The 66,641-nt window shown below is 35.8% G+C and overlaps 1 non-coding gene across 1 annotated transcript; it reads left to right on the forward strand.

The window, feature by feature from the left end:
* Positions 1 to 16,959: 16,959 nt before the first annotated feature.
* Positions 16,960 to 17,066, forward strand: LOC111723640. The gene has a single exon (XR_002772140.1). It is a non-coding gene; the product is annotated as a U6 spliceosomal RNA (small nuclear RNA).
* The last annotated feature ends 49,575 nt before the right edge of the window (positions 17,067 to 66,641 follow it).

The raw sequence follows: 66,641 nt of genomic DNA on the forward strand, positions 1-66,641 counted from the left end.
TATTTATAATAAAGTTAGGAGTAACTTTATTAAGTTACTTTATAATTCACTAATGATTAAAAAATACACATCTAGGCAGCTATTTCGTGTGTATTACCTTAAGCCAAATTGAGAAGAAATTAAATCATGGCATAATCAATGACTTTGGTAGGAAGATGAATCATGGCCACTTGAAGATATCAGGTCTTAATTTGTAGAACCTATAACTGTTATTGTGTAAGAAAAAAGAATCTTTGCAGATAGGTTTGAATAAGAGTCTTAATACGGAGATTATCTGGGTGGGCCCTAAATGTGTTCACAAGTGTCCTATATCAGAGAGGCAGAGGGAGATGTCAAATACCCAGAGAAAGAGGTGGCAATGTGGCCATTGCAGCAGAGACTGAAGTGATGTGCCATGTCAGGCAACGCTGGCATCCACCAGAAACGGGAGTAGATCCTCCCTTAGAGACCGGAGGAAGCACAACCTGTGACACTCTGATTTCTGCCCAGTAACACTAATTTGGGACTTCTGGTCTCTAGAACTGTGAGACAATAAATTTCTATTGTCTTAAGCCAACAAGTCTGTAGTAATTTGTTATAGCAACCGTAGCATACAAATACATTTTTATAAGCCTCTAGTTTTCCTTTCATAATATCTTGAAATTTTCAGTTACTTTTCAAGAATATTAAATACATTATCAAAGATTATCTTTTAGGTTAAGCCTTTTTTGTTTAAATCAAAGATACACATAAAAATGGTCAAATACTATACATTTTATAGAGGTATTATTAATAGACAATTTTTTTACAATTTCAAAGTGAATTGTATTGAAAATGTCAATGTGATTAACTGCAAAAATGCTTTTGAAATGCGGGAAGTGTGTTTCATGTTACCACCAAGTGACTTATTTTCCTAACTTTTCTGAAGCAACTAAATCATAATTAAATATTCCTATGACCAAGATCATAGACTACTCTGAAAAAAATGAAGAGATTTATAACATGATCTAACATATTATAGATCAACTATAATAATATGATAACTTATCATAAGTTATCTTAAGCAAAATCTTAAAGGGAGAAATTAAGTGAAGAAATGATTACAGCCAAATAAAGTTGAAGATTATAGATTTTGACAAGTGTGTAGAAGAATTATGATGGTTTATTTGTTTGATTATTATTATTATTGTTTTGTGTGTATGACACAGACTCTCACTCTGTTGCCCAGATTAGAGTGCCATGGCCTCAGCCTAGGTCATAGCAACCTCAAACTCTGGGGTTTAAGCCATCCTCCTGAGTCCTGCCTCAGCCTCCTGAGTAGCTGGGACTACAGGTGCCTGCCACAACATTGGCTAAATTTTTCTATTTTATTTTTAGTGGAGACAGGGTCTCACTCTTGCTTAGGCTGGTCTAGAATGCTTGAACTCAAGTTATCCTCCCACCTGGGTTTCCCAGAGCACTAGGATTACAGGTGTGAACCAGTGCATCCAGCCTACATCTTTGATTGCTTATGGGAAATTGACTTACTAGCTCCCAAATATTGTCCTTTTGTAAAATAATATAATAGAGAATCTAGATTTGGTCTTGATTTTGAATGCATCTGATAGACCCATTGATTTGTTTCATTTACTAATTTTTAGTTTCATTTACTAAGTTTTACTTTGAAATAACTCTGTATTCATAGAAAGGAACGAAGAAATTTATAGGGCGGTCCCATGCATCCTTCCCTCGGCCTCCCCCGGTCTTACAGTGCATCACTATAATACAGAGGCATTTAACCTTTTGGTTTCTCTTGGCCACATTGGAAGAACAAGAGCTGTTTTGGGCCACACATTAAATACAGAAACGCTCACAAAAGCTGATAGTCAAAAAAGAGGTCTGGGCATAATTTTCATGATATCCACCACCAAAAATAAACAAAAAGTCCTCACATAATCTTAATTATGCAGCAGCCCATTCAGAGAGTCTTAAAATCATCAAGCAGGTCCCAAGTTTGTAATCATTAATATGTAAAATGTACATATCTAAGTAACAATCTTCGAGTTTTTGTGGCTATTTTTTATTATACATAAAAGAAAAGTGGGCAACATAAAGCTAGTGGGATATTTGACTATCCCACTAATAGTGGGACTAATACATCAATGTGATTTGATGGAAATAGTCGCAAATCTCAGTGAGTTCTCAAGCTGCTACATTAGATATTTAGATATTTAGAATAAATATAAATACATTTATAAAATATTTTTATAAATATTTATCCAATATTTTATAAAAATATTAGATATTTTTATCCTAATTTTAATGTGTTTCATTCTTAGAAATAGTTGCTCACAAATGTAGGTGCTACTAAAAAGCTATGACACACAAAAACACCATGATTGTGAAGCAAGGGATATTTTTCTCTGGGAGGACAGGACCTATTAAAGTCCAGTAAAGAGACTTGATCAACTTTTCCTGTAAGTTGAGTAAGATTGCAATTCTTTGCATTCCACTTGAAAATTAGCAGGTAACACATTTATGTTGACTGAAAATGGAGTCACAAATGCCCTAAAATACTGATTATTTTCCCAGAAATTTTGAAATCTGTTTTCAAATTTTCATACTGAAGTGAAAAGCAAGGCTAAGTACTTTTCACTGTTCATAGGGATGTGTTTAGCCAATGTGTTGAAATGCATAAAATTGTTTGCCTTAATTTGAACTTGCTGTAAATTCAGTTTCATTTGGAACTGTTAGGGTTTGAAATATCGTATTGATCAGTTGGTTTTCACCTTGAAGACGCATGTTTACCTCATTTAAATGAGTGGTTAAATCCACAAAAAATGGGGAAATGTGTAAGTTGGTTTTCATCTTCAAGTTCTGGCACAAATTTGGTTTTCAGTACCATAAATGGTATGAAATGACTTGATGACATATATCGCAAATGATAAAATCTTTTCAACATTTGGCTTTCACTTAGCCATCTTACTGCTGAAAAGTAAATGATGTTGCCATAGTCAGCATCAATACTTTTACAGAATTCCTGGAATTGCTGATGATCCAATCCTTTGGCCCTTATGAAATTCACAGTCTTTGATGATGATTTGGGTGATGTTATCCATTTTTAAAGCTTTTGCACATAAATTTTCTTGATGTACTATGCAATGACACTTCACCAAATGTGACTATGGGCAGCAATTGCATCCTCTTCTATGAACTTAAAGTTCCTCTCTTTTCCTACCATTGCTGGGGCATCCTTAGTAACTATAGCAGTTATATTGACAATGGGCAAAGCAGATGTCTTTAACATAGTTTTTACTGCTTCATACAAATCTCTTGATTTAATTGTGTCTTTGTGTGTGTGTGTGTGTGTGTGTGGATTTAAGTTTTCTTTTTTCTTTTTATTTATTTATTTATTTATTTTATTAAATGATGGCTGTGTACATTAATGCAAACATGGGGTACAGTGTAATGTTTTCATATACAATTTGAAATATTTTCATCAAACTGGTTAACATAGACTTTGTCATTTACTTAGTTATTGGTGTTAAGACATTTATACTCTAGTTTGAGAAAGATTCACTTATACCCTTGTAAGACAGACCACAGAGGTGGTCCTTCCAATCACCCTCCCTCCACCCATCTGCCCTTCTCCCCTCCCCTCCTCCACCCCCTCCCTAACCCCCTGGGCTGGAATTAGGTTGTAGCTTTCATTTGAGAGCTATAAATTAGTTTCATAATAGGGTTGTGTACATTGGATATTTTTTCTTCCATTCTTGTGATACTTTGCTAAGAAGAACATTTTCCAGTTCCATCCATGTAAACATGAAGGAGGTAAAGTCTCTATCTTTCTTTATGGCTGCATAGGATTCCATAGTGTACATATACCACAGTTTATTGATCCATTCGTGGATCGATGGCACTTGGGCTTCTTCCATGACCTGGCAATTATGAATTGGGCTACAATAAACATTCTGATACAAATATCTTTATTGTAATGTGATTTTTGATCTTCTGGGTATCTGTTAATGGCACTAAAGAAACTGTTTCTTCACTGACATTATATCCATCACCAATACCTTTAATAAAAATGGCAAGTTGAGCTGTATTTATAGCATCAGTGCTTCCACCCATCACTAAAGCACAGAATTTCAAATCAGCAGCTTTATTCTTCAAACTTTGTTGGATAAATTTTCTGGTTTCTTCAATTCTCCTGGCTATATTGTCCAGTAAGACAAAGTGATCCCCCTTTTTTTGGGGCAAATTATATCTGCCATGCTTTTCTTGTATTGGTTAATAAACTCAATATCAGTAAATGATTTGGATTTTTTTTGTTATTAACATGCTACTACATGACTAACTTTTATAATGGAATCTGTCTCAGTTGTAACTTTTAAAAGAAATTGTGTTGAGGAGATAGATTATTTTTAAGTTCCACTATTTTGTCCTGACCACACAATCCTTCATCCACATTGAATTTCGCAGCTGTTTTTGTAGATGATGCTTTTTCAAATTATAGTCTTTGAAAACTTGCACAAATTCCTCACGTGATAAGCAGAGTGCCATACTAATTGCCTCAACAAAAAAGTACTCATCTGTCTACTTTTCACTGAACAATCTTCTTTCATCCATCATTTTTCTTTGGGAGGCTTCTGTCTTCTTTTGAGATGTGGAAGCCATGCTGGGATTAAAAAATAATAATAGATAAGGGATTATATTTACTTTTATTATAAAAATTAATTGAAAGGAAAATAGGAAGCAAGGTTTGGGTCCTTCCACATCCCAGCTACCAATGCAAGGCCAGGTGGTGGGCAACTGTAAATCATGGAGGGTAAGGGGTGAGGTGCTGCTGAGGTGCAGAAGTACCTTTAATAATCAAATAAGGGTACTTATCTGACTTCTAAATAACATTAAACACCTAATGTTCCAATGGAAGGTTGAAATATTATTGATAATTGCTGCCTCCCCAAATCACCAGAAGCACATGTAATGTCTGATGGTATCAATTTGACTGTCTCCACTTGTCAGATAACACATTAATAGCTCATACCCTGTAAAATTGAAGCCAGGCAGGTGTACAAATAGTGAGAGTAAGACAAATGTTTATTTTATGTGACATTGGGGCATGACGTTGTCCTCTACGAAGTACATGCTTGAGAACCATGCAATCAAGTTCCACCAACAATTCACAAAAAAAATCTCATAATATTTTAAGTAAGTTTACAATTTTCTACTGGGCCACATGCATAGCCATCCTGGACTGCCCACAGCCCTCTGGTTGTGGGTTGAACACCTCTGCTATAATACAATATCAAACCTAGGAAATTAATGTTGGTGCTATCTGTGCAGTTTATTCAGATTTTGCTAGTTTTACATGCAGTAATTGTGTGTGTTGTGTACGTAGCTTTCTGCAATTTTGTCATATTTATCTTCACATAATCAAAATTGAAATACTTAATCATCAAAAAAAAAATACTTATTCATCACCACAGGTTCCTTTATGCTATCCTTTTATGACCATATTCATCTCTTTCTCCTTTTTCTTTAGCCCTCAACAATTACTAATCTGTTCCCATGTCTAAATTTGTTTTATGTCATCTATGCTATGTACATTGGATTATGTGGCATACACATTTATGACATTAGCTTTTTTTCTTAGACAAAATTTCCTTGTTATGCATCCATTTGGTTGCATTTATCACTAGTTTTTTTGTTTTTTATTGCTGATTGGTATGTCATGATATACCGTAGATGTACCACAGTTTGTTTAACCATGCACCATTGAAGGGAACTTCTGGGTATTGTCTTTGGTTAAATATCTTGCAAGTTGTTTTTTCACCTATTTTCTAATTGGACTGTTGTTTGTTACAATGTTGAATTTTGAGAGGTCTTTATATAATATAATACTCATCCTTTATCAGATATGTGATTTGCAAATATTTTCTTCTAGTCTATATTATTTTCAATTTCTTAGCAGGGTCTCACAGAGCAAAATGTTTTTGATTTTGACGTGGCCCTGTTTATCAGATTTTCTTCTTTTGTATCATGCATTTGGTGTCCAGTTTAACAATTCTTTCATGTGTTCCAGGTCCTGAATATTTTCTTATATTTTTAGACATTTTATAGTTTTATATATTACATTAAATTCATGATCCAGTGAATTAATTTCATACAAGGTGGGAGGTTTAGGTTTGAGGTTTATATTTTTAAAAACTTGCTCCATTATCATTGTATCATTTTTGCTCCTTTGTTGAAAATTAGATATATTTGTGTGGATCTTTTCCTGGGTTCTCCATTCTGTTGCATTAATATATGTTTTACCACTCTGTCTTGATTCCTGCTGCTATAAAGTATGTGTTAACATTGAGGAGTTCCTACCCAATCTCCTTTTGTTTTTCAAAATTCATCTTATTATTCTAGAGCCTTTCATTTCTCATGTATATAAGCTTGTCTATGTTTAAACCTTGCTGAAATTTATAGAGGCATTGCACTAAACCCATAAGTTTATTATATTGGAAGTTATAATTTAAGAGTACAATATTACTTTCTTTCTTTTTATTTATTTATTTATTTTTTGAGACAGAGTCTCACCATGTTGCCCTGGGTAGAGTGCTGTGACATCGCAGCTCACAGCAACCTCAAACTCCTGGGTTTAAGCTATTTTCTTGCCTCAGCCTCCCAAGTACCTGGGACTACAGCCGCCTGCCATGATGCTGGGCTATTTTTTTTTTTTTGAGGATGCCATTGTTGTTTAGCAGGCCACAAGCCAGGTTCAAACCTACCAGCCCCAATGTATGTGGCCTGCATCCTAACCACTGAACTACAGGCACCAAGCCCAAGAGTACAATATTTCTGTCTAAGTATTTAAGTCTTCCTTTATTTCTTTCATTAGAATTTCATAATTATATGGATTCTATCTATGTTTAGCTAGATGTATGTCCAATATTTTATTTTATTTGGAGAAATTATAAGTGGTATTGGCTTTTTGTTTTTGTTCCATTTGTTTGTTGATGATACACAGAAATGCTCTTCATTTTTGCATGTTGATTTTGTTTCTCATTATTTTATTGAAATCAGTTATTAGTTCTAGGAGGTTTTCTTATTTTGTATGTTCCTTGCAATTTTATATGTAGATAATCATTGCATCTACAAATATAGATAGATTTATTTTTTTTCCCATTCTATACAGAAAATATTATTATTTTTCTTGCTTTATTGCAATGGCCAGAACATCCATTAGCATGTTAAATTAGAATGATGAGAGTGAACAGTAAATGTTCTTGCTTTGATCCTGATATTAGAAGAAAAGTCAGTCTTTCATTGCTAGGTATGATGTTAGTTATGGATTTTCTTGTAAATGCATTTTATGAAATCGAGGAAGTTCTCCCCCATTTTAGGGTACAGACAGTTTTGATTCAGAATGGGTATAGAATTTTGTCAAATGCTTTATTTGTGTCAGTGGATTTTATCTTATGATTTTTTGTTTGTTTTATTAACATGATGTATACAAGCCTTACATAAGTAAAGTAAAATCTACTTTGTTATAGTATGTAATTCTTTTTGTATATTGTTGAATTTAGCTTTATAACATTTAGTTGAAGAATTTTGCATCTAAATTCATGGGAGATATTGGTTTGTAATTTATTATTTTTTGGGATTGTCTTCATTTGGTTTTAAAACCAGGATAATAGTGACATCTTAAATTGTCTTTGAAATATTTCTTCCTGTTGTATTTTTGAGAAGAATTTGCAAAAATTGATCTTAAGTATTTAAATATTTGGGAAAAATCTTTAGTCAAACTATCTAAACATGAAGATATTCTTTTCTGTGAACTTTTAAATTTATTTAATATTTATAGGGTTGTTCATTTTATCTGCTTTTATCTTGGTAGTTTGTGGTTTCTTAGGAATTGGTTCTATTTTTTCTATGTTGTAAAATTTATGAACATAAAGTTTTTTGTAGTTTTCTCTTATTATCCTTTAGCAGCTGCAGAATCTTTTGTGGTATCTCCTATTTCATTTGATATTGGTGATTTACATGTTCTTTCCTTTGATGTTTGTCACTCTTGTTAGAGAGTCATCAATTTTTAAGTATTTCTTAAAGAAACAGATTTTGTTTAAATAATTTTCTTTATTATTTTCTGTTTTCAGTTTCATTATTTTTGGTCTTATATTATGCATTTTCTGCTTTCTTTGGATTACAAATATTTCTTTTTTATTTTTCTTCAGATAGGAACTTAAATCATTGTTTTAGACCTTTATTTATATTGTAAGCATTTAGTACTGTAAATGTCTATCTCAGTACTGCTTTAGTTGTATCCTAAACTTTGCATATTAAGTATCATTTTCATTTAACCTAATTTAAAATTATTTTTGGAATTTTCTCTGACCAATAAATTATTTAAACATGTTATTTTTAGTTAATAAGTATTTGAAGATTTCCTGTTATCTTTCTGCTATTGATTTTTTAGTGTGAATCCTTTATAGTCAGAGGAAATATTCTGTATAGTTTTAATCCTTTTAAATTTGTTAACATTTATTTTGTGACTCAGGATATGAACCATCCTAAGAGTGTTCTGTGAGCACTTGAAAATAATGTCTGTTCTGTTTTTATTGGGTAGAGTGTTCTGACATATCAGTTAGATCCAGTTGGTTAATGTTCTTGTTCAGTTCTTCTGTATTTCTGATGATTTTATGTCTAGTAGTTCTATCAATTTTTGGTAACCAAGTGGCATATACTTACTTCTAAAGCAGGGTTATAATTCTGTCCTTCCTCACAGAGATATGAAAGACTATCAGTGAAAAATGGGGTAAAACTCCTACCATTTAAGTTTATATAAAACATTTACATTAAATATTGAAACTCACCTGTAAATCATCAAATTATAAAGAGAAAATTCTTTCATTCTTGTTGGTCAGTTTTTCAGACAGTTTAAAGAAAAAAAAAAGGAATACTGAAGGTCTCTCACCAACATTTTGCCATACAAAAACATCAATAAGTTCATTAAAAAACAAAATGGAAGCAGAAAATATGAAGAGAAAAAAAACAAATATTTAATTTAGCTATGGACTAATTATACTACTATTTAATTCTGGGAAAAAGAGCTTCAAATGCCTTAGAGTCTCAGTCTCATTCATAATCACTTCATTTTCTGAAATAGGAATAGGTAGGTAATGTTCTCAGTTCCTTTTTTTTTTTTTTTTTTTGAGATAGAGTCTCATTATAGAGTCTCACTATGTCACCCTTGGTGACATCACAGCTCACAGCAACCTCAAACTCTTGGGCTTAAGTGAGTCTCTTGCCTCAGCCTCCCAAGTAGCTGGGATTACAGGCCCCCGGCTATTTTTTGTTGCAGTTGCCATTGTTGTTTTAGCCGGCCCTGGCTGGGATTGAACCTGCCAGCCTCTGGGTACGTGCCATAACCAGTGTGGTATGAGCACTGAACCTCAGTTCCATTTTATAAACAGAGTGACTTAGATTCAGAGGATTTAAGTTCAAGGGTTACTGTTGTACTTCAAAAATAATTGGTAATTCTCACAACTTTCAATGCCCTCTCTACAATTACTTTTTACAAACTAATATTAGATTGTAAACATGAAGAAAATAAGAAATGTAGAACAGTGCATAGAAAATGGGATGCTGACTTATTCAATCTAATAATTTGGCCACTAAATTCTGCTCTACTCTAATATTCCAGTTTAATTCTTTTCAATATTGTGACCTCATATGAAACTTTAAGATCACTTTTATTTTTTCTTAAAATTAAATTGCTTAGGAATTTCTATATCCCTTGAAGACTAGATTGTTGATTTTTTTCTAATGTATTTTTAAGCAAAATATTTTTCCAACTTAAAAGCAAAGCAAAAGAACAACAAAGCTAAGAAAGGAAACTAAATAAAAAGGCAGTTACCATGGAATTTTCAACAGTAGGCTTCAAAAAGCAAGAGGATTTTCAATTCTATTGAAAGAAAAGTAAAAAAAAAAATGATAGAGATACCGTTGCTATACACATTAGTGTATAAATCTGCCATTAGGACTACAAACAAGTTTAACAGTGGATTTTGTACTTTTATAGCTGCTCTTTGATAATGTAAGAGAAAAATTAATCCTTTATAGCCCATAATTATCTGGTTATAGCTTTTTAAAGATATCAACTCAAGCTATCTTAATACTTTTATATTAAATTGTCCTTGGAAAAAATACAACCTATTCTAAAAATACCTTTATAAGACAAATAATAAGGCAGTTTATATAATAATTAAAGGAAATGTTACTCTTTCAACAAGTATAAACCATCAACTTTTCCAGAGACTTGGGTGATTTTTTTTTTCATAGGGATAAAGATGGGAAATAAATTTACAATGCCAGCTTTATGAGCCGAGGAGTCTAGGTGAAGATTTGCAAGTGAGGAAATCCTTTATGCTATCAATATTCCTGGTTAACATTTCAACTCTATATATGAGATTAGCCTTTGGATAATGTCTAAGTTGATAATCAAGAGTACACTAATTAATAATGATTGAATCCTTCTTCTGGTGAATGAGTCATGCCCAATTTTATTAGAGTTTATTATAGTTTATATTTTGAAAGCTCACCACTCTGCAACTATGCAACCCTGGACAAAAGTCAAATGTGTGAGGCAAAGAGCGAAAAGAGAACGGAACCTCCTCTGATGAGGAGGACATGGCTTAGTTTTGGTTCTTGTTCAAGTATTTAGGTTGTAATGTTTTCAGAATAGCATGATCTCAAAGGGTCATAGAGAGAACCCACTATAAAGTTTATAGTTTTTAAGACATATTCTTAGCCACAGTAAAAAAGAGGGCTCAGTTTCTGATAAATCATTGTCAATAGTAAAAAAATAAATCATTTTCAGGAGAACTTGCCTTTAACAAACAGGGAATAAAACCTTTAGTTTCTGAGAATCACAACTAGTTATTTAAAATTTTCTTTATAGAGAGAACTTTGAGGTGGTGCTGAAGAGTAAATCAGTTATCTGCTATTTGCTATTTTTTTCCTCAGTCACTGAACAGTTTCTTGCTGTCTGCTTTCTTTTTCTCTAGCCCCCCCTTCCCCTTCCCTCCCCCTCTCTTGCATACTCTCCAGCAAAACAAAAGCTTATGATATTTCATGGGTGATAGGATGGGAGAATGGAAGGAATAAATTTGAATGTGCTAGTTACTGTGAGATTTGATTGACTCCATTCAGCAAGAACAGATATTCTCTTTTTACAAATAAGGAGACCCAGGCTCAGAAAGATTTGTTGAGAAGGGATGCAAATAAAATTTACGTCCCTTCCTTCTGTTCTCAAGCTTTGAGTGTGACCGCATACAAAGTAGATCATCTCAGTCAGAAGCCAATTCTATCAAGATGTTCCTGATTTAGCTTGGGAAAAGCTCTGGGGCCCCATTTTCTGTGAAAAAAAAAAAGATGTTTAAAACACAATATTATGTTGTTTTCTGCAGTGTAGATGATAAAAAGCATGAAGAGTTCTTATTTTCCCTAAAGGATCACAAAGTCAAAGTCTATATGAAGTTGACTTTGCAGGTTTTGCTGTGGTTTCCCTGAGCAACAGAACCTGCAAGTGAAGCGTGATGACTCCATGGGGCAGGGGGAGAGTGTCATCCTTTCCTGTTTTCCCATTCATACAGCGCCCTGAATTGATGAGGAAATTATGTTCTGAGTTCTTTTACAAATAAGTTGCTTGGTATTTGGAGCAGGTCACGAAGTGTTGGTTTCCATCCGGATACTCATCGGCACCTTAAGTAAGCCAGAAGGTAGCAGAGCACAGAACTAACCGTGTTTCTTGAAAGACGCTGATTTAAAAACAGTCTCTGGTGGAAAGTACATGTTTTTGAGTAAAGGACAAAGAAAAAATCCTGACAGCCCTCACCAATCTTCATTTCATTCATTCTTGAAGTCACTCCTCCCTGATCCTAATTCTCTCCCTTTCTAACACCTATTTATGTGGCTTCAGTTCCAGTGAAAAAATTGGACACAGCTGTTCCACTTTAATGCATTTTGACTGGGCTGTTTGAACGGGTGCACCATTCCAATTTGGAATTTTGGAAGATGGTGATAATTGACACAGGAGCCTGATAAAATTCCATCGCTAATTAAAATTAAGACAAAATTTTATTTTCCTTTCACAGGATCTCAGCAAGCAAAGAGAAGGTGGGGGCAATAATAGCTACTAAAATTATTCATCTTTAGAGCTTTCCTACATGGCATGATGAAAATAGTAGTACTTAGGAAATTCTCAGTTTGTGTGAGTGGTGAACTGCATATCACACCTCTCGCTGCACACGTGGTTGGCTGCGAACTTTTTGAGACAGTCTGTGTTATGGTCCATCATTTCACTTCCAAGAAACACGGATGACAGCGTCCTTTCTGATTCACCTGTGCAAGTTTCAGCTTACTCAGCTTATCAGCATGGCAGGGAGGGGCTTCATTTGTTTCCATCTGCGCAGATTTTACGTTTCTTGATTTTTGTGTATGTCAACTTATTTGCATTAATAGTGAGCTTGATAGAAAATACAAGTTATAACATTCAAGTATTGTTTTTATGAGGGGCCTAAACCAATGGTTCTCAATGAGAGGCAGGGCATTTGGGACCCTCTGTTGATCGTTGTGACAAGGGGAGGGCTTGTTGTTATTGGCATCTAGTAGATGAGGCCCCATGTTCATCCCCTCATCTAAGCCTAATTATCTCCCAAAGGCCACATATTTAAATTATATTAAATTAGATTACACTGGGGGTTAGGGCTTACAATCTGAATTTTGGGGGACACAATTTGGTACATAGCAAATGTTTATTCCCAAGAAATGATATATAGAAAAGACTTTGTTATCCGAAACTAGCATTGCTCTCAAGAACTGGAGTGTATTGTTATTTTTAAAAGAAATCTTTCATGTTTACAACCCTGTTTTCTCTTCAGTAAGTATTTGTGAAGTCTATTTCATTACATCTAGAGTTTCTGGAGATGAATTATTCAGACAGATAGTTTCAAACCTTCTGGAATGAAGGAGAAGGAATATTATAGTCAATGTGACTTGTGCTTCTATATCCCCTACTTCTTTACTTTAATTAAAAGAGAATAAGTCTATTTTGGTGACTGGTTAAGAGGAAGCCTGTATTCTGCTTGTGAATATTAAGGAAGCTTATTATTTGACCTAGATGTTTGCAATATTGAAAACATTAAGTATTAATACAGGATAAAGGCAACATGTTTTGATAGCATTTGTATTATAAACGGCACGGAATTTCAGTTCAAATTTGGTTTTTAACTTTTTTGTGTTTTTGGTCTGTGTGTATTTAGTTTCTTTATTTCCTGGACTTAGACTTTTTTTTTTATTATGGTAAGCATAGTTTTAATTTTTATTATTTATTTATTATTGTTTCAGGTTAATTTGAGGATGCAAAGAAATAGGTTGTACAGTTTGCATTTGTTAGGTCGAGTTCCTCTTATTATTATGTCCCCCCCCCAGGTGTGCCCTGTACCCTAACACAGTGTCCAGTAAGTGGGATGACGCCTTAGACTTTTCTTTAAGAAAGCAGAGGAGTAGTTGCCTAAGGCAAAAATGGTAGGAGAAGTGAAGAGTGCTCGTGGCTTCAGGACTTCTTTTGGGGGCAGGTGATAGTTGCGTAACTTTCGACGAGAATTCAATATAAAAACCATGGAATTGCACACTTCAAGTGGGTGAATGTTCGAGTTGTTCTGCCATCCTCGATTCAGTTTTTTAGGCTGCCTAACATTTTTTGTAATAAGTTCCTCATAATTCTTCTTTCAACTGTTAATTATGCTCTGTCCAGGTAAATACAGAAAAGTTGGAAGAATGCCTGTATATCTAGCATCTAGTGGCGATAATTATTACTGTTTTGCCATATTTGCTTTAATGTGGGTGCAGGTGTGCGTATTTTCTTTTTTGTGGTAGATCACTTGAAAATACAGGCAGGATGACACTGTACTCCTAAAAACTTCAGTGCAAACCTTAAAGACGAGGTGACTCTCCTACTTAAGCATACATAGTACTGTTACCACACCCAAGAAAGCTAACAGAAATCTCCTGATATCATCTCACAGCCAATCAGTGCCCTAATTTTATAATCAATATTTCACTCTAACAATATGTATCGTCATAGCTAATGACTTGGTTTCGTAATTTATATGTTGTTCTTTTCTAACAACGGTGATCGCTTTTATCAGGACAAACAGTGGCGCTGGAAATGAACTGCAGACCTTTCTTGGCTACGAAGCCTGTTGGTTCTCTTGTGACTCTGCATTACTATTACCAGATTTCAATGATTTTGTGAGAAATATGCTAGAAATCATTTAACTCTGCAGAACCACATGTAAGCACTAGCTAAGACCAAACTGTGGCTTTCGAAACACATGAACAAAAACAACACTTCGCACTCCATTTTTCACTTCATTTATTTGAATAATTTTATTGATTTTAAATTTGATAATCATTCCATTATTAAGATATAATTTTTTAAAACTAGAAATAACATACACATTTTTTAATTTGACATTAATATGAGGGTACAAATGACTAGGTTACATTGTTTGCATTTGCTAGGTAAAGTTCAAGTTGTAGTTGAGCCCTTCACCCAGGGGTGTCCTGTAAACACTCACATCGTGCACATTAGAGGAGAGCTCACTGATCCTCCTCCCTTCATCTCCCCCTCTCCCTCCTCCCCCACTTGAATATACTTCATTGTTTATCTATTGGTTTCATTTTACTATTGCATACATTAAAAAATGTTCTTCCTTTGATTCTTTCATTTAAATTGGAAAGAATTCCTCATAATTCCCACAATTTTCAACTCATAATTAAATGGCCTGGACTGTAAAATAATGTATCCTTTATGTTTATTTTGACATATATGTTTCTATCCTGAACCATCCTGTATTTCAAGGTAATCCTTTCACAAAGGTGGTATCTCTTGACAATGGTGCTAAATTTTGAAATGATTCATGAAGCCATAGTTCTAAAATAGCAATAAAGAAGAGAACTTGTATTACATGGTCCTGCTCTGTCTCTTATGATGTCGGATGAGTTGCTTAAAATGCATTCTCTCCCACTCTCAGGTAGAAGTGCTGCAGGCACCCTTTGTTCCTGCCACGCCCTCCCTCCTCCGGGGCTGATGCTGAGTTGCTTACATTCCATTCTCATATTTATATTTCTTTTTAACAACTCTCAGAATAGACCACAAATGTAGTAGCATAAAAGCAGTATATGTATTTTTTTAATTGTGTCTCTTTAGGAGAAAAGGGCTTTCTTCCAAGGTTTAGCCTGTGTTTTGTGTCTTAGAATAGTTATTGGGATCTAGATGCTTCTGCTTTAGTTATAAGGGGAGAGAACACAACAATAGTTGGGGAAACTTCCCAGAAATTGCCCTAGAGACATGGCTAATGTGTGCAGGCTTTTTATTCGGAAGGCCAGGACATCATGTCTTTTTTTTTTTTTTTGCAGTTTTTGGCTGGAGCCGGGTTTGAACCTGCCACCTCTGGTATACAGGGCCAGCGCCCGACTACTTTGAGCCATAGGCGCTGCCTGACATCATGTCTTTGTCACAAAGTATTTCAAATTCTGTACAATTAAGGCCAAAAAATCAAGTGAAGGGGCTTAATGTTTTGGTTGAAGGAACTGGGACAATCAACCAGGAGGAAGCACTTTGGGTAGGTGATGGCTGCCTTTAAAGCTATGAAAGACTTAAAAAAGGAACCATACACCATGTGTGTGTATATTCTCTGGGGCCCTAATAAGTGGAATTATTAACAATGAGTAGAAAACACAGGGGATCATATTTTATTCCATGTGAAGAAAACTTTATAATAGTGTGAATTGCACCTTTAAAAGTATTTCCTTTTTGTGTCATAACGTTCATCTAGTAAAATATACTGATCTTAATTATACAGTTTAAGAACTTTTTACAGAAAGGGAGCTACTATTCCGAATTCTGTCACCTTACATTGACTACTATGTCTTTTTCCTGAACTTCATTCATATCAATGGAATCATGCAGTATGGAGTAGTTATCTCTTGTTCCCGTAGCTCAACACTCTGACAGTGAGATTTCGTGTTGTTGTTGTGTAGTTTGCTTATATGAATTCCTATACAGTATTTCATTCATTCTTTTACATGTTTTCAATGAACATACTCTTGAGATCTATTTCTCCATATAAAAAATGCTTATTGAGCCCCCCAAATGCTATTGGGTTCTCGGGTTCTTGAGCCATTTATGATGCCATTTCCACGCAGACTCAGTCCTGACCCCTAATTATAAAGAGTTCTGGCCTAGGTAAGTAGAAGCCTGGACTCACCCTTTAGTTAAGTTGTGCCTTAGCATCAGTCTACAGTCTTCCATGGTAATATTCCTCAATCCCTGCAGAGTGGGCTCAGATCTTATTTCTAATCTCCTGCTGTGGTTTGCTATCCCTGTGGAGACATGTGCTATCTTGAACTTCATCCATTTGGTTGCATTCTTGAGGTTCTGCCTAATTCTTTCTTCTCCCAGTTTTCAGCAAATAACTTCTTAGGGAATGACTGTGCACCTATATACTATTACCTACAGAATTAGGCCTTGGGTATGGTAGGGAAGCCCTGCTGGATATCATATGATGCCTCTATTCAAACTTCAACTGCTCGACACCACCTTCTAGATTAGCCATTCTTGCATATCACTAGTAGGGCAAAGCATTTAAAGCATGCCCTACCTTTGGGCATGGTATATTAGGCAAGTGGACCATACACTTGCACAGAGGTGTAAGTTGAACTGGGTTGGTTTTCATTATCTTTCTTGCAATTTCTCCCTTTGCTCATTTACCTAACTTGCTGAACTCCAGGACTTCTGAAGCTTGAGATCCCATGTAGGCTATGACCTGTCCAAAGATGGACTAAATTACTTTGAGAATTTTTTATTTTGACTTTTACTTATCACCAGAGATGGTTAGGCACGTGGATATACTCCCAAAAAAATGCTATTAAAAATTCAGGTGTGTGCTTGCTTTGGCAGCACATATACTAAAATTGGAACAATACAGAGAAGATTAGCATGGCCCCTGTGCTAGGATGATGCACAAATTCGTGAAGCATTCCATATTAAAAAAAAAAAAATCAGGTGTGTGTTTTACCCTAAGGGCACCCAGTTGATAGTGCCACCTGAACTCCTTAAAACCTCATGATTACTGAAAATATGATGGTCTTCCATGAAATGTTTTTATCTGTAAAATGGGTATTAGAACATTTTATCTATCACATGTGCTATGTGGATAACTAGAGATATGTGTGAGCCTGTTGTAACACTGGTTATTACTTGCTGGTTTTCCTTATTTCCTTTGGTCACTTTCTCCCAGATTGTCAGAATTAAGGATTGTTATGATTGCAGACAAGAAGAGAAGGTTTGACCTCCATAGCTTCACAAAGACTTCTCTGCCAGTCTGGGAGTGTAAACTTTTATTGCTTGATTTATCTTACCAATCAGAAGATGAATCTTAGGACTTAAAGGCCCATGATGTATTAGAGACAGTTCTGATCCTGAAAGGAGAGAGGAACAGACTTACTGACGCAGGGGATCTCAGTGTTTTCCTCTCATGGTGAAGAGCATGTGAAGCCCATGCACAGGGTCAGGACTATCCATGAATTTGAGGTTGTCTCTTTGCAGATGTTGAGTTTGACTTTTGCACTTTTGCCTCCATGGTCATAATACCTTACATCTGGATGCCTGGGAGAATGTGAGTCCAATAAACTCAGCTTGAAAAGACGGATGGAATCTCGTCACTATACTTAAGAAAAAGTGAAGAAAGGTCACAACTAAACCAAACTAGTGAAGAGGCCACAGATATTTAGTGCAGTGGAAAAAAGAGTGTGAATTAGTCAATTGTTAGAATATGAGGATAATTAGACTAGTACTTCATAAATAAAGAGCACTAATTTCATGGCCTGTTCATGCTGTGTTTTAGAAAACCAGGATACCATCAATTGTAGGATACACCATTACTTTGTGTGCCTATAAGTTTTAAAAAAATACTGACAATTAAACTATAATACAGTGCTTTAACAGTAATAATAGTCCTATGAGACCAGACCGTCATTTATTGAAATATCTTTTGTCTATTTTGGAGATTTTTCAATTTCTCCACTCTTCAATGACAATGCTTCATTGTGTCATATTTCAGTAACAAAATACAATTCACCTATGTGTAGGTTATTCTTTCCTGTGGCCCCAAAAAGCAATTGATTGGTGTTTTGGAAAAACCTGAGCAATTGCAGTTGTTTCTCCAATGACCAATATTTGCTTCACTCATCTCATTTTGTATCTTACTCTATTTTCATACTTTTCTGCTTATAAAATAAATTTTTGTTTCAATACTGAGTTATAACATAAGCTTTTTGAAAATATTTTAAATGGCAATTAAAATTGGCATGTGTAGTACCAACAAACAAATTACCCAATTGCTATGATGAAAAAATGAATGGTCACGACCATGTTTGTTTATGCACAGGAAATGACAACTACATCATGACTAGCAGTGATTTTAAAATGCCATTGGTTATGAGACATGACCTAACGTTAAAATGTGATAAACATGTATGTCTTAGAAAAGTTGAAATAAGATAGCTGTTGTGGGGAAATGAATGCCATATTCCAAAAAGTTTGGAAACCTTGGATTTACCACAGTTATGCAAGTTCCTTTTACTGTCAGACTTCACAGAGACTTTAATATGTTAATTAGGATTATGAGTGTTCCAGGGATGCAGTGTTTGGCAAAATTAATTCCCCATAAATATTCTTTTGAATCACATGTTTTTAGACCACTGATTTGAAGGAAATACTGTAGAAAATGCTAGTGTAGAGAAACTAAAAATTAGAGCAGAAAGAATTTCAAGGAAGGAATTTTCAACAATGATGTGTTGTGGAGAACCCAAGAATAAAGACCTAAAAACAGTCCACTGGGTTTGGGAGGAAGTCGTTGTTGAAATTTTGAGGATATTGTTAGAACACAGCAGTGTAGATTAAAGACAGAGCACATGGAGCTAAAGGAAATGGTAAAGTCGAGTTAATTGATATAAACATATTTGAGAAACTTTGGTAATGAGCTATGGAAGACTGTAGTTCCACTTCCCAGTGTCTGTTGGGCCTCCATACCACGTGGCTCTGCTGGAAGGAGGTGAACATGTGTATCCTCTCTCCCAGGATTTCAGAATCTATTATTATTATCTGTTATCTCAGACCTGTTCTGCTTTCAGCATCTCTCCTAGTCCTGCTCTGACTCAAAGGCATTACAGGTTAACAACTGCATGATACAAGATGGTACTGCATTTGTATAATGCGCTCCTATGTATAATACCCACATTGCCCCCCCCCAAACATTCCCAAAAATGCCCCTCAAGAAAGTGGTCAGCTATGGGCCAGGAGAGACACATCTGGGAAGGGATAATGCTCCCTGGTAAGTATGCAGACTGTGCCACCCTCCCACAGCTACCTGCTCTATAAAGCCTGCCCTTTCTCCTGGGAGCCTTTCTCTCCCTGCCACATAGCGGGCCAAGGTCAAGATGGCCATGCATGGAGCCAGCAGGATGGGATTTTCTGAGGCTGCTCATCTCCATGGGTGGCCAGGCATGTCCCTGGGACCTGTGCAGAGCTCCCAGACCCCTCTGTGCAGCCAGGCCTCTAGCATTGGCCTTTGCACAGCACGTCCGCCTCCCCAACCCCGCCACTGCTCCCTCCTCTGATCATGGCATTTAGAGAGGCATCTGTGGCCTGTTCTCACTGAATTCCAGATCGTCCTGGACTGGATCCCTGTGAACCTGGGGGACCCAGGCAGGAGGGTGCAGTGGCCCTGGGAGGCTTGGGCTCTTTGCTCCAAGCAGTACTACCCATATATAATGCATACACTTATTTTTTCCCTCAAAAATTTGGTGAAAAAATTCACACTATACATGGCAAAATATGGTATATAGCCCACATCCTTCTTGAAAGTTCATACTGAGCACATGCTATTGAAGAGCTGCAGACAGAGCACCTAATTTATGAATATGATGGAGTGGTAGAGGAGAGTGAGGAAGTAATAGGTCCAATAACACCCTGACAGACTAGAAAATTAATGGCCACAAAGTAGAGTGCTAATGTACTGAAATTCCAGTTGAGGGGATTGGAGGGCAATAGTATAGATCATACAGTTACTAATAGCTCTGCTCTGTGTAAGACAGGGTAAAGATTAGGTTGATAGCCAGATTTTCTGAATGCTAATAAATACTTACCATTTTTTGAGGATTAAAAATGGATTTTATTATTATAGGTCAGAAATTAAAACATACACAGAGCACAGAATGAGTTAATAAATGTTTTTCTTTTCTTTTTTCTTAGTACATTCTCACCAAGAGAACTTGTTTCCCTATTTAACAATGTTAGTCTTAGTTTTTAGAAGTACTATGAATAACACTTCATAGTAATTAGGATTTTCAGAGGAAGTTTTGATAGGGAAAATAAGGTATTGTTAGTTAAATCTGTTGAAGCATAGAAAGCCATAGAACCTTATCTTTAAGAAATAAAACAGGAGGAAGATCAGGGAGGTTGAGGAAGAAAGAGTATGAGGTGGGGGGACTAAGAGCTTTAATAAAATGACCCTTTCTCTTTTGGAATCCAACCTGGAGAGTCAACAAGGATCTGTGACATGTTTTTCCTGAAAAAATTTCTAATGACAAGAGAAAAATGTTAAGAGTGGATTTAATGTAACATAAGACTATATACATATACATATATATATATATAGCACATACCTCAATTTTATAAAACAACTTTAGATAAAATAAGTAAATGTGAAAATTAAACAGATGTCAACAGATGTGTTTGGGTAGTAGAAATCTGAGTAATTTTTTATTGTACTTCCATTTCTCTTTTCTTAAATTGTATGTGTAGAATTATTACTAGTAGAATTTTTTCTAAATGTATTTCTAAAAGTAGAAAAATTAATGCAAATATAAAATATAGCACCTAAGAGATTTTTTAAAAAGAATTTCATTTGAACTAGGAAATGAACAATAAAAAAATTGATGCAAGCTTAATATTGGTCCAATCAAAGAATATGCAGACCGAACAAAATTTATACAGAGAGTACTTAAAAAAAAACATTGCCCTTTGAATGTAGCATATGTGACCTCAATCTCTACCCATCAAGTTGTTTCCCTGGAACAAATCTACATTTTGAAATGTTAGTTTTAGTTAAAATGAATGAAACAAAAATAAAATTTGAAGAAATTATTGAATTGAACCATCAGGGAAAGTTCTGTGTGCAATTGTAAATTTGTCATATACCTCCTTAATATGCTTATAGAAAAAATAAAACTACATTGAAAATTGCAAACATAGTGCCAAGGAGTCAGTTGTTGTATATTCAGCCACAGTCCTAGTGTCACTGAAAGAATGTATTATATGCTGAAAATAGTCCCCAAGATGTTTACCTTCTGTGATTTTGCTATACCTGCCCTAGCAACCGAATCTCTCCTTTCTCTTTCATTGTGGTTGTGAGAGAAGTTCTTATGAGCAGCAAAAATTAGCACTCATCATGGCCAGGATTCTAATTGCTTAAATTAGAAATAAATGCTATGTTTTAGGGTCTTGAAAAGAGCCCTGCAATAAATTAAAAATCTATTATAATGATATGGAATATTTTTGGTTTATCATTGAAATTTTGAAAGACTGGTAAATTCAACTGGTTAAAAAAACATTGTAGATGCTCAAAATTGTATCAGGCTTCATCTCGGGGCCTGCAAACATGTGGGTAAATTGACTTCTTGTAGAAAACAGCTCTGTTCCCCAGACATACATTTTCCCTTCAACATCTGGTTAATTATCTCGCCAAGGGGTTACCTATGAGAAGTGTCACTGAATCAGCAGAAATCCAACCCCAGACTAAAAATATCCTATTATATGTCCATTTCTACATTATTATAACTTAGATACTCAGAGAAAACCCTTCAGGTGCAGCAAAACTACAACACTGAAATATATAAAATTAGTAATAATAGATAACTTGGCATGGGAAGAAAGAAATCCCAAGAGGTAAGAAATTATGCAGAAATATAAATCCACAGATTAATAGACTCTGGATTTGGTATTTGACCCAGAAGTATCTTGTTCCCTTGCAGTCTAACACTAGGTTTAAATGGATCCTGTAAAAGTGTCAGGTGATCTGACCAGAGGATTAGGAAAGATATGAAGTCAGACAAGACGCTTTCTCAAATATTTGGGCTCATCTAAGAGTAATATTATACTTTCAATGAGTAAACTAGGAAGAAAAACACCCCTTGAGAAGAGACACAAAAGAACGTGTCTGTTTTAGCCTGGGCTCTGAGAAATAGGAAAAAGTCTCTTTTTGTATTCTTGTGTGATTGAAAATCAAACAAAGCAAAACATGAGTATACATTTGAGTTTCACAATGTCTCAGGTTGCTAATGACCTTAGACACCTGACAGAGCAGATGTAAATCTTTTGTTAAGGAATGCACTACAATTTAAACACAGGACTCAAATGTCTTAAATAGATAAAGTTCCAGGAACATGAATTTATTAAAACACACAAACACAAAACTAAATACACAGTAGAACCTCTATAGTTGACCAGCCCTCTACATTGACTACCTCCTTAAGTTGACCCAATTTTTATAGACCAGACATGCACCACATTATGTATCAGTACAGAGGCCTAGTTCTTGATGTTGACCAGTTTGTTACAGTCCCTTGGATGGTCACCTTACAGGTTCTACTGTACAAAGAAACAAATGGAGAAAGGAGAAAGTCAGTAGAATCAGCAAGTGATAGAATTGACAATCAAAAATACAGAACATTAAATCAATGTGTAAGTATATTTGCAACTATTTTATTTTATTTTATTTATTTATTTATTTATTTTTGCAGTTTTTGGTGGGGGCTGGGTTTGAACCCACCACCTCCGGAATATGGGGCCAGCACCTTACTCCTTTGAGCCACAGGTACCGCCCTGCAACTATTTTAAAAGGAAAGTAGTATACTTAAACAAAATGAGACAAAAAGAATGAAAATTTACCAGGAAGATTTGAAAATGGGCAAAATAAACATCTCGAAATAAAGAACCTATAATTGAATTTATAAATTCAAAGGATGGGGCACAGTGGAAAAGGGAAATGGAACATATTAAATAATTTGCACTAATCATGCATTAAAGAACACTGGAAAAATAGAGAATTTATTTTTTAAAAGTGAAACTGTTTGACAGCATTGATGAAATAATAGAATAAGATTACTACCAATAGTTTAAAAAGTGAGAGAGAATGAAACCCAAAACAGTGAGATAGATATTTGGGGCTGGCTTTGCCTAAGGCATTTTCAATTCAAGAATGAAAATGAGCAAACTATGGCTACCTACAACAACATGTAGAAATGTCACAATAGTAGCACTGATGTAAATGAGTTGGCTATAAAAGAATGCATACTGTAAGATTCCATTGCATAAAGTAAAATAATAGACAAAATTAAAATACAGTCTTTAAGGATGCACTTGTAAGAGGACTCACGGTAATTAACACATAAGTCAAGAAAGTAGTTACCTTTAGAATATACAAGTAACAATTGGGGAAGAAGTTTATGTTGGAGGAGGTGATGTTTCTGGGATGCCAACAATATTATATTTCTTGTCTTAGATTTGAGTTTATGAAGTAATCTTTAAAATTGTCCACTATTCATTTTTATATGTGTTTTATATTTCTTTTCTTTCTTTCTTTTTTTTTAGAGACAGTCTTACTTTGTTGCCCTTGATAGAGTGCTGTAGAGTCATAGCTCATAGCAACCTCTAGCTCTTGGGCTTAGGTGATTCTCTTGCTTCAGCCTCCCAAGTAGCTAGGACCACAGGCGTCCACCACAATGCCTGGCTATTTTTTTGTTGCAATTTGGTCAGGGCCAGGTTTGAACCTGCATCCTTGGTATATGGGGCCGGCACCGAACCCACTGAGTTTTAGGTGCCATTCTGTGTTTTATATTTCATAATGAAGATGAAATAATAAATAGCATTCAAGATGAAAGGTTAGAAAAAACTGGAAAATATGGAAGAAATATTAAGAAACTTGAAAGATAGAGAAGGTCCAACATATATGTAATTCAGTATCCTTCCAAAAGAGAATGTTGGTTGCCAATGTTCAAAGAGATGATGTCTGAAAAATTATCAGAATCATATTAGAGTTCTTAGATTAAGGAAGGCAAATGAATTCTGAGCTACATAAAGGAAAAGAAATTCTCACCTAGTCTTTCTGTAGTAAATCTGTGTAATACTAAAGATAAAATTATGAGAGCAGCCAAAGACAAAAGACAAATTATAAATAAATGATTGAGGGTGATATTGACAACTGACTTTTCAACAGCATTAATGGAAGTTGTGACTAAGTGGAATAATATTTTCAAAGACTGGGAGAAATATATATCAACCTAGAGTTTTATACAGAGTGAAATAATATCCCAGTGATAAGAGCAAAATAAGTGTGATTTTTATTCAAAATATAAGAGCAAGAGTATTTATTATAAACAGATCATCAGTTAGGACACTTAAACCATGGACTCATGGAATAAAAAGAATAATCGTATACAAAGTCTAATAAGAGAAAGTATGATGAGTAAGGAAAATGGCAATATGTAATAAAAATTGACTATAAGATGGTAACAATAATGTTCCCTATGTTGGTTTAAAACATCAAGAAAAAAATTGAAGGGAGGGAGTGGGAAGTCACAGTGTGTGACACACTTCCTCGGGGTGGGACACAATTATAAGAGGGACTTTACCTAACAAATGCAAGTAGTGTAACCTGGTTCTTTGTACTGTCAACGATTCCCCAACAATAAAAAAGAAAAAACTTATTTTACATACAAAATAAGAAAGAGGTGGTAGGGGTTAGAGGTCTTTGTATTATTTACCAAAAAGATAAAGAGGTGATTAACTATAGAGTTAATGAAACTAAAAATGTTAAATGTAAATGTTAGGATATGTACTGTAATCATTAGATGAATAGAAACAAAGGTTGTAACATCTAAGCCACTAATGAAAAATCAAGGAAAGATGATGAAATCTTACTCAACAATAAGGCAAGAAGAACAAAAGAAATGCAGACCTAGTAGACCCAATACAGTGTATTCCAAATAGCTCAGCAATCTCAACCAATATATATGGACTAATTGATCTAGTTTAACAGAGTTTGTCAGGCAGAGCAAACAACAAAACAAAATTTTACGTACAGAGACACAGAACCTAGAAGGATAGAGAAAAGCCACACTAGGTAAATATTGGCCCAAATAAAGCTAGTATAGTTACATTAACACCAAACAATTTAGACTCTGAAGTTGGGGGAAACACTGTTAGACCTGATGAGGCCTTAAACATTGGTTAAAATGCATATGTACATTTTATGTAATTAACATTATAGTATTGAACATGTGAAGAAAAGTTGAGAGAACTGGGATGCAGTGCCAAATACATCATCATGATGAGACTTTTGCAAATCTGTCTCAGAAGTCGTTAGATCATGTTGATAAAAATTAAGATAAATAATATGCTTAATGTAATGATGATGATTATTATATAAAATAATATATCTTATGTTATATATAATATATGCTATAATTATATATTGTACTAAAAATCTGATATGTACTATTTATATAATAATATAAAAATTATTCTAACAATGAAATAATACACATCATTTTTAAGAATATGAAAAATTTTTATAAAATTGACTGTAAACTAGACCATAAAGCAAATTTCAAAAAATTACAGGGAAGTGATTTCTTATAGGTCGCCCTCACTGACCATACTAAGAAAACAATTGCACATCTCTAAATGTAGTTTGAAATTTAAGAATATATTGCTACATATCCATGTATAAAAAATTCAGAATGGAATTTAGAAAAAAATTTGACTTCTACAAAAATGAAATTTCCACATATTAAAACTCGTAGGATACAATTAAAGCAATAGTTTTAAAGCAATTTATAGCTTTAAATATCATATAAAAAGATAATTTGAAAATGAACACACTAAGTACAAAATACAATAATACAATTTTAGAGAATATAAATAAAAAAATAGAAAAGGCAAGAGCAGACATTGACAAAATAAATACAAATATATAAAATGTGGGATCAATAAAACCGAAGATTGGTTATTTGGATAGGAAAGTATCAGTAACATCTTCTGAGGTGACGAACTGAGTTTCGCAGGAGAAAAGTAATAAACAAAAATGGGATAAGAAAGCAGAAGTAATTATGGATGTAGCAGATTCTAAAAAGTGAAAAGAATATGATGAAAAGCTTTACAAAACATTTGAAACAGATGAAATGGGAAAATTTCTAGAATAATATAAATTAACAAAATTGAAGGATAAATGGAAAACGTGAGTAATATATAGCCATTAGTATTTAAAATCAGAGACCAAATACCTTCTTATAAAGAAAATATCTGGCTAAGATAATTCTACCTGTGAGATCTTGAAACAATTAGGAATCAGATTATGTGTATCTTATGTGAAGTAATATTACACACCTAGTATATAACTTTAATATTGGAACCCCAAGCGCACAGTATCAGAAAGCAAACGTATAGGCTGAATTTACCCCTGAACATATTATAGAAGTAAAAACTTAAACAACATATTTTAAAAATGAATTCTGACATGATTAAAGTATGGAGTTTGGTTTACTTCAAAAATTCAGGTTAGTTTATCATCAGAAAATTTGTTGCTGAATTCAAAGAAAACTAACAATTTAAAAGAAAAATGCGAACATTTCATTTAATACAGAACAATGAAGTTCAACAACTTTTCATGAGAAAATTCATAGAAAATTAAAAAGAGAGAATTCCTAACCTCATAATGATATCTATAAAGATTTGAGATAAATATCACAACAATAAACATTATAAGCATTTTCTTTGAAAATACAAACAAAGCAAGGTGACTACTATTGCTTGAGATTTATTCAATGTTGTCCTTGAAGTTTCAGTTTGTACCATAAGACACAAAAAATCCGTGAGGATTGGTAAGGAAAAGAATAAAACTTTCATGCATTTATCCACAGATACTTGTCTATAGGGAAGACCCTAAAGATTCTATGAACAGCCTATTAATGTTAATAAGTTTAGCCAATTTGCTAAATTCTCTCAAGTCAATTGCCTTCTCATGTACCACCAATAAACCCAAGTTCTGAAAAAGTTTTATTTTTTTTTAAATTTCAGGTTTATATGAGGGTATGTACAATTAGGTTACATTGTTTGCATTTATAGAGTCCAAGTTGTTGTTGTGTCCTCACCAGCAAGTGTGCCATACACTCATACATTGTTCCTGTGTGAAGGGACCTGATGACCTGTAGACCCTTCCTCCCTTCTTGGATTTAACTAAGTCCTTCTCTTACGTGAGCACATTGTTGTCAATCCACAAGTTTCGAATTAGTGTTGAGTACTTGGGAGGCTTGTTTTAATTCTTGTGATACTTTACATAGAAAAGTGTTCTCTAAATTCATCCAAGTTGTAACCGAGGATACAAAATCTCTCTCTTTTTTATGGCTAAATCATATTCCACGCTATATGTATCTGACACTTCACAAGCTAATTCTAAAACTTGCACAGAGGAGCAAAAAATCAAGAAGACTGGCACGTCGAAAGATGAAGTGGCTTCCCTTACCTAATATCAAAAACTACTATAAAGCGGTAATTTAAACAATTTGATGAAAAGGAGTTTTATTGTAGTCAAATTTATCAGTTTTTCTTTTAAATTTTCTTCTCATATGAAGAAGAAACTTTATATGAATTGCATAAAATTCAATTCATATGAATTATCAACCAAAAAAATATAGAGAGAGCCTAGAAATAAAGCCATTATTGTGTATGAATACTTGATCTATGTTAATGCTGGCATTTGAGATCATTGAGGAAAGTATAGTGATCCAGACATGGTGTTGGAACAAAAGTTTTTTTCATGGTTTTAAAAAAACAAATCCCTGAATCAAGTCATACCAAAATCAATGAGTTAGTAAATTTGACATGGACCGAGAGTTTATGCCATTGACATCTTTCCCTACCTGCCCTGGCAATGGAGGCCCATTTGCTGTCTATGGTGAGTATATCCTGCTTTGTGAGCTTTTCTACTCTGTAAGCTTATCTTTCACTTCCCCAATACACTTTGTTCTATGCTTGCCTTACAATAAAGTTTACAAGTTAAAGGCAAACTGTAGCATGCCTAGTGGAAAATATAGGTGAATTTTTAAATGAGCTCAGGGTTTCAAAGGAGAAGAGGAAGAGAAAGAACAGAAAGGAAAAGAAACTTTCAAAGAAAAACTGATAAATGTGACTACAGTAAAATTCCTTTTCATCAAAGGACAGCATAAAGAAAGGGAAATGACAGCCCACAAATTGGGAAAAGATATTTACAGTACATACATCCTACACAGGACTGGTTTCCAGTATTATTATATAACAGGAGTCCTGTGAATCATTCCAATCAAAGCAAACAAGATAGTAGAAAAATGAGCAAAATTGTGGGCAAGCAATTCACAAAAGAATAAACCTGGATGGCAACAAACATGTGAAAAGGAGATGAGCCTTGTGGTAGGAAGAATGCATATTAAAACCTAAATGAGGTGCCCTCTCCCAGCTGTCAGACTTCAACAAGTAAAGTCTGATAATAACAGTGTTTGTAAGAATGTGAAGGAAGGCGCTAGAAAGAATGGTTAGAACATGGGAGTTACTTCGTAAATGTTTGTCTATTACTATGTAACAAACCACCCTAAACTTGGTAATTTAATATAGCAATTATTTTATTATACTCATGACTTGTTAGTCATTGGGCATGGCTTTACGGGTGATTCTGTTGCTCCCAGTATGTAGACTGGCATCACTTGGTGACTGGCAGATAGTCAGTCTAGAGGGCTAATAAGCCTTCACTGGTGCCTTGGCAGGAGGAGGAACTGAAAGCTGGACTAAGCTGGGCTGGTTTTTCTCTTCATAGCATCCCTTCAGAGGGTAGGTGGCCTTCTTATGTGGTAGCTCAAGGCTTCAAAAATGAGGTTTTCAGGAAACAGGAAGATGCTAGTCTTTAAGGATCCGGGCCCCAGAAACTGGCATAGTTTCTTTTCTGCTGTATTTCATTGGTCTAAACAGTTATAGAGCCTTCCTGACTTGAATACTCAGAGTATACAAGAATTTGTGATCATTAATCTTCCCTAGTAATTATTTGCTGATTAATTGAAAACGTCATAACCATTTGTTAAATATTTATATTTGCAATGTTATTAGGTGCAGTTTGGTTATATTAAATTATATTAAATCTGAGCACTTACCCTTGAGGAGCTTCTTACCTAGACGTAAGGGGGCAGGGTATACGTATATAAACCTCTAACATAGGTATACCAAGGAGGGGAGAAAGGGTAGGAAACACTTTGTGGATTCTTAGAGGAAAATCCTACTTTATATTTGAGAGATTATTTTAAGACTTAAAGAAGAGCAGGAAAACTACTGGGCTAAAACATACTTAAATAACTAAAAGGCAGACACAGTCATGTCTGTACAGCGACATTGTCTTTGACGGGAGGGAGAATTGATATGGAGTAGAAAGAAAAATGTAATAAGGCCAGGGAGGTGATTTCCAACTGTCAATTCTGTCATTCAAAGATTTATACACTCACTGAATTTCATCAAGCACCTACTATGGTCGTGAGCAGCAGTCAGCCCCAGCCTCTATCAGGTATAGGGCAGTGAGGGAGACGGAGTAGTCAAAGCAGCTCTGCTTCCCACCTGCAGCGGCTCAGTGGATGTGAGGTGATGGTGTTCCCTGCCCTCGGGAACGCAGGGAGAACGGAGGTTTGGGATGGTGAATGCTGGTGACTAGGACGCACTAACTGTCCCCCGGAAATGGAGGACTTATAAGGAAAGGCCGTAGAGAAAAGGACTAAGGACCAAACAACAAGGAACAGGTCGAAAAGTTAAAAAACTTGAAAATTACACTGAAAAAAAGGAATCCAGGGAGGATAGCCACTAGAAAGGTGTGCTATGTGGAAATGAAATGAAGAGTGGCTTTCCCACCGTAAGGGAGCAAATGACAGTGAATAATATGAAGGAAAGGGGAAGAAGTCCCCTGGCCCAGCCCAAATGTTATCTGGTGACTTTGGTTACAACATTATTTCCCGTGCAGTTGTGAAGAAGTGGAAATGCTGAGTGTAGGCCTTTCTGTAAAACAAAACCAAACCAAACCCCAAAGCCCACCAATCCTCCTAGCTTCTCTACAAATAAACTAGTGAAAATGTTTAAAATAATATTAATAATAATATGAATATCCAGGTGGTCTACTAATTTGATGGGAGAGGGCTGAAGCCATTTAGATTTTAGATGGGGAATGAGAGCCAGAGCAAGAGCCGAAGAAGAGTGTGGGGGTCACCAGTTTGAGGAAAACTATTGTTTTTAATAACTTGGTGGAGACTTGAGCACGTGAAATGCTGATGAGGACGCCCAGTAGAAATATTATAACAAAGTTAGCATAAAATATAGGCGTTGGAATGAATCATGGTATACAAGACAGAAAAGGAAAAGGTTTTATATACAGGTAGAGGGATTAGAAGTTAGAAACTGCCTCTGTCATGCCAATATTTTACAAAGACAGCTTTTATATTTAGATTGTATGAAATATTTTCATTTTGAATTCACTACTTTGTTTTTTTGGAGCAAAATTTTGGGCTATTGATCCTTGAGCTTGTTAGGTGAAGGAACATTTGGAGCAAAGTCTAATGTGATTATATTACCCAAAGATCAAACTATAAACGTGGAGGCCACTGAATTCCCTGGGAGTGTATTTCTTTTACTATGGCGGGACTTTCAAAACAAATGGCCCTTTAAAAGAATTTTTTTTCTAGGAATGGTATATAATTAGTTATATTGAGCACCAAGCTACATTCCAAATAAACTTGATAATTTTCTTATTGTCATTTTATTTCAAAACTATTGCAGGAGTACAAACATTTGTGCTTATGCAAATCCCTTTTGCAATGCTTGAGCCTCGGTTGTAAGTGTGCCCATCACTGAGTTAGTGTTCATTGTACCCTTGTGGAGGTTTCTGCCCAGCCTCTCCCACACTTGATTTCCACTGAGTTTTTCTTCCCTCTGTGCACCTGTGTGCTCATTGGTTTATTCCAGGTTAATAGTGAGTACACGCAGTGTTTGTTTTTCCATTCCTTGGATACTTCACTTGGGATAATAATACTAAATTATGGCAAAAGGCATTATTTCACCTTTTTTATGGTTGGATAGTATTCTACAGCAAACATATACCACATTTTGTTAATTCATCCATGAATTGATGGGTACTTGGAGTGATTTCACATCTTTGCACTTGTGAATTGTACTGAAATAACAGGCACTTTGAAAATAGTTCTTACTATTATTTAGTACTTTTTTTTTGAGACAGAGTCTCACTATGTCACCTCAGGTAGAGTGCTGTGGCATCACAGCTCACAGCAACTTCAAACTCTTGAGCTTAAGTGATTCTCTTGCCTCAGCCTCCCAAGTAGCTAGAACTATAGGTGCTTGCCACAAAGTCCAGTTATTTTTTGTTGTTGTTGTTGCGGTTGTCATTGTTTAGCAGGCCTGGGCTGGGTTCAAACCCACTAGCCTTGCTGTATGTGGCTGGCACTGTAACCACCATGCTACAGGAACTGAGGTTCTAGTACTATTCTTTTAAGTACCATGAACACATGTTTAAATGGTCCTTTCTCAATTCCGCCAGTAGTCACTTCATTTTCCTCATCCAACTGCTGATAGCCCAGATGAACATCTTGCATGCAATTTTATTTAGCACATCTCTTAGAATGACTGAAGTGTCAGAACATCCCAGGTACACTGCTGTAGACACCAGCTGCATTGGAGGAGTGTTGCCCAAAAACATCTGGAACATTATTCAGTATGAAAGGGAATAAATATGTTTATGGAAAACACATTCACATTTTCTGTGATCAGGTTATTTCAAAGATTTCGAATTCTATACACTTCCACCATTTTATTTTTTTTTACAGAATTTTAGATAAAATTATAATTTATAGATTTAATTCTTTGATCCAAAGAAAAAAGACTAATGTTTTGGAGGCTGTGATTGAAGCATCTGATAAAACATCAGAAAGAGTAGGTTCTAAGAATGACCTCTTACCTGAGTCGGGACAATCTAACATACATTGTTATCTTTCCACTTTCCTAAGTATCTGGTGAGGGGAGAAAGAGGGGATACAACTGATCTCCTAGGAAAAGCAAAAGGTAAAATAAAGTTTCATGGACTATATTTCAAAACTGTTATGATGATGATTAGCATTTGCTGAGCACCCACACTGATCCAGGAAGGTACTGGCACCACTTTATATATTTTTTTATTTATATTCCCTGTAGTAGCAATCCTTGTGATGTAGATATTCTTTTTCCCATTTTGCTGGAAGAGAAAATACTGATCAGAGGCATTCAGTAATTTACCCATGATTGCATCCCAAGTAGATTTGGAGGCAAACATTTAAATCCATTTCTATTTGACCAAAGTATCTGTTCTCTTTTCACATATTCTACTTCTACCCAAGTAAAATGAAGAATTTTGAAATCATATTAATAATAACATGAATACCCAGGTATTGTTTTAATAATACGATTGGAGGAAGTTTAAAGCTATGAGCATTTCATATATGTTTGTGTGGGTATTATATATATATATATATATATTTATTTATTTCTTCATGTGCACTTGTAAAGAACACTTGTAAGGAGAACAATGAACATGTCCTAGAATATATTCCTCTAATGAATTTTTTGATAAATGTAAGTGATTTAGTTCTTATCGTATTAATAACTAACAATATAAAAGTGATTTGGCAGTTGTAGTTTGTCTGTTTTTGTTCACTTCGATTCATTTTACACTGGAAGATGCTTATTTGGTAGATTGCTAACCTGTGCAAATGTGGAGGGCACAGCTACGAGTGTGAGTGTGATTTTTAAAAGACTGGCCTACACACGTTTATTAACTAAGATGTCTTCCTTCTATATTGTATTAGTGATTACCATATTTTCAGGATCATCATGCAAATTTGCTCAGAGGAATTTCCTTCAGTCAGTTTACCTATTTAGCCTGAATAGAGAAGGAAGAAGAGACCTGTTTCAAAGCCTTGCTATTTATACGTGTTTTCAGGTTTAGATGTAGATGAAGATGCCTTTCTTCCTGCCTCACCTGAATCATTTCTCTTCATGAAATAAAGACGATTCAGTCTGTTCATCACCCTCTCTGAAAATCTTTGTCTTACTTGCTTCAGTGACTTGCTCAACATGCTCTTTTCTACCTTCATCTGTAAAAGTACAAATATCTCCTGAGGTGGGTCCTCATGGAGATTACAGGAGATGGGTCATGTGAAGAAGACTTATTGTTTGGCACAGATCGAGTAATCAAGAAGCATTAGTGGGATGCGAATCAGAGAAGCTCATTAACGTCAGCCCCTCACCATCACCCCTTTACTTTGTCATTTCTGCACTTCCGACTTTGATTTCATTCACTGAACAAATATTTAATTGGATGTGTGAGCCATTGGTTTAGGTGCTGGCTATGTGAATAGACAAAGCACATTAAAAAATATTTTTCCCCTCACTGAGCCATCATATATTTTAGTAGGGAAGACAGATGGCAAAGAAGATAAATAGGAAAACACATGGTACGTTAGTTGCTAAGTTCTGAAAAGGAAATAAAGCTGGAAAGGAAGGGAGAGAATAATGACAGTAGCGCTGTGATTTAAATGGGGTGATCAGGGAACACCCTCCCCCCACCAAAAATTATTTGAGTAAGTACATATAAGTAAAGGACCAAGTCATAAGGATGTACCAGGGGAGAAGATCCAAGTATGGGGAAGGGCAAGCATTGGAGCCAAGGCACTAGGATGCTCCACATGTTCAAGAAACAGCATGGAGGGTGATGGGAAGCGTTTTTATCTCCCTAGAAAAGTCTAGAAGTCTTACTAGGTGGACCTGTTTTACAAAACCTTCAGGGACCCGGCCTTCTTCTGGTTCATTTCTCTTCATTCTTAGCAAGTGGCTACTATCTTTAGAGCTTAAGATGGCTCTATTCACATTCTATGGTTTAGACTCAGTGGAAAGATTAGGAAAGAAAAGAGGCAGGGTGTGCTCAGCACCTGTGTTTTAGGGAGAGCTCACAGAGGTTGCTGGAGCAAAGACAGCAACCTGCCCCCCTTCATAACAAGGGAGGGTGGGAAATGTAGTCTTTCTGGGAACTCATTTGCAGAGCTAAGGCCTCAAGTACTGGGGAAGAAGCGGAACAGAGTATTTGGGAATTTGAGACAAGAAGAAACCAAGACAATGTTAATTTGTTATTATTAACAAATGACCATCCTCTGTGCACATCCCACCAACGAAGGGCAAGATGAATTTCAAAACTTACCTGCAGTGCTGTGTGTTTAAGGCACACAAGCAGAGCGTGTAAGATGGCTCCCTCAAATAGAAGGGAGGAAGTGCCTGAGCATGGAAAACAATCATTTTACAAATGATGCCTGAATTCATGGACTCACCTTAGTTCCTTTGCTGCTGAGAGAGACACACCCTCTGTGTTTCCTACACAGCAATTTTTGCCCTACCACTCTACTTCAGAAATATAAAAAGTATTCCACAGAAATCTCCAAAGTAAGCATGGCTTTTTATATACATATGTCAATACAGGCTTTGTTTAGAACAAGTGATGGAAAGACATTTTATGTTGCCATCGTGTCTTATTTTAAAGAAAGAAAATGAAAAGCACATAGAAACCACATATCATAATCAGTTCAGAATATTCTATAGAATTAACATTAGATACCAACTGAGTACTTTCTTAGAAAATATGATTTTTTGACAGTTATTAAAAATATCTGACAACACAAAGGATATCATTTCCTTTTTTTCCTAAGCATAAGTAAAATACAATAAAGAGAGAGTTTTGCTCAAAACCTTTTAAGAAAATGAAATATTATGCTGATGTGTCTTATAGTTGAAAAATATTGGCATGTATTATCTTTGATTTCTAGTTTGTGATCAGGAGGGGAGAAACTCAAATTTGTGTAGTTCTGCCCAGGCAGAGTGTAGGAAGTTTGCAATTTGAGGGTGAAGTAGAATTGTTTGTTTGTTTGTTTGTTTGTTTTTGCAAACATTCTCAGTTTTGAAGCGTCCTACAATTGAATAGGTCTTGCAATAGAATCAATTCCTGGAAAGGTTTTTTTAATGACTTGTTTTATTGGTCTTCTTTTATTATTGATGTAAGAGACCCAAACCCCAAATTTAGGTTCAACGATGTTCAATTGTCACTACTTATATTGTAACGGCTCTGCACAAAAGGCTCATAAAGTAAAGTGTATTTCTTGTACAACGCTTAGTCAGCCACCCTTTCAGTAGTTATCAGGACATTTTTTTCTTTTTCTTTTCCCCATTAGCACAATGATCCTGTCTTTAACACATTGAGAGTGATAAAATTGGTCATTAAGCAACGTTTAGTTTTTTGACATAGAAATCTCCTCTCCTACCTACACACCTTTGGCTTTCCCCACCCCCCAACATTCTTTGGTCAGCTTGACTGAAATATCCATTAAGGATTGTTGAAGCACAATGTAGTATTTCCAATAAACATTGTGATTAGAATTTGTGCCTGGTTGAGATAAATTTAATGTGCATTATTTAAGCATCTAGCGTTTAAATAGATGACTATTTACAGAGAGCTTGTTGATCAACGGAGTTTGCTTTTAGAGAGAATTACATGTAAGTGCAGAAACCGACACAGCTTTATATGCATCAGTGGTTGGTTGGAGTCAGCACTTGGGAAGAGTGCTATGTGGCGCTCCCTCCATCTCGTGTTTTTCTTGTTGTTGGGCTTAGCAATTAAATATCCCTTTCCTTTTTCGGTGTCAATGACATTCTTATTTTAGTAAACATGTTTTCTTTCTCATTACAAAAGTAATACCATCCATTATGGGAATTTTGAAGGATCCAGAAAAGTTTAAAGAAGAGAACGAATCCATTACTGTTACCATTCAAAAAAAAAAAATAATAATCTGGCTAAAATTAATGAAATACTATAATTTTCAAGAGAGTTCTTCCTCTCTGAATCATGTTTGTGTTTCATTTGGGGGGGGACGTGTTTGTTTCTTTTACTTAAAAACACTATTTAACTTGTAGCTTTTTATTATATGGAATCAAGCTAACACTTAAGTTCAAATGGCACTGCTGACACTTTCTAGTTCTATTAATTTGAGCAAATTTCTTAAGTTCTTTATGATTCAGTTTCCTGACTCTAAATAGGGGTAAAGGGTCACTATTTTATGAGGTAATTGTAAGGAGCACACGAACTAATACATGTAATTAGAACATTGCCTCACATGTGCCAAGCTCCCCATTGTTAGCTTTGCTGTTGTCATCATATAAGAGTAAAAACAACTATGGCTATAGTTTTATTTCCTACTAGGCAAAAGATATGATTAATCTTTGCACCCAACACTGGTACTATAAAATGAGTTGTCAAATGTCCATTGTTTCCTTCTTCCTTACCCTTGGGCAATTAAAATACTTCCAATTAATATCACTTCCTTGCCAATAGGAATGAAGAATGAAATATTAGTAGAAGTTTTCAGGTGGTATTTCTACGGAAATTCTTCTGTCCCTAGCCATCTTACACTCCTCTGTTTCCTGGAATGTGGGTGTGATGACTAGAGCTCCAGCAGTCTGCTTGTATCATGAGGCAACCTAAAAGGTGTTGGAGCAGAAAGATGGAAGGACCCTCAACTCATGATGACTCTGGAACCACTGCACCAGCTTCGGCTTATCTATTGCTGTATTTCTTCCACATGAGAGGAAAGAAGCCTAAATTTTCATTATTAACATCAAAAGGTACTTTCTAACTGATACATTGAATAAATAATCAATGATGAAGTTTTAAGATCTTTTTCCATGGCCTTTTCTACCTTTTGTTTAATAATATTGTCATTGCTTATAGGCCTTCTATACAGCCTTCCTATTCTTTCTGAACTTCTTATCTATCAATATTGTATTCATTTCTTGTTGTCTCAAATTCCAATAGGAATCGAGGGTGGGAGAATCATTTCTGTCTTATTAGCAACAAGCCATGATACATTTCTTTCCTCAACTACTAGGGATTAAATTAAATATTTTCACAAATACTCTTTGTGACTGTTGTATATTTCCAAAGAATATATGTCCAATCACCACATATATCTTAAAATTTTATGAAAAAATTAGTATGGCCTTTAAATGCAGCTTTGTTTTATTACTGCCATTTGTTTCTTGATCAGTATATTCTCTTATCTTTAGACCAGAAGTTAATTTTTTGTAACTCCACTCATTTATATCAATTTTAAAGGATATTGGCCCGAATGCAGAAGAATGGATTGTGATAATTTTTTTCTATTTTGTTTTGGTAAGTGACTTTAAAGAGTCCATGATCCTCCAAATTCTGTGTTAAGTGTCACTTCACAAAAATATTCAGCTTCCATTAGTTTCTCAAGTCATCTATTTTCGTAATAAATCCCATATCACTGTGTCTGAAGATACATATTAATATTCCTTTTACCCCCATTAGATTGAGACTTCCTCATAGATAGGAGTTTGTAACTTCTTTCTATATTATAGTCCTTAGAGCAGAGCTTAATAAATTTTTTTTGGATGAAGCATGTTTATATCCTCATGCAGGTCTACTACACAGGCAATTAATTGTGTAGCATTACCAAAGGATTCTTTTCTTGGAATAAGACCATTCTGAGAACTCATAAAGGCAGGGCTTTTTGAACTTCCCATCTACAGCAGCACTTCTGTGACCTAGAATCTAACCTCTGTTCCTTTATAATTAATTTATAATTGACAATTTACAGGGCTTGATTGAATTCATTTACTCTATGTCCCTGTCTTTTCTCGGGTGTGTTCCCCAAACATCCTAGTATCCTGCTAGAGTTTCAAACTTTTTTTTTTTTAGACAGAGTCTCACTATGTCACCCTTGGTATAGTGCCGTGATGTCACAGCTCACAGCAACCTCAGACTCCTGGGCTTAAATGATTCTCTTGCCTCAGCCACCCAAGTAGCTGGGACTACAGGTGCCCGCCACAATGCCTGGCTATTTTTTTGGTTGCAGTTGTTGGTTAGCAGGCCCAGGCTGGGCTCAAACCTGCCAACTTCAGTGTATGTGGCCGGCATCCCACTTACTGAGCTACAGGCGCTGAGCCGAGTTTCAAACTTTTTAAAAGAAGACATCTGTTTCACAACAATAATCTTCCATGTACACACAGAGGTGTTGTTTTCTCAGTAGATTTGAGAATTGTTGGCTTTTATCCCTACCTTCTTCCTTACATCTGTCTAGAGATTTTCTAATTTTCTGAACTGGGAAAAATATTATCATCTACATGCCTACCCAGAGTGCAATTACGGATATTAGAAGGTGCACAAAGGTTAACTGCTATTCCTAGAAATCTCAAGAAGATTTGTGGTATTTAGAAATCTTGAAAGTCCTGAGACCAGATTCCTGCACATGGACTTTGCATGAAAGGAAGTAGTTAGGTAGTCGTGTTATTTGTTTAGTTTAAATCAAGGATTTGTTGCATTAACTCTTTGGGATTATATTCTGACATAGCTTGTACTAAGTCTCTGTCTTTCTCACATACATAGACATACACATCTTCATTCATTTCGGCTTTATAGCAATCTGATGAATATATTTTTTTTTTTGTCAGAAAAGCAATACATTTCTTGTGGTACTTAACCAGATCTCAGTATGTGAAATATGTATGCCTTTGGCTTCTTACAATGAAGTTTCATGGTCTTGAAAGTTGACCACTTTTCCTATCTGGGAAGATGCTAGGAAATGGGAGGAACAAACACAAATATACCAATCATTATAGCTATCTGTGGATTCTTGCCAGAATTCTTTATTTTCCCTAAGTTCCTTGCCAGGTAAAGTATTTCTACCATTGTTTGCCATATATGTATATAAAAGAGGAATTTAACATCTAAAGCGTATTGCTTGAATATTCTTTCCTGAGAGAAATGATTCTTTAGTCAACCTATATAACTCTTAAATCACCAGTGTTACTTCTATAAAAAGCATTTTCTATGTAGTTGTTACCTTTAAATAAAATTACCACAAATGAGATTTACAGGTTGTTCACCTTATGTGCCATGGGAAAATGGAGGTCACTTCTTTTCTGATACCTTTTTTTATTCCTTTTTGTAGTTGAAAAAGAAAAAACAAAGAGACTAGAAGAGAATGAAAGGAAATGAGAAAGTAGAGAAGGAGGGAAGGAGAGAAAGAAGGAAAGAAGGAAGGAAAAGAGGAAGGAAAAATATGAAGGAAAGAAGGAAGGGAGGGAGGAAGAAATGAAGGGGGGAGGGAGAGAAGGAAAGAAGAAAGGAAGGAAGGAAAAATAACTAATAAGTATGTGGTGGTTTGGGAAAAACAGGCTTGACTCTCTTAGGAAACCATTGCAATACGCCCTAATGCTACCATTAATAACATTTATCCTCTAGAGGAAGAAACAACAACTCTATTGAGATAAATATTGGCATAGCAAAGGTCTCACTTCTTTTAGTTCCATAGGCAAAACCTACCTTTCTGGTGAGGTGTCCTTGGCTACCTTTTTTTTTTTTTTTTAAAGACAGAGTCTTGGTTCGTTGCCTTGAGTAGAGTGCTGTGGCACCATAGCTCACAGCAACCTCAAACTCTTGGGGGTGAGTGATCCTCTTGCTTCAGCCTCCTGAGTAGCTGGGACTACAGGTGCCCACTGCAACGCTTGGCTATTTTTCAGAGATGAAGTCTCACTCTTGCTCGGGTTGGTTGGTCACAAACTCCTGAGCTCAGGCAATCCATCTAGCTTGGGCTCCTGGAGCTACCTTATTAAAAATTTCAACTCCTTCCCTTTCATTTCATGTACATGGAACTATCAAGCATTCTATCTCACATTGAAGATTTGAGACTTTTACCTGTTATGTTTCCTACATATTTCAGGCTCTTAGAACATTCTGGGATGTCCAATAAATACTTTCTGATAGAATGAACAGTGAATGAATGAATGAATGAAAGAATGAACATTAGGGGTGGTGAAAAAGATAAATATTTTTAAATTTAAAAGTAAATCTATTTCCAATTAATATGAGGGTACAAACAATCAGGTGAAAATGTTTGTTTATATTAGGAAGAATCCCTCTTGTAGTTATGTCTCACACTCAAAAAGATGTGAAAGATCAATGCTTTTTGAAATGACTAGCAGGGATATCAGGATTCATGAAGTTCTACCTGCAATGTTATAATCACCGTGACTCACTGAAACATTTGCATGAGTTTTTATCATTTTTATACTTCACTTGTTGAACCTGGCTATCCTTAACATCAATATTGTCTATGTAGTATATAATAGATTAATTTAGACTCTTGATTTGGGACTCAAATTCTGACCTTCAGGCCTCTCCATTAGTGAAACTGGAAGGATGTGTTTGTACTTTTATAAGAAATACTTCTATGGATTTCATTTCTGCTTTTTTTTCTTTCATGATTTATTTCAGCTTGTTAAAATATTTTGTGTCTTAATTATTTTGTACTTTCATTTTTATTATGCAAAATTATTCAGAATAGAACATGCATATTCTAAAAAAAAAAGGTAACATGCGGACAGTGTTGCAAAACTCCAGGTGGGAGCTGTGACTGTCATGTAAAAATGACATATGTAAAAGTTATAAAATATACAACTGAAGTACTTGAAGGAGAAAGGTGTCATTGGGGGAGATTTATTCTGAAAGTCATAAGGAAAAAAATGGGAAGTGATTCCACCTGTTCTATCTAGAGGTTCTCATTGCATTGCCATGTTTAATGGCAATTTATGTGCTGTATTACAAACAGTTTAAATAAAAAAAAAAAAGACAAGCTCTTGCCTTCTGGAAAATAGACCAGTTAGAAAAATGATGCATAATTGCAGAATTAAATACATTCATTGAGTTGTTAGAACCACTTACATTCAAAAACAGCAACATGGGAAGGTGCATAAAAGAAGCCATACTTCCTTTGATTTATTTGCATGACATACTTAAAGCTTGAAGAATATATTCATTTATTCTTTTATGAGATAAAATTAATCTACAGTGGACTTGACAAATCTTAAGTGTACCAATTGGTTTTGACAAAAGCATGTAGCCAGCCATGTAACCTATACCACTATGAAAATTAGTCATTGCCATCATCCCAGCAAGTACTGTCATATCCCATCCCATTTAACCTTTCCCCTCACATAGAAGCCATCACTTTTCTGATTTTAAGACTGTTGATGAGTTTTATCTAATACACAAAATGAAATCATGCATTCTTTTGTGTTTAACTCCTTTTAGTTATCATAACATCCATTAGACTTATTCAAATCGTTGTATGTATCAATTTTTTTTATTTCTAAGTAGTATTCTTGCATAAAAACATGATAAAATTTGTTTTATCAAGGTCCTCCTGTTGATAGAATCTGAGTTTCCATTTTTGCAATTTATGAATAAAGCTGCTTATTTGCTGGTACCAATAAGGCTTTTATTTTTCAGATATCTGTTTTTATTTTTTGGTAAATATCTAGGGGTAGGATAGTAATATAAAAAATGTGTATTTAACCGTATAAGAAACCGTCAAAACTTTTCCCCGAGTAGGTGTGCTATTTTACACTTAACTATTTGGCTATCTGTTTATATTCTTACTGTCTTTCAAAAAGGTATAGCCTTCTATAATCCTTAATAGAAAGTGGTTATCCAAGGACTAGGTGCCAAAGTCATTCTGTATACACTAGGTACTTAAATGTTGTCTAAATATATACAGTGTTTTCTCTTTCTTGAGCAGAGAAACTGAGGTGGTCCTGATTTTCTGGGAGCAGGTATCAAATAAAATGTTTTAAAAAAATCTACATGTTAAAAGGATACTTAGAAGCCACTTCATAAGTGAGAAGATAAGGAAGTTTCTGAACTATGGCTGTGGTGAGGATGATTACATTCTACTGATAATTTGAGTTTATTGTTTCATTACTTCCTCAAACTTTTTAATTTCTTTAAACCCAATATACAAGGCCAGAGAATTAAGTTTGCAAACTGATTCTAGAAGTGCTATATCCCTCCTTGCTGAATATCACTATGGTCACCACATGGCCCACGGGAGTACTTTGACGGTGACCGTGGTGATATTCAGCAATGAGCACTTTTTCTACAATGAGTTCTTGAACTAAATTCTTGACCTTGTCGGTTGTCATAAGCCACTTTAACTATTCCTGTTCATGTTTGGTGAATTTCAATATTTCTACCTTTTTTCAGTCATGGCATTCACCAAAATTTTGTTTTTTTAAGAGTTACTTAATGCCCAATAGTGCATAGAAATTTCTAACATCTCTTTCCCTCCTTGAAAAAGGTTAAAAGGAGTTCCGTGCTGGATGTGTGTAACATCAGTTCTAAATTCCCCATCCAGAAGGCCTAGTGACATTGATAACTCTCTCCCCTTTGAGCTTCCCTGAGGTGGAGGTGAAACAGTGACAGGAATAGTAAGGCTCCTGAGATCCATGTGCTTTCATGAGCCTATTCCCATCTAAAATATTATTTTTCCCCAGAAATATTTGCATTTGAGAAAAAGCAAATTCAGGGCAAATTTGGGGGGGGGGGAAGGTTGAAAACAGGTACCATGGAAAATATTATTGTTGATTTTTATAAATATATTTGGCAGTGAATGTGCACTGAGTTATCCAATGTAAGCATCACGATTCCTTTTTTCCCCATTAGTAGTATAGTAGAGTCCTCTTTCAGTAAGCATTTGCTTTTGGAAAACATAAAAAGTCAGTTTTGGCCAACTACATCAGTTTTTACTCTGCCATCTGTAAAAAATTTAGACTTTGCCTGTTTGAATGACCCTTTAAAAATACACAAGACCTAATTCTATCCTTCACTCTCATAAAACTCCCATTGGACTTCAGTGGGAACATTTTAAAGTTAAGTTCTGAGGAATAAGAACATTTTATAATGCCCTCTTGTGAGAACTTCCTTGGGCAGGATTTAGCCAAGTCATCATTTCTCCGGAGAGAATCCTGTGATCTTACTGGTTTTAGAGCTTCAAAACAGACTTTATGCTTTAGTAGACGAGTCTTGGTAAAGCAAGAAGCTACAATCTTTGGTCGACGGAGGGGGCATGTCAGTGTTCGGCCCCCTACTTCATGCTTCTCTAATACTCTACTATAAAAACATATACCACTTGTGAACACTGGGTATATGCCGGGTATGGTACTATATAGCTTTACATACGTCATTCCACTTAATCTTGCCTACCATTTGTGATTCACTGTGAGGAAAGGGAGACTTAGGGTGGCTAAAGCATGCTGAGAATCACACAGCCAGGTAGACTGTGCTTCCTGTGACTCCAAAGCCATTGCTCTGAACTGTGGTACACCATGCATTGCATTGTACTGCTGTCTTCTACAGACATGACACTGAAGGTCATTGTTTTGGTGGGGGGGGCTTGCTTATATAACTTTCTGTTTTTGTAATGAGACTGACCAGCTTGAGATAGGATTGTCGTTTTGTTCATCTTTGGATGGCTAGAGCAGGCTTAATAGGAGTTCAGTAAATGAATCTTAAATTTAAAAATTACCCTTTTTTGTTTTTATAAATATTATACCTCCTTGCTATAGACAACTAGATGATACAACATAAGTAATTTCCAAATCTAAGTATCCATAAATAATTCAGTATGCTTGCTAACTGGGTCAATTAAAAACATTTTAAATATCTATAGTCTGTAGTGCTTCTAATAAGAATTTATGTTAACACTAGGCATACCATAAGTACTTGATTGTTTGATGTTAATTAAGCATGATTAGCATGTGAGATAATCTTTAGCCCTTACAAATCTGGGAAGTGAAAGTGGGGAAAGAGAGAATGTTTCTAGGATCAAGCCATTTTCATACCACAATATGAACTTGCTGTGGTAGCATATTATTTGAGAATATTTATCTTTGAGTCAGGTTTAAACTACTAAACTGATCAAAGGTACTCACTTAAAAATTATCTTTTTATAATCAGAATCATGTTTTAGAATACTGACAGATTTTTTTTTTTTTTTTAATCTATATGCCAGTTAAGTGCTATAGTTATAGGCAGTTCATTGGTGACAGTCTAGCCCCTAGTGGACAGGAGTCTCTGGTGCACACCCACACACAGGGACAGCTGGGAGGGGCTGCCTTCTTAAACTTCAAGGGCTTCAGAATAAAAAAGTCTTCGAGACTCTGGATGTTAATATTTTCTTTTTTAAATGAGGAGTGACATGATTGTATGTCTGGCTTATAAGCTCTATAATATTTTAATGAATATTAACACTTTTTAAATCCACTGTTCATTTTGTTTAAACAGTGATTTTCTTGACTTCTTAAAGAGTGAAAAGAGTGAAGCATCTTTCTTTTCTTTTTCTTTTCCTTTCACTGTAAATACTCAGTATTTATGCAACATGAATACTTCTTTCAGAATGGATTTATGCTGCACAGAGTACCCTACTCCCAACATACATACACAAACACACACACACTCTCTCTCCCCCCTTACAAAATTGACTATTTTATTTAAAACTAAAAAGCACTTCTCTTTATTCTTTTCTCTTGTGTAAGCAAGTATGACACGTAAGAAGAAAGATAAAATGAAGTGCAAAAATTAAACAGCAGAGTAAGACATTCCAGGGATGACCGTACTTATGAATGAAATAACACGTGACATAAAGAGTATGCAATCAGGAGCTGAAGATTTCTTCAGCTTGCAAAATCCTCGCTCTCAGCATTGTTACGAACACACTTCTTGATTCAGAGAAACTATAATTAAATTTCTCTATAATTACCCCAATGATCTTAGGTACTTGCTTAGTTTTAGGAATTTAACCCAGAAAGACTCTGAATTTGCATTTCAAATGCTTTCAGTTCTGCTCTACAGTGACTTAATGTGTTGTGGGGCTTATGCAGTCGGGGCATAGAACTCAAAAACTTTGTCAGCGATACATAAAAAGCATTTGAAGTCTGATAAAAATGGCAACTCTCTTTACACACATTATATGGTTAGGAAATGTATAAATACTACAATATATATGGTACTTTACCTTGAAACAAACCTGACGTTTGCTTGTGTAGGTGGGCATCAGAAGGGCTGCAGTCTATGACTTATTGTGAAATGGTAGAAGGTGGGTTACCTGAAATCAGATGGAAAATTTTTAGACCAGATGTGGATGGGTGTGGCTCATAACACAGGCCGGTGAACTGAGGTAGCTGGCAGATGTTTGAGGAGTATGTATGTGTTTTGTGTATTCCTGTGCGGTTAGGATCATTGGAGTATAGCTTTCTGCTTTTGTCTAGTGCAACTTATGGACAAAATGATGCCTATACAAATAAGAAATTTGCAGTGTCCTTATATTATTTTCTACTACATCAATTGCATATGAACAAATTCACATTATCCAAACAAGAGTTAAAGAGAATGATAGCATAGCTGATTATACTCTTTGTCAAAGACCTGAAATAGAAAAAACCACTTAGCCATTTGGAATAAGAGCTATTTCGTGTTTAAGAAATGGTAGAAAGCATTGTATAGAAGATCAGTGTTGTCAGCCCCTGTGTGTGGCATGTTTGGCTGTCACCACTTGTCAGCACAGCTAAATCCATTTATTCCATGTCCCTTTAAGTGATATTGTGGGTTTGGTACAATGTAAATTAAGCAGGTAAGGTTCTTATATTGGGTTATGCTTTCTGAAACTTTCAGCAGCAAGACACAGAGGAAAATAAATTGTGGACATTCTGTAAGTTATAGTTGTTACGTGTGCGCAAATGGAACACATAACTCAGATCACAAAGGGAGGAAGAATGTTCCTATTTGGTCAGTTAAAATTAGCCTCCCCAATGCTAAGATTTCAGAAGGAAAAACTGTGTTTCTAAGTTAGAAAAATACAAGTTATTTCTTATTCAGTGCAAGTGGCCAAAGTGGAAGTTTCATAATAGAACACTTAATTTTCTCCTCCACACTTAGATTTTTCCAAGTCTTCTAAATTCAGTAAATCAGTAGTCATATAGTTTCTCAAGCCAAAACCCAGACTCCTTCTTATCCTCATCTCTTTTTCATCCTGCCCCACCATCCCTGCATACATTCAATCCAACCTCTGTCAGCTCTGCCTCTAAACGTAATCTAGAATCCGCCTCCCTCTGTTGCTGCCATCTCTCCCTTGGCTGCAATGGTCACATAGTACAGTGCCCCACCTTCTAACTTTTGATCTAGTCTCTGCCTGGCCACTAGGAAGAGTGTTAAGAAGTACAAAGCCAATCACACTCTTTTTCACTCTAACCTTTTAAGGCCTTCCCTTATCATTTACAATAAAACCTTCACTTGACCACTGGCGTATAAGGCTGGGAATGATCTGGCTCTTGGCTATGTTTCTTTTCTTTTGTCTCACTATGTCACCCTTAGTAGAATGCTGTGGCGTCACAGCTCACAGCAACCTCACACTCTTGGGCTGAAGCAATTCTCTTGTCTTAGCCTCCCAAGTAGCTGGGACTACAGGTGCCTGCCACAACGCCTGGTTATTTTTTGTTGCAGTTGTCAACCCTGGGCCAGGTTCAAACCTGCCACCCTCTGTGTATGTGGCTGACGCCCTACCCACTGAGCTACAGGTGCTGGTTGTGGCTATGCTTCTGACTTCATTTCACATGCTTTGGTTCAATCTTTTGCAGCCACACCGGCTTTCTTTCTGCTTCTTGGACACCAGCTCTGCCTTCTGCTGCAAAGCGCTCAACCCTGGCTCTGCATGATAATCCTGTCTCTTTATATCCCAGCTTCAATCTTACTTCTCCAATGTCCCTTCCTTCCCCATGACTCCACCCTCTATACCCACCTGTTACATCAGACATTTTATTTTCTGCACAGTTGTGTTACTCTCAGATACTATCTTTATCATTTTGTTTGTTTGATTATATTTATTTTCTCTCTTCTCTACAATTAAAGCTTCATGAGAACTGGTCTTTTCAGTATCGTATCCCGGCACCTCTTCTAGTGCATGACATTTGGATGCCCAATATATATTTGTGTAATAAATAAATGAAAGTTGAAAAAATAGAGGAGACTTTTATTTTTCTGGAAAGCAGGCAGAGTTGTATGCTTTATTATGCAAATGCTTTCAGACTTTAAAAGATAATTTTTAACCCTTTGTAGTCATTTCAACTCGGTTAATAAGAATCGATGTTGGTCAGCATTTAGAGATGACTTACTATATTCATGGCACTCCCTCTACGTTCTTTTTATATATGAATTCACTTAATTCTTAGAACACCCTTTTGAGGTAAGTTCTAATATTCCCAAGTTAAAAGACAAGAAAATTGAGGCTCTTGAGTGACACAGTGATAGAGCTGCTATTTGAAGTCGGCCACCTTACTAGAAAGTCAGGTGACTTATCCACTGAGCCCTCTCTACAGGCAGGACATCCAATTACATGGTCATGCTTTCCTAATATGTGACCCAGAACCTAGTCCAGTGGAGAATCTCCAGATATTTATTCTTGAACTTAAAAGTAGAAGAAAGTCTATTTCACTTAAGATGCTGCATTTCAGGTTCATACATGCTGTCACAAATGACAGGGCTTCCTTCTTTTTAAAGACTGAATAGCATCCCATTGAATATATACATTACATTTTCTTTTTGTTTATTTTGAGTGAATATGAGGGCACCTGTGATTAGTTACATTGCTTGCATTTGTGAGGGAAAGCCCACATTGTAGTTGAGTCCTTCCCCCAATATATTAATTAAATATTTTTTTTCAATATTATTGAAAAAAAGAAAAGTATCAGAAGGATAACAATCAGCTAAATACAAAAACTATTACACATAGCTTACGACATGCAAACCTAACCTAAGTGTGAAGAGTTTAAAAATCTGTGCATTTGGCTAGGCCTTTGAAAGAGCCTTAAACAGGAAACAATTTACTGACCAATAACATGAGGATTTTTCAGTAACATAGTCTGGATCAGACATTGACTGTTCTCTCATTGGCTTGGAGATTTTAGGAAAGACATATCTGGAAAGTGGTTTGAAATTTATTTTAGAGCCTATGATGCCAGCTTCATCATAGCTTAAGGGTACAGAAAACAAAAGGAAAAGCAACTGTGACTTGGAAGCACACAGAGGGATAGTGCAGCAGAGGGAAAGGACTGGTAGAAACACGTCTGCAAAAAATAGGAGAACTGCCAGAACCTGGTGGCCGTAATACCAAGATAGAGCTTGCATCCATCAGCATGCTTGATGAGACCTTCTGTATCTACTGAGTTGGAGTATAGTGCTAGGAATCAGGAAATAAAATTCTTATTTTTCTCCTGGAACTCACTATAAGCAGACTGCCTGTTCGAGTCTTAGTTATTATATATGTAAATAGTAATAGAATATCACATTTAATAGTATCTTGCATGGAAGTGGGACACTGGACTAGATGTCCTCTTGGAGAATATTCTAACTTTCATGGACATGATGGTAATATCATCATCCAACCTTGGGATGGAAAATTAGTCCTTGCTATTAAACATAATTTATACATGACAAGAACAGGGGAAGCCCACTAACAACTCCTGGGACTGCAGAATCCTGAGACTGTGTAGAAATCACCAGGTGTCCTGTATTGCGTTTTTAATGTTAAAATTTGAAATTGCAAAGAGCCAGTAAAATATGTTTTATTATGTCTTTATTTCCCACTTTAGTTTGAGTATTAGATCTAAATTATTCAATGTACCACAAGAAAATTAAATATTGAAAAATTTGCCATTATTCCATACCAGATTTATATTATCAAATAAATAAGAGACACATTCCATTGAATAGGGACGTGGAGCTAAATTCCTTATGTACAATGGAAGGAAATCTAAAAATTTTCCTGTGATGTGTAGGGGAGGCAAGGTTTTGAGAGTTCTAAGATGTGGAGGAGAGGGAGCTATCTACAGAGGAGGATAACTTACAGGAGATTAAGGTCTGAGTGAAGGAAAAAAAAGGTGGTCAGCAAGGAATTTACCTTGGCATGTGGCTAAGGAACTTGTCAGGGTAGTAGTTCTCAAATTCAGTTTTAAATTATTGCCAGATCTAACCTTTTTTTGGTAACTCTTTCCTATTCCACTTAAAATTTTAATATGGTTTACAAAACACATTTTGTATTTTGAGAATTAAGAGATTAACACATTGTACTTTGAGAATTAAGAGCAGAGAGCCAAAGTGCTATGGAAAGACAGTAGCAGCTGCAGAAAGTGAGGAAGCAAAGGATGAGAATTCTGCAAGAAGAAAGGTCCAGAATGAGAGGTGATAAAGAGATTGCATGTACTGTGAGAATACATGGAGCTTGGGGGGAGAGTACTGAGCTTCCCTAGGGCATGGGATGGGGACTTAATTCTTTTAATTTAATTATGAAAGCAGTGCATTCCCCAAAGGCTGAAATATTTGGAAATATTCAGGCATCATATACTTTGGATCATATACATAAATATTTGTATTATGAAATTATTAGAATACTTCAAGCAAAAGTATTACATAGCCACTGAAAAGAAGTGAGAATGGGGAGACATAAGATGCGAAAGGATAGATCTTCTCGGCATCCTTTCACCCTTCTTCTTGCAACAGACATGTTGAGATCCACTCCCTCCTCCATTTGGTCCATGTGGTTGGGTGGAACATCAGCATTTTTCTCAAGTGTGGAACAACATGCAGTTTAGACCTAAGACTATTAACAATTTCATCCCCTGGATACAACAACTGGTTAGAAATATAGATGCTGATCCAACTGGAACCAATGGAATGCAAGTGTTTTTCTGAGACCTCTAAGAAACCTATATTTGGACTTTCACCTAAATCTAAATATCACATTGACTTTATATTCAGGATCCATTTAGTAGCTCAGTCCCTGCTGCCATCCCTTCAACGTGAATGTGGAAGCTTTTAGATCAGAGCTGCAACCAGGAAGAATGGTAACAGTGCAACAGGAGATAGGAACACAGAGAAGGGAGAACCCCAACGAGGAAAGGGAGCCGGAGTAGATGCACTCGGAGAACCTACAGCAGGTGCTGTGGTTAGGCTACAGACATGATTCCCTTTAATCCTCAAAGCAATTATTATTAACTCTACTTGGTAGATGTAATATAGGCTTAGAGAGACAGAAAATTGCCCGAAGAAGAAGCAAGATCTTACTGCTCCAATATTCAAGTTCAAGGTCAAGCTGTAACTGTTATCCACTTGTAAAATTTTAGAAACAAGAAAAGCAGGAAGTTGGGGGGCTGATAGGGGCATATGGATTTCACCTATTGGCTCAGAGGAAAGATAATTATACTATATTTTCATTTCTATGGGACTTTCCACTCTGCCCTGCCCCTCCATTTCCCTCCCCCAGACGGTAAATTATAGAAAACTTAAGTTTCATGTATTTAGCACATCAGTTGTTGTTATGTAAGTGGGCAATCTAGAAAATGAGGTTGACTCAGTGGTAAAGAGTCTTCAAATTATTGGACATAAGCTTCAGCTACTGTTCTTTACCTATAATCATTGGATATTAATTCATTTGATGTAACTTATCTCTAACAGGGAATTATATAAAATATCTGAGTTAATAAAAATTCTGACTTGTCAGTGTGTGAGCTAGTGTTTTTTCTTTTTCCAGTGGTACAAGAGACATTTTAAATCTTGAAAAATAACAAGGGCATTAATATGATGGGGATATGATTTCTTGCACCGGAAGATTTAAGTGTTGTTTTTCTAAATGGACAAAGTGAACTTCTGCATATAGCGAAGACAGCATGAACAATAGAGGCTAGAGCCTACTGGTTGAGGCTGTGCAAGCTGCAAACTGTTATTTTTGTGTTTAAAAAATAGCCATAGAAAGGTGGTTTCTAGAAATAGACATGGAATTCAATGCCTGCGTTAACTACTGATTTTAGTTATAGAAAAGAGAAAGAAGTTCCATCTTCAGCATACGGAACTAATGCCGGGAAAGGCATTTATTATCTAAAAGGGAGTGTATGCAGGGTGGCGCCTGTGGCTCAAAGGAGTAGGCTGCTGGCCCCATATACCGGAGGTGGCGGATTCAAACCTGGCCCCTGCCAAAAACTGCAGGAAAAAAAAAAAGGGAGTGTATGCACTTAAAAGTTCCTTTCTTTCCTCCTTCCCTAACAGAATCTATAGAAGAGACTTAAGGGGGAATTTATACAAGATATTACTTCCATTGCCCCATTTTCTGACTTTTTTTTTTTTTTTGGATTCCTTTAATCCAGAACTATCCTAGCACTCATTGTCAATTCTTAATTGGCAGTAACAAGATTGGATGGCATGTTAATGATTAAAATTGAAAGCAATTGTTAAATTCAGTTTATTTCTGAAGAGAGAGGGTACTTCCCCCAAGAGCAACCTACATTGTAGGGGCAAAGGAAAGCTGAAGACAATATAGTGCTCTCAGGGAAAAAAAAAATAAAAAGAAATAAAAATACAGCTATATCTCCAAAACATATTGTTGTACATTTATTTTAAATCCGTGGGAAGAGCTTAAAAGAGAGCTTAAAAGAGAATCACTTGAGTTCCAAGTGACATCTTGGGTTATAATATTGTAATTTTAAATTAGGAATGTTTTGGAATATGTGAAAGAATTTATTTTCAAGGGGCCTGGATCTGTTATTCTCATTAGCTGGAACCCAATATAGGAGACAGCCAGTGTCTGCCTTGGGTTTTGCTGGGCTAACTCATGCCACCCAAGGAAAACTCTTTTATCGTCACAGGATTTACTTATAATGTATTTTTTTCTTTTAAAAATTTATATAGGTAAATGTTAGTAAAGCCTTCCTTGTCCTATGGGAGCATCAGTGTGAACCACTATCCCCATGTGAAGATACCTTTCCAAACCTAAGGGAACCAGACAGAGATGACAGTACTTCATGTAGAGCAGCAGTCACAGAAGACGCTGTCTAGAGGGTAGAAAGGACAGCTTTACATCACTCATGCCCCGCCCCCCAGACATGCGCAGTGCAGCACAGAGAGGGACACCCTCTGTGTGAGGAAAGGAGCATTGGACTGTGCCTCTGACCCCAACACTGGGCCCGCCCAAGTAAAACCCAGTGCCAGGCGGGCCCCAAGGGCCCCAGACTGCAAGCTGCTGCCCTCACGCTGAGCCTTCAGGCCTGCCATGACTCCAAGAAAGATCTTGCAGCCCCACCTTCAGGTTAGTGTGGCGAACTTGGTCTTTGGCTTACCCTTAGCAGTGGGCCAGCTCCACTCCTGTCCCAGCACCAGGCTGGCTCTTGCAGTACTAATTGACAGGCCAGTACTCTTGGGCCCAGCTTCCAGGCCACCCACTGGGTTCAGGCTCTGGGTCTGACCAGCAACAGGCCAGCCCCTGTAACCTCAGGCTCCAAGCTGATACGCGGAGACTGAGCCTCCAAGTCTGCCTTGGCAGCAGGCTCAATCAGCAGTCCCAGGCTCCGAGCATGCACAACAGCCTTGGTTATCTCCAGGCCATCCCATTGCCAAGATGACCCCAGGGCCTCCGAGCTCCAGATTGGTATCAGGAGCCGTGGACTTTAGGCTCACCTCTGCTCCATGGTGCCCAGCACTATGCTGGTCCCTGTGGACTCAGGCTTCAGGCCTGCTCAGCACCAGGCTAACCCTCACAGCCGTAGTCCTCAGATAGGCAACTGTAGACCCAAGCTCCACATTGGCCCTTTGGATAAGATCCAGGCCCAACCACTGCCTGGTCAGTCCCTGCAGCCCAAAGCTTTAAGTCTGTCCTTATTCAGGGGGTACCTCTGGCCTCAGATATCAGCCAGGCCCCATAGACACAGGCTTCAGGCCTACCTGGTGCTGGACTGGTTTCTGCAACTCCATCCTCTGTGCTGGCTTCTGTGGTCTCCCACTTCAGCTGACCCATGGTCCAGATCTACCCTGGGAGACTCCATTGCTAGAAAGCCTCCACAGACCCAGGCTTCAAGACTTCCCCTGTGTACCCAGGTGTCAGAGCTTGTGGACTTAGCCTATTAACCAACACCTGCACACCAAGCCTCCAGGCCAGCTCCAGTGGCATTAGATCCCAGGCTAACATCCATAATCCCAGGCTCCACATTGACCTTCACTCTCAGCAAGCTCCTGGACAGTTCCCGTGTTTAGTTTCCGTCACTCCACAGAAATGAGAGTCCAGACCTACTCCAGCAGACCCAGGGTCTAGGCCCACCCCAGCAGACACGCCAAATTAGACCCTGTTGACTGAAGCTCCAGGCCCCCGTGAACTCAGTCTCCAGTCTCACCTTAGTGGTTCAGGCCCTAGGACCTCCCCAGTGCCAGGCCAGCTCTCATCAGCTATATAATACCTGAACAGGAGTTTTTATTGTTACTGTTAATACTCAAGGGTATAAAAATTTCCCCTTCAATTCAATCACTGTGTTTTTCCAATGGAACTCTCCTCCCCTGAGGTAACCATTTTTAACAGTTCGCTATGTCTTTCTTAACCATGTTCTAAGCATTTTATGTACTTTTAATATACTGAATGGACATCTTATAGTTTTTTTTTAAGTACAAATATGCTCATAAAGTATACAGAGGGTGCCAAAATGTATACACATTTTAAGAAAGAAAAAACCATTAAAATTATAATATTTGAGTCATGTTTCACTCCTGTAATTATAAGAGGGACAAGGTAAATTGGTATATATTGAGCACTATAATTTTAATGCAGTTTTTTTCTTTCTTAAAACATGTATACATTTTTGGCACCTACTGCATATTACTCTGAAAATTATTTTATAACTTAAAAATATGTCTTAGAACATTTGTATGTCAATAACTATAGATTATTTCATTTTTAACTTTTGCAGAGGATTCCGTAATCCTGGTGTTTCATACTCACTTCTCTACTTCATTCTGATAATAAGTTGCTTCAAACTTTATCGTTGCACTGAACATCCTGCTCCATATTTGAGATGCATTGAGGAATATTTCTGTAGAAGGAATGACTATAAATAGAGCTCTTAAATCAAAGAGTATACATTCATATTTTACTTTTCGGTTGATACTTCCAAAATGTACTCTAAAAGTTGCTACCAAACTACATTCCCACCAAAAAAAGCGTATGTAATTTTTTCTTCACACTCTTCATGATACTGGATATTATCATTTTCTAACTTTTTCCAGTCCAATGTGGGGAAAAATAAAAATCAGGGTTATCTTGGTTCACATCCTCCTGATTACCTGATTTTTGGCCAACAAGGATCATGATCCTTTTATATATAGCATTTGGGACTCTGCTTCTCTGAATTACTTGTATTATTTATTTATCCTTCCACATTGTTTTTTCTTTATGATTATTAGAACCGTGGTAGATATTCTGTATCTTATTTAAGTCTTTATCAAATGAAACGTTTGCAAACACTTTCTCCTGGTGTGTTGCTTTTTTATTAATTTTCTTTACAGTGCCTTTTGATGTGCAAAAAGCTATTAGATTATATTTTATCAAATGGAATCTAGCATCGTTTTTCTTAATAGATTTGTGATTTGTTTATTCTTTTTTTTTTATTAAATCATTTGTACATAGATCATTAATACATTTATGCCACTATGGGATTCAAGTGTTGATTATTTGTACAAATTGAAGTGCTTATATCCTACTAATCAACATAGCTTTCACCTCATTTACCCAATTACAGGATTAAGACATTTGTGTTCTACACCTGATAGATCCGACTTGTACTTGCAATATGCTCCATAGGTGTGGTCCCCCTACTAACCCTCCCTCTATCGACCCACCTCCCTCCCTTCCTCTCTCCTTCCCCTTCCCTCCTTCATCCTAGGCTATAATTGTGTTTCATTTTTCATATACAAGTGTGAGTGACTGTAAATTGGTTTCACAGTAGTACTGAGTACATTTGGCAATAAATACATTTGTACCAGATTGCTCATTGAAGCTCAATTCATGATTTGTTTATTCTTAAGAAGGCATCCTTCTCCTGAAGTGTGGGCTGAGTAACGGTGATGAAGTATGGCTTCAGTGTTCTGATGTTTGAGCTTAACTCCTAACTATACCCATTTCTAACTTTGTGACCTCAGACAAGATTCTTAAGTTCTATGCAGTCTTTCTGAAAAGGCAGATCATGATACTTCTATCTTATGGGATTGTAGAATGAGTGTACAGAAATCCTCCAATAAAGTGTAGTGCTTAGCATTGAATAATAGATATTTTTATAATAATCCAATACTTTATAGTTTTAAAAAGTCTTTATATTCTTAAGTCACCCTGAATTTACTTTTGTGTGTAAGGGATCTAACCTCATGTTCATTCAAAATGATGCCCACTAATCAAACTATATTAATCATGTTGTCTGTCTTTCCTTCTAATGTGAAATGTCATCTCTACTATTCAACTCCCATGTCCACATCAGTTGATTTTGGGGCTCCATTTGCTTTCATCAGTTTCTCTATTTTGGGATCTGTATTGCATTTCTTTAATGATTATTAGAACAAGTATCTTCATTGTCCTTTTTCAAAAAATTACTTGGCCATTTTTTTCTTCCAGAGAACTTCATAACAAGCCTGTCAAGTTATATAAAGGATTTTGTGTGTGTGTGTGTGTGTGTGTGTGTAAAATAAGTACCCTATTTAATTTATAAATTAATTTGGAATTGATTGATAGTTTTGCCTAGGAATATGATATATTCATTTGTAGGAATTCTTTATATATTCTGGATGTGAGTCCTTTTTCTACTGTTTATTGTGATAGGCTGAGTGATGTCCTCTGTCCCAAAGATGTCCACATCCTAATCCCTGTTACAAATGAATGTTAACTTATGTGGCATAAGAGAATTTTAAGATGTTATTCATTTAGATTAATCTAAGGATTTAGAGATGGAGAGATTATCATGGACCATGAAGATGAGTTCAGGGTAAGAGAGGCAGAAGGGTCAGAGTCATGGATGGAGAGGTCACGAGAGAAGTGGCGATCAGTGTGATGGGGACCATGAGAACTAAGGGATGTAGATAGCTTTTAGAAGCTGGAAAAGGTAAGAAACAGATTCCCCACTAGAGTTTCCAGAAGGAATGCAGTTCTCCAACATCCTGAATTTAGACCTGTAAGATTCATTTTAGATTTCTCATGTCTAGAACTAGCTATAGAATATAAGATAAAACTTTGTATTTTAAGTCGCCACGCTTATAGTGATCTGTTGCAAATTTAACAATCTAATACACTTATACTGTAATATTTTTCTCCTAGTTTGTGGCATGCCTTTTTATTCTTTTAATGGTGTCTTTTGACTAACAGAAGTAATCCTTTAATTTTAATATAATAACATTTACAATATTTCTTTATAACTAGTAATTTTACATACTGTTTAAGAAACATTTCTCTACTTAAAAATAATAAAGGTATTCTCTCATGTTTCTCCTGAGAGTTCTATTGTTTTATTTTTACATTTCAGGCTATGCTGTTTCAGGAATATTCTGATGTATAGTTGATGTAGGGATCAAGTGTCAGACATTTCAATAAGGGTATTTAATTGGCATAGTACAGTCTTTTTTTGAAAAAATTCTTTTCCAACTCTCTGTCATGCCACCTTTGTTGTAAATCAATTTTCTTTAAGCATGGATATTTTCAAGACACTGTTCTGTTCTGTCTGTCTCTGTGTCTATTATTGCACCAGTACCAATTACAGTATTAGCGTAGCTTTAGAAATAAGTCTTGATACCTGGTAGAGTAAGTCCTCCCTATTTCCGTTTCTTGTTAGAATTCTACGGCAATTTTTGATTTTCTTCATTTTTACATACATTTTAGACTCAAATGGCCAATTTCCACTCCCCAGAATGCTGAGACATGATTAGGATTATCAGTTAGTTATAGATCAGTTTGGGGAGTAACTAACTGATAATCTTTATAATACTGATCTTTTAATCTGTAAATGTGTGTCTAGGCCTACATTCCCTAGAGAGCAAAGCCTGACTGGAAGGCTTATGTGCTAGTCCCATACCAGGGAAGCAGGCATAAAGGAGCATAGGAGTAAATAGGCATAAGACAAGGGGTCATTACCGAGTTAGCCGTCACAGTAGGATACTAACTGCTCAACCCTATGACTGTGTCTGAACAGCTTTATGAAATGTGTCTAAAAATCATCATTCCAGACAATATCTTCATCTCAAACTCTCTGAAGCCATTTACTATCCTTTCCTTTAAGCTTACATTGTACTGTTGTTAAGTTATTAACTCTCTTTATATAGTTCTATGCTGCATAACAACCTTTCAATGAATAGAACACTTGTGCAACAATGGTACAATAATATTATAATATAGTTTTATTGTACATTTTTTATGTTAAGATAGATTTAAATATACAAATATTTACCATTGTGTAACAGGTGTCTACAGTATTCAGTACAGTAACATGCTGTAGAGGGTTACAGCCTAGGGAATAGTCAGCTATACAGTACAGACTAGGTGTGCAGTTGAGTATACTATCTAGATTTGGGCAAGGAAATTCTATGATATTTGCACTATGACAAAACAATTTAATGACACATTTTTCAGAATGTCCCCATGTCATTAAGAAATGCATGGCTGTATTTACAAACACACAAGACATTTATTGATCTATTATCTGTCAACATTTATTTAGATTTATCGTGTGTCTTATCTTTATTGTTTTCTCCACTCTTCATCTATTCTTTCATTTTTTATGACTAAAATGTTTTGGTTTCTCTTTCACATATTCAGAGAGTTGAAATGACTCAATGTTAGTCTTCTATTCCTAAGAAATATAGTGTATTTTCTCTTTTCTCTCAACTTCCAGGATGAAGTCCTTTGGATTGTAAACCCAAGTTTAGGATTCTCTTAGGCATGGCCATGTGAAGGGATCCTGAATTCTAGGAGTTTTGTTCAGGATCTGCTGCTTTCTCATTGTGCCCGTTTCATAGACACTGCTCCTGCGTTCAGCAAAACCTCTACAGGAAGAAGCTCACATGTTGGTCTCTCTGTCTCTGTTGTAGTTTTCTCTCCTGGATTTTGATTCTGTCCTGTTAGAACTCCAATCACTTCAGCCTTTGCTAGTTTATTTATTCATTTATTTTTGTTCACGGTTTCTAGTTGTTCTCAATAAGTGGGTTGGTCTGAATTATATTTTCTACCATTACCTAAATCTGAACTTTCATATTTAAATTTTAACAACATACAGGTATTAGAATTTATATCTTCCATTAACATTAGTCTGTCCCAAATCAAGAATTTATTCTTCTTCATCTCCAATTTCCTATATTTCAATCATTTGGAAATTTATTTACATGTTGCTATATTTTACATTTATCATGTTTTACCATTTCCTTACTCATTTTTGTGTGTGTGTGTGTGTGTGTGTGTGTGTTTTAATGTATTGCATAGTACCTTCTTTATTGGTCTCTGCTCTTCAGGTTTGGGCCTTCAAGAGTGGTGTCAGTCATTCCTATTGTGTGAATTTGTCCATGCTGTTGGGCCTATGCATGGCTTTCAAATGCTAATTATAATGCTTTCTTTATAATATCATTGAGATTGTGAACTGGAGTAGTTGAGAAAGAAGGATCACTGACAGGTTATAGTTCTTGTGATTATTAAGAACTTCCTTTTGTAGTGAGAGTTTCTCAGCATTTGTATAGCATAAAAATATCCTCATGATTTGGGCTGATTCCAAAAGTTTCATCCATATATTTCTCCCTCAATCCTTCTTTTCATCAATCTTCCAAATAGTATTAATTCCAAGCCTCTAATCACTTGACAAGTCATTAGCTACTGCCTAGGAAATGATGCAGATCTCAACTAGAGGAAAATGTTCTCTCCAGGCTAAGTAGACACGTACCACCTGAAATTATGTTCCTTTTAAGGCATTCTATCTCTTAGTCTTTTAAAACCACATAAAATAGGGCTTAATGCCACAGTCTCCTTCTGACAGAAAATATGTAAAATACACTCAACTCATTTTTTTTTCTCAGAAGATTGCTCTATGTTAATGCCCCATGGATTCATAGGTGTAGTTGGAGGGAATATGGTGGTGTAGTGGGTATAGATAGGCTGGGAGCATGAACTCTCTGCTTATGGAACTTATGTGTGCTTCAGGATCTCCTTAGGGTCACTTAGATTCAGTGATGAAATTCTGTTAGGCATGTTTGACTTTATGGCCACATGGATCAGATAAGTCAACTTTATATGGGCAGTATAATTCCACAGGCATCCAGTATACAGTGGTAAAGATTCAGTATCTACCATGGTCCACTTGTAAACCAAGAGCTATTTTTCAAAATGAAAATATTCATGTGATAAAAATGGCACAGCTTTGATCTAAAAAAGGGATTGGCAAATTTTTTATGTAAAAAAGATAAATTATAAATATTTTGGCTTTGTAGGCCATGTGGTCTTTGTCATAACTATTCAACACCGCTGTTGGAGCACAGATAATTGTATGCAAATGAATGAATGTTGCTGTACTCCCATAAAAGGATTTATAAAAAGAGGCATCAGGGAAGATTTTGCCTACAGCAAACTAAAGTTTGTTGACCTGCTGTTATAGAAAACTGAGATTCTCTGCTGTGATTTTCCTATCAGAGCTTACTGACTATACATAAAAGCTTCCCTGTTGCCTACCAATATTTCAAGCAATATTGTAGCTTTGGAGGCATAAGAACTGTATGGCAGAGCTGTTTTCATTATAGACTGCACTAGACAGATTATTTTCTCTTGTTTCATGATTTCCTCTTGTGGTCAGCCTTTGAAATTACCTGGCGAAGGATAAGAGAAGCACTGCCAACTGGGGCAATTTTAACCTCCATAATCAAGGCAGTGTCCCTCATCTTATCGGTTGGTTTTTAACATGCAGTGATTTCTTGCTTACTTTCAGAACTAGAAATGTATTTCAAACTTCTGGAATTCCAGAAATGTTTACTGAGATGGCTGGCCATATCATTTGCCACCTAGACTTCATAGGTCTTAGCAAGATGTCTAAAGAAACTGTTAACCACCAATCTTAAGGTTCTAAGCCATGATATCTAATAGGATCATCAGAATATCATAGCATATACAGCTTAAATTGTGGCAGAGAAGGGGGAGCCAATAATTCTGAGGCAAGTTGGTTAAGTGTGCTGTTAGCCTTACCAGGAGAAGGCAAATTGCCTCTGGGAGTTTCTGCTTATTTGGATGAGTGAAGGGTGGCATTTGCCATAGCAAGAGAAATCAGGCCTGGAAGAGTTTATGAAATTATATTTGAAACAGCTTATTGGAATCATAATATGACTAGATTTCACATAACTCACCACTATTCTCCAATTCCCTTCTCTTTTCTATATTTATTAAACTGGAGAGCTAAATGGGGATGTCATAAAAATGACATCTTCTATCTCCGATGATAGAGCTATGATTGGTGACTTTTCTAGTAATGGAGAATTTTCTTATGTGTTTTAGCATTTTGGTAGACAGAAGGAGCTCTAAGGGCTTCTACTAAATAATTAATGTCTTTCTTTCCTGGTTCATATTACTTTATCTACATGTCAAAAGTCCACTGTGGGGATTCTTGTAGTTGCTGGAGAACATGTGTTCTAATTATACACTAGGATCTGGGGAAATAAGCATAGTATGAGTTTGGGATCCCACTGTGCCCATTTTAATTTTGAAATGGGACAATTTTGTAACTGATCCCCATGGAGTTCCCACTAACTCATGGGGCTTATTTGTGTTCTTTTATCTCTATGAATCATTGTTGTCTCAGAGCCAATGCTTAATAGTCTCTAAATATTTAGGTATTTACCTTTTACAAGTACAGTTATCCTCATAAATGGCTACAGGTCCTCTGGGAGAAAATAAGGCGGAACTTACTGAAAAGTTCTTGGCATCCCCTTCACTTAAGGTTCTCTGGGTCTATGAGTTCACTCAGGTATGGAAATTGCGATATAGTTTATGAATTTGTGGCAGCTCGACATGTGACTGCCTCCCAGAACTAGAGTTTATTCAGTTGTACACATTATGTACATTTTTTGTGAGTTGCTCATCTCATTTAGAGCTTGACACTCCATTATCAATCACCTATGGGTTCAGATCTTGGAGTTTCAGACTCCTCTGATTACCTACTTAATTGAAATCTACTATAGCATTTGTGTTCATTTTACTTTAGTTAAAGACCCTTCTCTGCCAGACTGGGATTTTGGTACATCAGTGAAATCGTTCAACCCATTTCTATTGCATCTTCTTGCAATGGTACCCAGAATACATCCATTAATGCAGTGACAAGGATATTGGTACACCCTTGACTAATGGCTTTCTCAAATTCTTAATGGACCCTTAGCAGACTTGGTTATAGGATTAATAAAAGGAATGCACATGAAAAATAAACTCTCAAATTTCTATTGTCTATGCATTTAAATTGCTTTCTCTATAGTATCTGAAGAAATTTCTATTTGAATTTTATTTAGCATAGACCACTATTAAGTCCCTGTTTTAGTCAACTAAGCAAACAATTATAAACACTCCAGGCTACTCCAGCTAGCACACTGAAATCAGAATCTTTTATATTGATGCTTTAGATATTTATACTTATGTACATGAATGTATAGGTTTATATTTATCTATAAATATATCCTTTTATTTATATGGGCCTTATTGATAATTTTAGCTGAATATAAAATATTATTTTATCCTTGGTTCCTCCCAATTCATTATATTCTTTGTATAAATTTGAAAATTTTGCAATTTTTTTTTGGTGGGCAAGCCTTTCTAATTCTAGATCTGACTTTGGATTTGATTAGTAAGTATACTGGGATCTGACTCTGATTAGAGATTTAGAGATAATAAGAGATAGTAGAAGTTGATGTGAGCAGAATTGACATCCTTTTGCAAAACAGCTCTCCAAGAAAAGTCATATGTCTACCTCAAAGATGCAAAGAAATGTGAGTTTTTGGCCTTTTATTTTCATCTTTAAATTTTAACTTCTTCCTAGATTCACAAGGAAGAACATCTAACCTATTTGGAGTATTCAGATATGTGCATCTTCCTCCCAATTCTTTGCCTTCCCCTCCCCTCCACTGCCCTCCACTCCTCTCCCCTTCTTTCCCTCCTGTCCCTTCCTTTCTCTTCCTCTTCCTTCTCTTCCCTCCCCCTTTTCTTTCTTCTCTTTTCTTTCCTATCACATAGTAATCTCTAGTCCTTCACCATTTTCTTCAAGGTAAGAAGTTTCCTGAATGTACACTACATGCAAGGGTTGTTTTGTTTGTTTGTTTGTTTTTGTTTTTGTCTTATTTTTTTGAGACAGAATCTCACTCTTTCACCCTAGATAGAGTGTCTTGGCATCATACCTTAGAATTATCTCAAACTCCTGCCTTAAAGTGATCCTCTTACTTCAGCCTCATGAGTAGCTGGGACTATAGGTGCCTGCCAACTAGTTTTTTTTTTTTTTTTAATTTTTATTAGCTGGTCTCAAACTCCAGAGCTCAAACGATCTACCTGCCCCAGCCTCCCAGAGTGCTAGGATTATAGGTGTGAGACAGCAAGGTTGTTTTTTTATCAACCTTGTCCATATCAGCAAAAATATCATAGGAAGTCTGATTTCCCTTCTCCTAACCATCCACCCCATTTCTACTACTGATAGCTATACCTGCAAGGAGAGTGGATGAAAATGAATATGATCAGGTACTCATGAACTGTTATTTAAGGGCCTACTATAGAATAAAAAATACCAAGTGCTGTTTGCTTCTCCATACAGAAAGCATTCAAGTAAGCAGTCTTAGATACAAAGCATAAATAACATGACTATTTTGTTAAATAGAATGTCTCCAAGTAATATGCAGCAATAAATAGATCCTTCATATTTCTATATAGCCTTCATATATTGGGAAGGGTAGAGTTAAAGAATACTGGAATTTATTTGTGTAAGAATATCTTTTAAGTAAAAATGACAAAATGACAACCCAATAACATAAAACTTTGGACTATCAATTTAATTAAGCACATGAATCACTTTTTGTATATTCAATATTGTTTGAGATTTTATGTATGTCAATGAGAAACTTTGAATTTCTAGGTTTTATGTTGCATCATACATCCCTCTTGTGAAAATTTAACAGACTAAATTAATACATAAGGTGGAAATTGAAAACTGTACACCAATGAGGTTAGAGACATGTTTTCCAAGAATTATTGAACGTATCTGTGCACTTAGCTCTGTGCAATTTTCAGAAGGCACTTTATGAATGCACTTTGGGGTAGAGTAGAAACATGGAGAAAATGTTCTTTGAATATTTAAGTTTGTCTTTGGCATTCTCAACTTTGAAATTCCTTCATTTAAAAAATAAAATAATATCCTATTTGAAAATATATTTATGTAACTTGGGGGGTAGGTTGATAAGATTATATGAGGAATTCAGATACTATACTCAGTTTAAATATTTTACTCAGACTAAGAACATTGTATAAGACATAAAACACATCCTTTGTAGCCTGAGGAGATGTGATAAATCACCATGTGCCTTTATTTATTTTGGAGAAAATTTATGGTAAAGACTTTGTCTAAAAAGTTAGAGAGCTATTAGAAAAGCCATGTATATTTATAAATTAGATCCATTTAAGAAAGATAGTAATGCTACCTTACTTTGGTAGCATTTGATATGGACTTTAGCTTTTAACTAGAAGTTCCCTCAAATCTAAAAAAATAGACTTAGTTGAACAAAATTCCTTATTTATATATTGAAATCTATTAACATTTATCAAAGGCCAGCTTTACTGATGTAGTTTAGGTAATTGAGAAATAAAAGAGAAATTTGAACTTCTCTCTTAAAATAATTAAGATGATACAAATATAGTTGTTTGTACAAATTTATTTAGTTGTCTGTTTCACTGATCCAGTTTCAAATTGGCAAACAAGGGCGGTTATTGGTCTTTATTTGGAAATAAGGAAATGCTGGGGGAATTAGGAGAACAGCACCAAAGCCATTTATAGTGTAGATACTTGTAAAAAGGCATTTCTCAGCACCCAGTATAGTCCTCATAAATTCTTGTTGAATGACACGTTTCACACAGGAGGTAGATGATTAACACTAATGTGAAGTTTGCCAAATATTTTATTTTATTTTATTTTTTCATGGGTTCTCATGTACCATTTTGTTTTATGGAATATTATCTTACCCTAGGAAATATTCCTATTGGAAGGATCATCTTTCTTATACATAAGTCTACCTGTGCAAGAGACCTATATTTCATTCCTGTTTGTTTGTTTTTGAATACTTATCTCAGGCTAAATAGCAGGGTATTTATTTTGTGGATGCAGATCTGTCTCTGGATGAGAAGATGACTGCCTCTGGATATCCTACTAAAAAGCTAACTGACAAAAGGACAGTACAATTTCTCAGGAAATGATTTCTCCATGTAAAATAATACTAAAGTTAGTAAACTTATTTTAGAAGGCACAATAGGAGTCATTAATTACTATAGGACTAAGAGCAGAAAAACCCTTGAGTATAGTGAATTTTGATATTTACTTAGTGAGAGTCACTTGATTATCTATCTTACAGAAAATAGTGAACTGCTTCGTAGAGATAGAGTGGTGATTTTAAATGTGATTTGAGGTCAAAATATATATCGAATTATAACAGATGTGAATTTGCCCCATGATCCTTGAAAGAAAAAAATATCACATTCTTCCCTGTAGGTGGTTTAACTGTTTCTTCTCTCAACTATTGGGTCTCTTACCCTCTCACACAGTTTGGATCTCCGGTTCAAGAGCCTAGTCTTTGGAAAAACAATTCCCCCTGGGACCAGGAAAGGAAATTGTTGTCAGTGTTTTGAGTTACTTATAATAAAGAGACCAAGACAGCAATTATTTCAGCAGATTATTCCTCTATAATTATGTTTAGAAGACATCCAGTTGCAGGTATACTAACAATATTAAAACCAGATAAGAATTAAAGCAACCACAATAATTATTTCAAATATTTAGATGCTCAGTGGGTCAGTTATTTCTGTGGGGTTTGCTTACATTACAAGGTTATGCTTAATGTGCCATTGTTTTAGGAACTTGGCAGAATTTTGCGAAATTGTACCACTTAACAATTTTGTGAAGTGACTTTTGTAAAAACATTAAATCTGTATTCCATCAACAAGAGTACAAAATGTACTCTGAAGACTTTTAGGAATGAATGGACGTGAAAGGCAAGGCATGTTGTCATTTCTGACGAAATTGAGGGGATATCAAATGCATGTTGTTCTTTATTTTGGATTGAAATTAAAGACTTAGGGGTCAACATTTAGAAACCATAGCATAAAATATTAGATTTAAATATTTTTCAAAATTTAAATGTGATGGCTCTGCAATCAGATGGTATTTAGAGTAACATTATGGAGTTACCATTCATGCTGGATTTAAGTTGAAATTCCTAAGAGCAGTATCAGGCTCCTATGGGCATGTGCTATGAAGAAAAGGTAGTTAGAGATGGTGAATCTAATAGGCTCTAAAGGTGTTTTTTTAAAGTCACATTTCAGTGTGCATGCTAGGCTATGTTTATATTTTAGTTTCAGGGATCTCTTTTTTTTTTTTTTTGCAGTTTTTGGCTGGGGCTGGGTTTGAACCCACCACTTCCAGCATATGGGGCCAGCGCCCTACTGCTTTGAGCCACAGGCGCCACCCACAGGGGTCTCTTAATAGCACCTTCCAACTGCATAAGGCCTGACACATAAAGCTAGTGCTTCTGATGGCCCTTCCGACATTATTTAAAGGACTGTCCATCAGCTGTTTTATCTATGACATTCGTATAGACCAAGGGCAGTGGGACCTGTACAGTGACACCAAATTTGCCACTTTCACCTGTGTGGACTGATGTTAACAGGCTTTTCCTCTGCCATGGATTAGATATCTGGCCCCTCCTTTCTTTTACTTCTCCATTTTATTCGCACTGATACTTGTTTTGGTTGCTTTAATGTGACTAATGGATTTACAGTCACTTTATTTTTCTCTGTATTGTTGATGTTTGTTACTGTTTCACCTGAATTAGAATGAAATCTCCAAGTGTATTTGATACAAATATTGACAGGCCTCTGTGTGCAGTTTAGCTAACTTTCATTTACAACTAAAAGCTATGATTCACATGCCTAAGGCTGTGAAAAAATTTATAGGTCGTTTGTGAGAAATGCAAGACAGGAGAGCTTCATCAGGAACTTAAATTTTTTTACTAACAGCATTTAAAGCAGTTTGAAAACAAAACATATTTAATGGCCTGAAATATTAAATATTTAATACTCATATGATAGAGTCTCCAAAGAGAAAGCTCAACCATAATTTGAATGGCAAGGAAGCCATTGTGAAGGGGTTTTAATCTCACCGTGATAGATGAGGGTTTAGATAAAGAACATAAAGGAAAAGAATAGAAGTAAACATTCACAACGGATCCTTCTACAACTTAATTTTTATTGTTTTCCCCACTGATTTTTCTTCATTGGTTCATAACTGATACTTCCTTGTCTCTACTGAAACTGGATTCCAGGGATTGGATCTATACCATAACAAGTTGATCTTTTACTCTTAGGGAAAACTCCAAAATTTCTTTCTTTCTTTTTTTTTTTTT

Source organism: Otolemur garnettii, unplaced genomic scaffold (genome assembly GCF_000181295.1).
Source record: "Otolemur garnettii isolate 467f Iridium unplaced genomic scaffold, OtoGar3 scaffold00013, whole genome shotgun sequence".
NCBI lineage: Eukaryota > Metazoa > Chordata > Mammalia > Primates > Galagidae > Otolemur > Otolemur garnettii.